Below are 72,089 nucleotides of genomic sequence, written 5' to 3' on the forward strand. Positions count from 1 at the left end.
CCTTAATCAAGTATCTGAGGGTCACTACAGCAAACACCATACCCACATGTACCATCTAAACTACATCCCAATACGCCACAATCTTATGTCTCCTCCTGGCTATCTCATTTTGGACTTCCGTGGATGGACAGAAATGCAGCACTAAAAATTAATATATTCCCCAAGCTTCTTTATATAACTGCTCCCTTGCCTTTACCTAAGTCATTTATCATCTTCCTACAAAAACTCTTACTTTACTATATCTGGGACCATAAGTTAATAAAAAATACTGGTTTTATGCAATTAATGGTTGGGTGTACCCAACTTGCTTCACTAATCCTACACTGTTCACCTGACTTAAAGAGACAGTCTACAAAATATGTTTTATTGTTTTAAAAGATAGATAATCCCTTTATTACCCATTCCCCAGTTTTGCACAACCAACACAGTTATATTAACCCCTTAATGACCACAGCACTTTTCCATTTTCTGTCCGTTTGGGACCAAGGCTATTTTTACATTTCTGCTGTGTTTGTGTTTAGCTGTAATTTTCCTCTTACTCATTTACTGTACCCACACATATTATATACCGTTTTTCTCGCCATTAAATGGACTTTCAAAGATACCATTATTTTCATCATATCTTATAATTTACTATAAAAAATTATAAAATATGAGGAAAAAATGGAAAAAAACACACTTTTTCTAACTTTGACCCCCAAAATCTGTTGCACATCTACAACCACCAAAAAACACCCATGCTAAAAAGTTTCTAAATTTTGTCCAGAGTTTAGAAATACCCAATGTTTACTTGTTCTTTGCTTTTTTTTGCAATTTATAGGGCCATAAATATAAGTAGCACTTTGCTATTTCCAAACCATTTTTTTTTTTCAAAATTAGCGCTAGTTACATTGGGACACTGATATCTTTCAGGAATCCCTGAATATCAATTGACATGTATATAATTTTTTTAGTAGACATCCCAAAGTATTGATCTAGGCCCATTTTGGTATATTTCATGCCACCATTTCACCGACAAATGCGATCAAATACAAAAAATCGTTCACTTTTTCACAAATTTTTTCACAAACTTTTGGTTTCTCACTGAAATTATTTACAAACAGCTTGTGCAATTATGGCATAAATGGTTGAAAAATCTTCTCTGGGATCTCCTTTGTTCAGAAATAGCAGACATATATGGCTTTGGCGTTGCTTTTTGGTAATTAGAAGGCCGCAAAATGCCGCTGCGCACCACACGTGTATTATGCCCAGCAGTGCAGGGGTTAATTAGGTAGCTTGTAGAGAGCTTGCAGGGTTAATTTTAGCTTTAGTGTAGTGTAGTAGACAACCCAAAGTATTGATCTAGGCCCATTTTGGTATATTTCATGCCACCATTTCACCGCCAAATGCGATCAAATAAAAAACAAAACGTTCCCTTTTTCACAAACTTTAGGTTTCTCACTGAAATTATTTACAAACAGCTTGTGCAATTATCGCACAAATGGTTGTAAATGCTTCTCTGGGATCCCCTTTGTTCAGAAATAGCAGACATATATGGCTTTGGTGTTGCTTTTTGGTAATTAGAAGGCCGCAAAATGCCACTGCGCACAACACGTGAATTATGCCCAGCAGTGAAGGGGTTAATTAGGTATCTTGTAGAGAGCTTGCAGGGTTAATTTTAGCTTTAGTGTAGAGCTCAGCCTCCCACCTGAAACATCAGACCCCCTGATCCCTCCCAAACAGCTCTCTTCCCTCCCCCACCCCACAATTGTCCCCTCCATCTTAAGTACTGGCAGAAACTCTGCCAGTACTAAAATAAAAGGTATATTTGGGCTTTTTAGTGTGTTTTTTTAGCATATTTACATATGCTGCTGTGTAGGATTCCCCCTTAGCCCCAAACCTCACTGATCCCCACCAAACAGCTGTCTAACCCTCCCCCTCTGCCTTAATGGGCGCCATCGTGGGTACTGGCAGCTGTCTGCCAGTACCCAGTTAAGAAACACCCTTTTTCTGTAGTGTAGCTTCTCCCCCCACCCAAGACCAACCCTCCACCACTCCAAAATCACTTTGTTTATTATTTTATTTATATATTAGTGCCCTTTTGCCCCACATATGTATTTAAACTTTTCTGTAGTATAGCGTTTCCCATCCGTGCACGCGCCCGCCGCCCCCCGTGCACGTGCGCGCACGTCTGCACACGCCCCCCGTCGGCTCCGCCCCCGATCCCGCCCCCCTCCACCTTAAACAGCTCACCGATGGCCGCCCACCCGCCTCCCAAGTCGGCTCCCACCCACCAACGATACCGGCCATCGATGTCCGGTGCAGAGAGGGCCACAGAGTGGCTCTCTCTGCATCGGATGGCCATGTAAGGTTATTGCAGGATGCCTCCATATCGAGGCATCACTGCAATAACCGGAAAGCAGCTGGAAGCGATCAGGATCGCTTCCAGCTGCTTTCCACACCGAGGACGTGCAGGGTACGTCCTCAGGCGTTAACTGTCTTTTTTTTGAGGACGTACCCTGCACGTCCTCGGTCATTAAGGGGTTAAAAGAGGAACAGACAGAGAGGCGCAGAATCTTATAAGTGTAGTAATTAAAAGCTTTGTTGGTATTTATTGTAGAAGACAAATGAAGACTCACATTTAAAAACCTCAAACATGTGAGGTATCTAAAAGCATTAAAAAACAATAGAGGTTCCACAGCGGTATTCACACTCATACACTGGTCTCACAGTGGTATTTAACACACTGGTTCCCCAAACGATACCTCTCCCTCAGTTGGAACGAACTGTCCACGATGTAGGTAAGTTGGAGATCCCTCAACATTCCCTGAGTTCAATCGGTATATAGATTTAAAGCTTTTCTAAAAATAACCGACATAGAACAGAGTGATCCTGAAATAAAGTCGGCTTACGGATCAGCAGCTGTGCGTGACGTATAGACGTGGGCATGGGCCTACACGTTTCGTAGGGTAACTCCCTACTTCGTCAGAGGCTGTTATATTTAGTTATATTAACATATTTTTTACCTCTGTGATTACCTTGTATCTAAGCATCTTCTGGCAGCCCCCTGATCTATATTATCTATTGACTTGCATATAGTATTGTGTTGTGCTAACTCTTAAATAACTCCCCGGGCGTGAACACATTGTTATCTATATGGCCCTCATGAACTAGCAGTCTCCTACTGTGAAAAGCAAATACAAAAGCATTTGATAAAGAGGCTGCCTTTGAAACAGGCAGAAATTTAGAGGTTTAAATGTTATAAAGTATAGTAATCTAACAATGTTGGATGTGCAAAGCTGGGGAATGGGTAATAAAGGAGTTATCTATCTTTTTAAACAATAACAATGTTTGTGTAGACTGTCCCTTTAAATACTACACTGTCATTTTCCCTTGCACAACAAAATTGGATTGAACTTCAGGGATCAAAAGTAAATAACCTGGGTGCCCAATGATGGGTAACTAAAAAGGATAGATGCAACACAATGACCTCTAATCCCTTGATAGCTGAAACTTTGTTGGTTTAGGATAACTTGATTCTAAATAGCCTTCCTTTCCTACGGTCACATCTCTTTCTAAAACCTCTCTTGAGTAACAAAAACTATTGATACCCTCAACATTAATATTAAAAAGGCATATTTATAGAAGGGAAACCCACCCATGTCCCAATCTATTAAGTCCTCAACAGTGAATCTCTTAAAACATTCACCAAACTTAAAAGACAGATTTTCACACCCTTTTACATACGGGTTTCAAATTTGCATTTACGCAACTTTATCTTTACTCACCTTAAAAAAAAGAATTCAGTAAGATCACACACCCCATTTGAAGTTTTATGTTCTCAATGTAGTCATTAATCAGCAAGCGCTACCCAGACGCTGAACCAAAAATGGGCCGACTCCTATGCTTACATTCCTGCTTTTTCAAATAAAGATAGCAAGAGAATGAAAAAAGTTATAATAGGAGTAAACTAGAAAGTTGCTTAAATTTGCATGATATATCTGAATAATGAAAAAAATTTACAACCCCAAAAAAATTAATAATAATGATAGGGTCTTGTTGTTACCCTAGGGGTATTACATTATTTGTGATATGTAATAATATAGATCCAAAAGCCAATTGCACTAAAATATTGATTTTTAAATTGAGGTAAATAATTACCAGGACCATCTAGCTTACCAATACTTGTATCACTGACTTCAAAATAGAGTATAATTCTATGAATACATTATAAAAGATATATTAATGAGTAAATACAGAAAATAAATAAAAATAATACAAATAAAACAGGTCAGTAAAATAAATTGAATTACATTTATTACATTGTAAAGAAGGCTTATAATGGCATAACTTTTCATCTATAACTTAGTCACATATTTAAAGGCATAAAAGGCAGATGTGAACCTTGTGTGAAAGCACAATTGAGACACATTTTCTGCTTTTGAAGGGTCTCTAGGGTTTTTATCCAGAGGAGCTGATATTTTATTCACGTTTTCTCAACTGCACTAACCCGTCCTAAAATATTAATATTTCACATTCCACTGTTCTTCACATAGAATAACATGTTCTATTTATAAATATATATATATATGATTTTTAGGCAAAATAAATATCTATTCCTATATATAAATATGATTATATGTAGTTATAGATATATATAAATATATATAGGATATATATAGGAATATCTAATTATAAATACTCTCCTAGGTGAATAACATTGGAATGTGAAATATTTACACATAATTATGCAAACACAGTTAAATTTTTTTCAGCTACTTGACTGCAAAGGGCTCCAATACACTAATATATATGTCTATATGTGTATGCATATGTATTTATATGTTTATATGTGAATATATGTCTGTAAATACATATATACACCTATAAATACATATGTACACACACACACATATATATATATATATGCAAATTTAGACATATATACGTATGTATATCTATGTTAAAGCCCTTTGCAGACCTTTCTTTTCTAACACCTGAGTCCTCATATCTTTGAGCCCTTATAACTTTTTAACGCAATTTAAAAAAAAAAATTTTTTTATTAGACTGTGTTATTATGAGTGTAACTGTACTTTAAGGGGCCAATTTATCATGTTAGGACGGACATGATCCGCTGTAGCATACGCTGTCGGTATTTATCATTGCACAAACATTCCTTGTGAAATGCTTTTGCAATACCGCCCCCTGCCGATTCGCTGCCAATCGACTGCTAGCAGGAAGTGTTAATCAACCCGTATCCGATCGGGCTGATTGCTGTCCGCCGCCTCAGAGGATGGCGAACAAGTTAAGGAGCAGCTTAACTCTTGTTTCCACTGCATAAAGCTGAATACGGGCCTTAATAAATCAGTCCCTAAATGTCATTTTGATGTTTATTTGTACAATTTTTTTGTCGAGTGTAACAATTAACCAGAGCTCTGAAGTTGTGCAATCCCGGGGGCGTTAAATTAAATTGCGCTCAAGTGAACACGTTGATTTTCATCTCGTAATATGCACGCTACTTCCAACACGTGCAAATAGCTGCAATAAATCCCTTATTGTTCGTGTGAAACAGTTAATCGTAATCTAACCCAAAGTGAGAGATATGGGAATTTTGTTAATTGGACATTAAATAAACATAACATGTGTTAATAAAAAAGTGACAACATTTCAGTATACATTGTTTTGTGTTGCCTGCTGTAAAATACCTGAAAAGTGTGCTTGCTCCTCTCCCTCCTGAAAGGCTGGTGTGTCTCCATCATATACCATAAGTATAGTGACATTACCTGAGCCCTGCAAAATTCTACACTATGATTGGTTAGCTCAGAGCACAAACTCATTTACATATGTCCCTCATTAACCACTGCAAGACCATGAACATGGATTCCACCAGAACTTTCAAAAAGGTGTATATCTGAACTGCTTTTGATTTGTAAAAACCTGTAAACTGTTGACACAAAATAACTGTGTTAATCATTTTACAATACTGAAAATGCTGAATGTCCCTTTAACAATATTAAGTTGTATGTTTAAATCCCATTCAGCGCAATACATTTCTCTACACTGTCAGAAAAAATGTGCAAAAATGGTACCTTTGATGGTACAACAACTTGTCACTGGGGCAGTACCCTCAAAGGTACACCCGTTGTACCCTTTAACATGGGTACATATTGGTACCCTTTCAGATTTTACCTTTCAAAGGCAAATATGTACCTTTGGTGACTAGATTGGACATTAGTGCTATGGTACCATAATGTACCCTTAAACAATGGTGAAAATTTGGCCTTTTAAGGGTACTGTCCCAGTGACAAGCCCTTTGTACCTCATGAGGGCACATTTGTCCTCAACACAGCATATTAAAATGCTGTTCCATCAAATTTATTATATAATATTCAAATATGAATTCATTTAATGTGTACTTTTTCAGACCGTATTACAACAGCCACACTGCAGTTTTCTAAGTTTGGTTACAGTTGCCAAACAGCTGGTCCTAAGGCTGCTACAGGAATTCCTCAAAGTCCGAGGATAAACAACCAGTTCCAAAAGGAGCTACTCACCATGGTTTATTTCACTCTGTACTAGACTCTAACAATACCCCATTATACTTAGGGTGATATGCCACATAAAACAAAAATATATAGAAAACATAAAGAAAACAAAATAATAATAAAAATATAACTCTAACAAAAGGAAGGGTGATTCAAAAAAACAAAACAGGTTCTTAAATAGCTCTTGTTTATTTTATAGAGTTTAAAATGAAAAATTGTCTCTGCAATTTTAGTTAATTCATTTGCTTTATCTTTAAGAGTTATCATCTTGATACTCTAAATATAAACATTACAATGTTAAAGGGACAGTCTACACCAGAATTGTTATTGTTTTAAAAGATAGATAATCACTTTTTTTACCCATTCCCTAGTTTTGCATAACCAACACAGTTATATTTATATATTTTTTACCTCTGTGATTATCTTGTATCTAAACTTCTGCAGACTGCCCCTTTATTTCAGTTCTTTGACAGACTTGCAGTTTAGCCAATCAGTGATGGCTCCCAGGTAACTTCACGTGCACGAGCACAGTGTTATCTATATGAAAAACATGAACTAACACCCTCTAGTGGTGAAAAAGCTGTTAAAATGCATTCTTAAGACGCGGACTTCAAGGTCTAAGAAATTAGCATATGAACCTCCTAGGTTAAGCTTTCAACTAAGAATACCAAGAGAACAAAGAAAAATTGGTGATAAAAGTAAATTGGAAAATTGTTTAAAATTACATGCCCTATCTGAATCATGAAAGTTTTTTTTGGACTAGACTGTCCCTTTAAGTGCTTGTGTGCTATTTAAAACCAGCAACACAGTATCATTGAGGAAATGGGTTATTAAGTATTTTTTATTGCTTTTCCCACCTCTTGCATATTACCAACAACAATTGAACATTAAACGGACACTAAACCCAAAATTTTTCTTTCATGATTCAGGTAGAGAATCATGAATGCAATTTTAAACAATATTCCAATTTACTTCTATAACATAATGTGCTTTATGCTTTAGGTATCCTTTGTTGAAGAAATAGTGCATAGTGAAATGTGCAGCCACCAATCAGCAGCTGCTGAGCCTATTTAGATATGCTTTTCAACAATGGATATCAAGAGAAAGAAGCAAATTAGATAATATAAGTAAATTAGAAAGTTGTTTAAAATTGCTTGCTGCATCTGAATGAGGAAAGAAAAAAAATTAGTTTCATACTCCTTACATTATTTTGCTGTACAACATGTATGTTGAATTCATTTTTGGTGACTGCCAGTTATGTGTTCAATTAATAATTGAGGTGCACAAATTATATGGACTTGCAGATGATTGTACCTTTTTGGGGGGAATGGCACAGATATGGACCCTTTGACAGTTGGAAACATATTTGTACCTTATTTACCGCTAAATGGTACATATTTAGTTCCTCAAAGTGTAATTATGATCTATTGAGGGTACAACCACAGCAGTTGTACCCTAAGTCTACACAAACGTACCCCAACCGTTCCATTTTGTTCTGACAGTGTAGCCATAAAAATACTTTTCCGGAACACGATCCCAATGCCTCTAAGTAACATTTTCTGGCTTGTAAATAATAATATTAACACAAGGGATGACAGTGTTCTGGTATTATAGCTAAACTAACAAACGTTCAGGTAAAATAACTCCTAGTTTACTTTTCTCCTGCTTAGCAACACTGAAAATAGTAAAGAATGTAATTAAAACTAAGGTATTTTTATTTTTGTACTGCCAAACTGACCCCCTTGGCATTCCTATTTTTAGCTAATATAAGTGGTTATAAGTAACAAAAACATAATGGTCTAGATTACAATAGAGTGCAAAAAATGTTAGCGCCGTGGTGTGTTAACGTCGCTTGCGGGCAATGCCCTTTCCCTTTTTGCTTTAATAGTCAAAAGTTATATTTTATTGCTCGAACAATAGTCTAATGCACAATAACATCTGCATGTATAATAGTGCGTGTGCATTAATTCTCTCACATACTACATTTTTGATCCATTCCCAGTCATGCCCTTGTAATATAGCATATCCATTTAATTCTGCTACAAAACCTTCCTTTCATTTTGTTTCCTTAGTATTAGATCTAAACATATCTTATATTCTTTATTTCATTAAAGTACTTTGGGGCATATGTATCGAGCTCCGAATGGAGCTTGATGCCCCGTGTTTCTGGCGAGCCTGCAGTCTCGCCAGAAACAGCAGTTATGAAGCAGTGGTCACAAAGACCGCTGCTCCATAACCCTGTCTGCCTGCTCTGAGCAGGCGGACAGACATTGCCACAATACAACCCGATCGAGTACGATCGGGTTGACTGACACCCCCTTGCTGGCGGCCTATTGGCTGCGAGTCTGCAGGGGGCGGCGTTGCACCAGCAGCTCTTGTGAGCTGCTGGTGCAATGCTGAATACGGCGAGCGTATTGCTCGCCGTATTCAGCGAGGTCTGACGGACCTGATCCGCACTGTCGGATCAGGTCCGCCAGACCTTCATACATATGCCCCTTTGTGTTTTATTATGTAAACTAACATGTGATAATAATTTATTTCAGGTCTCCAAAAGAGCAAATATATTAACACAGCATGTTTGATTGAGCATGAGGGCAACACTTAAAGGGATACTAAACCAAATTTTTTTCTTTCATGGTTCAGATAGAGCATGCAATTTTAAGCAACTTTCTAATTTACTCCTCATCAATTTTTCTTCGCTCTCTTGCTATCATTACTTAAAAAGCAGGAATGTAAAGCTTAGTAGCCGGCCCATTTTAGGGTCAGCACCCTGGATAGCGCTTGCTAATTGGTGGCTACATTTGGCTAACCAATAAGCAAGTGTAACCTAAGTTCTGAACCAAAAATGGGTCAGCTCCTAAGCTTCATATTACTGCTTTTTTAATAAAGATAGCAAGAGATAATTTATAATAGGAGTAAATTAGAAAGTTGCGTAAAATTGAATGCTTTATCTGAATCATTAAAAAAAAAAAAATTGGGTTTAGTATCCCTTTAACTTACCACGTAATATGCTTCGCTTAATATTTTTAACCATCCACCTATCATACCAGACTGTGATTTATTATTTGCATTAGATTGTGCAGAAGATAACACACACTGTGCTATTGATTGCATTCCAATTAGGCCAATATGTATTTCCACTGTGATCCATAAAATAAAAAAAAATAAGCAGGATATATTTTCAGAAGGTACCTGCCATCTGAATTCAATTAAAGTATTAAAGATTTTTACTCGTCTTGAAGACATTTTCTCCATTTCAATGCTTCACAGAAAAAGGTCCAAGTCTGTTCAGACACTCTTGCTTGTGGTCGATAACATTCAATTTTTAGAGAACCCATTTTTAATGCAAAAAAAGTTTTTAATGTTTAAAACATGCTTTTGATGCATACATTACAAGTATAATCCTCTTTTAACAACAGTTTAATAAATAACGAATAAAACAAAAGAACAGAAAGCCATAAACATATTCTGAAAATAAAAAAAAAATCATAAAAATTATTAAGTAGGCTCAGAGTCTGAATTGTTACAATGACATTTTAAGTGGACAGGTTAAGGTGGCAGTTGATTGATTTATTATCCAAGGTTATGTTTCTATGAGATTTTAACTGTTTGACTTCTAAAATACATTTTGTTTATTCTAGCATAAAGAAGACAACTTACTACCTTTATGATTAAAAAAGTGTTGTCTGTGACAGTAATTTGAGTTCAGTCATCAACAAAAGATTAAAATAGTCTTTCTAAATTCCCAAGTGAAAATAAGTACCATACAAGAAACTCACTTAAAACTGACATGTTTTAGTTTTTTCAATATTTGATATATTCATTCCTGAAAAATATTTTGAACCATTTATTTTGTTGGGTTGGATTGAACTATAGAAATATATAAATTTATAAAAACATTAAGAATGTTTTACAAAAAATATACCACTCTCTCTTATGAACTATTAAATCTTGAAACTGATTTCCCTGGCTTGTTCTTGATCTTTTTGCTTCTGAGTGACTAAGGTATTAAAATATGTTTGCCAGAAAAATAGTATTTTTTATTTATACTTAGACATAAGTCCCTTCAGTTACTTATCACTAGATGACCATGAACCTTCGTTTTGAACTTTCATGTCTGTAATGCTTTCATGTGTAGTATCTTCTTGGATTATACTTTCACCTTGCAAAGAAGACATTATGCTGGCAACCATTTGAGATTGACCATCAAAATTACTTTTCAGGGTAGAGATTTTGAATCATCTTGGCAGATTTGTTTTCACGAAAGTCCTCATCATTTTCATGAGTATCAATTTTCTTGATATCTGAGGCTAGAAGTTGAACTTCAATCTATTCTGGCACCTTCTTCAGATACAGAGGTTGCAAGCAATGACTAGAAAAGTCCCTCACTTTTCGACTGTGACACACCAAATTTAAGAATAGGATGCTCTTCAGTCTCTGTGTAAGAATCTGCAATCTCACCTTCAAGGTTCTCAAAAGTGTTCTCATTTGAATGTAATAATCCACTTTGTTCACCATTTATATGAGTACTTAATATGTTGTCTGATAAATTAAGCTCATCATTTACAGTTTTATTTTCATGAAATCCATTTACTTTTTCTGCACTTATATCATTTTCTATTCTATTTTCTTTGATAGGATGCTCAGATTGTTCAGCTGCTTCTTTTTCATGTGTGTCTTTTCTATTAAGTAATTCACATTGAGTGTTTCTAATGTGATCTCCCTTCTTATCTGAATCAGATAATGGATTTTCACTTGAATCTGTTTGTTTTGTTACACTAGAAGCAGAGGGGGATTCTACATTGAATAATTTTTCCTCATCCTGTATCTCTTTATAACTTTCTAACTTTGTAATTTCAGACTCTTCTAGACCCCTATTAACATTGTTGTCCTCAATTATGCTGTTTCTATCATTTTCAGAAGCATCGCTAATTTGTGCTGTATTTGGAGAGTCTTCAGCTAAAGACAACGAGTATTCATTGTCTGTATCCACAACCTTTGATTGCTTCAGCTCGGCCTGTGTTTCTCCTGTTGTTACATTTTTATCAAAAAGTAATTTTTGTGTTTCTGGATCAAAATGTTCTATATTGTTTAAGCCATTATCTACAGATTCATCTTTGTTTCCATGGATCACATTACTTTTTTCAATGATCTCTACAACTTCATTTATATCTACATCAGCTTTAGTAGTTGAATTACTGGATTCTTCCACTTCTTGCTCGGATGCAAGGTTTTCCGTGACCTGACCATCAAAGGTGTCTTCTTTTGACTCATTTGAATAAGAGTCATCAGAAAAGCTTGACTCCTGGTTTAAAATGGTAGTTGCATTGTCTTCAGTTAGGCTTTCTACAAAGCTATCTTTATTCTGAAATACGTTGGTGTCCTTATCATTAAGAGGAGTATCCAATGGTAATTCTGCCTGTTCTACAGTCAAATCTCCAAATTCATCTTCAAGGTTAGGCAAAGGTGTTGTGTCAGGCAATGTTTGCTCTAACTGATAATCTTTGCTTATTTCAAAGTCTGCAGTCTTTTGAGATGAAAATGAGATATCTTCTTGTGAGTTAGCAGATTCTTCAGATTCTGAGATTTCATTTTCTGTTTTGCTACTTTCAGGGTTTACTGAAGAATCTTCAAATTCACTCTGCTCTTCAACCAAATTCACTTCAGCTGAAAATTCTAAGATATTAGTCTTATGTTCATAGTCTAAATGGTGTACATTGATCTCAGTAAGATCCTCAGCTGACAATTCAATAATCCTAATTTTGCTGCTATGTTCTTCTTTAAATTCTACAACTTCTTGATCGTTGTCTGCATGATTTTGAACAGTGAATTCTGTTGCCAGGGGTAAATTATTTTCTGACTCAGCATATTTTTCTTCATAATCGGCTATTTCATTATTTTTTTCACTTTCAGGGCTGGAATTAGTATTTTTTAATTCACTCGCTAATTCTATGTTACTAACCAGTTCTGCCTCATTTTCTGAAAATGATGAACTGGAATCAATAAATTCTTTTAAAATGTTTTCATTTAAAGTGTCTGCTAATTCATTGCTATGTTCTTCCTTAAGTTCTGCTGCATTGTCTTCTCTCCACTCCTTATAAACTAGATCTTCAGTAGTGGGTTCTAATGCCAAGTGTAAGTCATTTTCTGATTTAACATATTGTTTTTCATCTGATTTAGTAATGATTTCTGATTTTTCAACATCTATCACATTTTTCTCACTTACAGTACTGGAATTAGTATTTTGCTCTTCAATTTCCAGATCTTTTTTACTAACCAGTTCTAACTCATTATCTGCTGATTCACTGATAGTTTTTTCCTTATGTTCTGCCTCATTGTTTCCTTCCCACTCCTGAACAGCTTTTTCTTTTGTTGGCTCTGATGCCAGAAGTGAATCATTTTCTGTCTTTACATATTGTTCTTCAAATTCAGTAACTATTTCTGATTTTTCCAAATCTGTCTCATGATTATTCTCACTTCCAGTGCCAGAATTAGCATTTCTTTCTTTGCTTGCCAATTCGATATTATTAACCAGTTCTACCTCATTTTCGGAAAAATATGAACTTTGTTCATCACTTTCTTTTAAAATGTTTTCATCTATAGTGTCTGATGGTTGGATGTGTTCTTCCTTTCTAAGTTCTCCCACATGGTCTTCTTCCCACTCCGTCAGAGGTTGATCTTCAGAGGTGGGCTCTGATGCCAGGAGGAAATCATTTTCTGTCTTTACATATTTTTCTTCAAATTCAGTACCTATTTCTGATTTTTCCAAATCTGTCTCATGATTATTCTCACTTTCAGTGCCAGAATTAGCATTTCTTACTTTGCTTGCCAATTCTATATTATTAACCAGTTCTACCTCATTTTCTGCAAAATATGAACTTTGTTCATCACTTTCTTTTAAAATGTTTTCATCTATAGTGTCTGATGGTTGGATGTGTTCTTCCTTTCTAAGTTCTCCCACATTGTCTTCTTCCCCCTCCTTTAGAGGTTGATCTTCATTGGTGGGCTCTGATGCCAGGAGGAAATTATTTTCTGTCTTTACATACTGTTCTTCAAATTCAGTAACTATTTCTGATTTTTCCAAATCTGTCTCAATAGTCTCACTTTCAGTGATAAAATTAGCATTTCTTTTTTCACTTGCCAATTCTATATTATTAACCAGTTCTACCTCATTTTCCAAAAAATATGAACTTTGTTCATCACCTTCTTTTAAAATGTTTTCATCGATGGTGTCTGATGGTTTGATGAGTTCTTCCTTTCTAAGTTCTCCCACATTGTCTTCTTCCCACTCCTTTAGAGGTTGATCTTCATTGGTGGGCTCTGATGCCAGGAGGAAATCATTTTCTGTCTTTACATATTGTTCTTCAAATTCAGTAACTATTTCTGATTTTTCCAAATCTGTCTCAATAGTCTCACTTTCAGTGATAAAATTAGCATTTCTTTCTTTGCTTGCCAATTCTATATTATTAACAACTTCTACCTCATTTTCTGAAAAATATGAACTTTGATCATCACCTTCTTTTAAAATGTTTTCATCTATAGTATCTGATGGTTTGTTGTGTTCTTCCTTTCTAAGTTCTCCCTCATTGTTTTCTTCCCACTCCTTTAGAGGTTGTTTTTCAGAGGTGGGCTCTGAAGTCAGGGGTAAATTATTTTCTAAATTATTAACCAGTTCTACCTCGTTTTTTGAAAAATATGAACTTTGATCATCACCTTCTTTTAAAATGTTTTCATCTATAGTATCTGATGGTTTGATGTGTTCTTCCTCTCTAAGTTCTCCCACATTGTCTGCTTCCCCCTCCTTCAGCGGTTGATCTTCAGAGGTAGTCTCTGATGCCAAGAGTAAATCATTTTCTGTCTTTACATATTCTTCTTCAAATTCAGTAACTATTTCTGATTTTTCCAAATCTGTCTCAATAATTTTCTCACTGTCACTGCTGGAATCAATATTTTGTTCTTTGTTTGCCAATTCTATATTACTAACCTGTTCCAACGCATTTTCTGAGACATATGAAATGGGATCACTTTTTTCATTCATAGTGTCTGCTGATTCACTGCTAAGTTCTTCTTTAATGTCTGCCACACTGTCTTCTACCCACGCCTTATCAGCATGATCTTCATTGGTAGGTTCTAATTCTAGGGGTAAATCATTTTCTGTCATGGCATATGGTTCTTCAATAATTATTTCTGATTTTTCCAAATCCATCTTAATAATTTTCTCACTTTCAATTATAAAGTTAGTATTTTCTTCTTTGCTTGCCTGTTCTATTTTATTAACCAGTTCTACTTCATTCTCTGAAAAATATGAACTTTGATCATCACCTTCTTTTAAAATGTTTTCATCTATAGTATCTGATGGTTTGATGTGTTCTTCCTCTCTAAGTTCTCCCACATTGTCTGCTTCCCCCTCCTTCAGCGGTTGATCTTCAGAGGTAGTCTCTGATGCCAGGAGTAAATCATTTTCTGTCTTTACATATTCTTCTTCAAATTCAGTAACTATTTCTGATTTTTCCAAATCTGTCTCAATAATTTTCTCACTGTCACTGCTGGAATCAATATTTTGTTCTTTGTTTGCCAATTCTATATTACTAACCTGTTCCAACGCATTCTCTGAGACATATGAAATGGGATCACTTTTTTCATTCATAGTGTCTGCTGATTCACTGCTAAGTTCTTCTTTAATGTCTGCCGCACTGTCTTCTACCCACGCCTTATCAGCATGATCTTCATTGGTGGGTTCTAATTCTAGGGGTAAATCATTTTCTGTCATGGCATATGGTTCTTCAATAATTATTTCTGATTTGTCCAAATCCATCTTAATAATTTTCTCACTTTCAATTATAAAGTTAGTATTTTCTTCTTTGCTTGCCTGTTCTATTTTATTAACCAGTTCTACTTCATTCTCTGAAAAATATGAACTTTGATCATCACCTTCTTTTAAAATGTTTTCATCTATAGTATCTGATGGTTTGTTGTGTTCTTCCTTTCTAAGTTCTCCCTCATTGTTTTCTTCCCACTCCTTCAGAGGTTGATTTTCTGAGGTGGGCTCTGAAGTCAGGGGAAAATTATTTTCTGTCTTTACATATTGTTCTTTAAATTCAGTAACTAATTCTGATTTTTCCACATCTGTCTCAATATTATTCTCTCTTTCAGTGCTAGAATTAGCATTTCTTTCTTCGCTTTCCAATTCTAAATTATTAACCAGTTCTACCTCGTTTTTTGAAAAATATGAACTTTGATCATCACCTTCTTTTAAAATGTTTTCATCTATAGTATCTGATGGTTTGATGTGTTCTTCCTCTCTAAGTTCTCCCACATTGTCTGCTTCCCCCTCCTTCAGCGGTTGATCTTCAGAGGTAGTCTCTGATGCCAGGAGTAAATCATTTTCTGTCTTTACATATTCTTCTTCAAATTCAGTAACTATTTCTGATTTTTCCAAATCTGTCTCAATAATTTTCTCACTGTCACTGCTGGAATCAATATTTTGTTCTTTGTTTGCCAATTCTATATTACTAACCTGTTCCAACTCATTTTCTGAGACATATGAAATGGGATCACTTTTTTCATTCATAGTGTCTGCTGATTCACTGCTAAGTTCTTCTTTAATGTCTGCCGCACTGTCTTCTACCCACCCCTTATCAGCATGATCTTCATTGGTAGGTTCTAATTCTAGGGGTAAATCATTTTCTGTCATGGCATATGGTTCTTCAATAATTATTTCTGATTTTTCCAAATCCATCTTAATAATTTTCTCACTTTCAATTATAAAGTTAGTATTTTCTTCTTTGCTTGCCTGTTCTATTTTATTAACCAGTTCTACTTCATTCTCTGAAAAATATGAACTTTGATCATCACATTCTTTTAAAATGTTTTCATCTATAGTATCTGATGGTTTGTTGTGTTCTTCCTTTCTAAGTTCTCCCTCATTGTTTTCTTCCCACTCCTTCAGAGGTTGATTTTCAGAGGTGGGCTCTGAAGTCAGGAGTAAATTATTTTCTGTCTTTACATATTGTTCTTTAAATTCAGTAACTAATTCTGATTTTTCCACATCTGTCTCAATATTATTCTCTCTTTCAGTGCTAGAATTAGCATTTCTTTCTTCGCTTGCCAATTCTAAATTATTAACCAGTTCTACCTCGTTTTTTGAAAAATATGAACTTTGATCATCACCTTCTTTTAAAATGTTTTCATCTATAGTATCTGATGGTTTGATGTGTTCTTCCTCTCTAAGTTCTCCCACATTGTCTGCTTCCCCCTCCTTCAGAGGTTGACCTTCAGAGGTAGTCTCTGATGCCAGGAGTGAATCATTTTCTGTCTTTACATATTCTTCTTCAAATTCAGTAACTATTTCTGATTTTTCCAAATCTGTCTCAATAATTTTCTCAATGTCACTGCTGGAATCAATATTTTGTTCTTTGTTTGCCAATTCTATATTACTAACCTGTTCCAATTCATTTTCTGAGACATATGAAATGGGATCACTTTTTTCATTCATAGTGTCTGCTGATTCACTGCTAAGTTCTTCTTTAATGTCTGCCGCACTGTCTTCTACCCACCCCTTATCAGCATGATCTTCATTGGTAGGTTCTAATTCTAGGGGTAAATCATTTTCTGTCATGGCATATGGTTCTTCAATAATTATTTCTGATTTGTCCAAATCCATCTTAATAATTTTCTCACTTTCAATTATAAAGTTAGTATTTTCTTCTTTGCTTGCCTGTTCTATTTTATTAACCAGTTCTACTTCATTCTCTGAAAAATATGAACTTTGATCATCACCTTCTTTTAAAATGTTTTCATCTATAGTATCTGATGGTTCGTTGTGTTCTTCCTTTCTAAGTTCTCCCTCATTGTTTTCTTCCCACTCCTTCAGAGGTTGATTTTCAGAGGTGGGCTCTGAAGTCAGGGGTAAATTATTTTCTGTCTTTACATATTGTTCTTCAAATTCAGTAACTAATTCTGATTTTTCCACATCTGTCTCAATATTATTCTCTCTTTCAGTGCTAGAATTAGCATTTCTTTCTTCGCTTGCCAATTCTAAATTATTAACCAGTTCTACCTCGTTTTTTGAAAAATATGAACTTTGATCATCACCTTCTTTTAAAATGTTTTCATCTATAGTATCTGCTGGTTTGATGTGTTCTTCCTCTCTAAGTTCTCCCACATTGTCTGCTTCCCCCTCCTTCAGAGGTTGACCTTCAGAGGTAGTCTCTGATGCCAGGAGTGAATCATTTTCTGTCTTTACATATTCTTCTTCAAATTCAGTAACTATTTCTGATTTTTCCAAATCTGTCTCAATAATTTTCTCACTGTCACTGCTGGAATCAATATTTTGTTCTTTGTTTGCCAATTCTATATTACTAACCTGTTCCAATTCATTTTCTGAGACATATGAAATGGGATCACTTTTTTCATTCATAGTGTCTGCTGATTCACTGCTAAGTTCTTCTTTAATGTCTGCCGCACTGTCTTCTACCCACCCCTTATCAGCATGATCTTCATTGGTAGGTTCTAATTCTAGGGGTAAATCATTTTCTGTCATGGCATATGGTTCTTCAATAATTATTTCTGATTTTTCCAAATCCATCTTAATAATTTTCTCACTTTCAATTATAAAGTTAGTATTTTCTTCTTTGCTTGCCTGTTCTATTTTATTAACCAGTTCTACTTCATTCTCTGAAAAATATGAACTTTGATCATCACCTTCTTTTAAAATGTTTTCATCTATAGTATCTGATGGTTCGTTGTGTTCTTCCTTTCTAAGTTCTCCCTCATTGTTTTCTTCCCACTCCTTCAGAGGTTGATTTTCAGAGGTGGGCTCTGAAGTCAGGGGTAAATTATTTTCTGTCTTTACATATTGTTCTTCAAATTCAGTAACTAATTCTGATTTTTCCACATCTGTCTCAATATTATTCTCTCTTTCAGTGCTAGAATTAGCATTTCTTTCTTCGCTTGCCAATTCTAAATTATTAACCAGTTCTACCTCATTTTTTGAAAAATATGAACTTTGATCATCAACTTCTTTTAAAATGTTTTCATCTATAGTATCTGATGGTTTGATGTGTTCTTCCTCTCTAAGTTCTCCCACATTGCCAGGCTCACCCAACTTGCTTTCTTCATCATCTTTAGGAATATTGTCCTTTTCAAGAATGAAAGTTAGTTCACCTTCTGCTTCGCTATTTTTAATATCCAAGTGACATATATTATCATTTTCATGTTGTTGGTATACATATTCTGTATCACTGTGATACTCATCTTTTTCTGCATCATTTATGTCTTGAATATCTTGTTTATCATCAATTTGATGGACAACTGATTCTACATCACCAGTTGGTTGAGAAAACTCAAGGAAATTACTTATTTGTTGAAAGACTTGTTCATCATCCTTGAGTTCTCCATTATCAGCTGCAATTATATCTTGTTTTCCTTCATCATATGATAAAGGAGTTTCCTGTTCCATATTTGTTAACTTAGTACTATCCAGTTCATCCTCACTCAACTCAAAACTTTTATGCTGTTCCTGAATTTTCTTAATGCTTTCAACATGCTCTGTTTCACTGTGATGTTCAAATTCTTCTGCATTATTTATGTCTTGAATATCTTGTTTATCATCAATTTGAGGGATAACAGATTCTTTATCAACAATTGGTTGAGAAGACACTACAGAATGGCTTATTTGTTGAATGGCTTGTTCATCATATTTGAGTTCTTCATGTTCAGTTACAATTAGTCCTTGTTTTCCTTCATCGTATGATAAAGGAATTTCTTGTACTTTATTTGTTAATTTAGAATTATCCAGTTCATCCTCAATCAACTCAAAACTGTTATGTTCCTGATTTTGCTGAATCCTTTCAACATATTCTGTATCACTGTGTTGCTCATATTCCTCTAGATCATTTAAGTCTTGAATATCTTGTTTATCATCAATTTGACAAACGACAAATTCTACATCACCAATTGGTTGAAAAGACAAAACAGAATGGCTTATTTGTTGATAGATCTGTTCATTATCCTTAAGTTCTTCATTGTCAGCTTTAATTAGACTTTGTTTTCTTTCATCATACGATAAAGGCATTTCCTGCACTGTATTTGTTGTATTATCCATTTCATTCTCACTCAACTCAAAACTTTTATGTTGTTCCTGATTTTGCTGAATGCTTTCAGCATCAAGTTCGAAGCCCTGATCCTGGTTAGCATCACTTAAATGGCTAGCAACTTGTTCACCATGCAACAACTGTGTATTATACCCATTGTCCTGGAATACTTTATTTACTTCCTCAGTAGCACATATATTAAGTTCTTTTCTCCCTTCATCTTCAAAAAGTCTACTCTCTTCTTTTATTTGCATTGAACTGGCTTCAACAACCTCATCATGTTTCTGTTCTTTCTGGCATAGATACACGCCATCTTCTTCATCATCTGTCTTTTTGTTTGCTTCATATGTATCACTTATGTTGTCCACAAGGTGTTGACTATTAGATGACAGTTGACATTCAGAGTCACTTTCTTTGTCACTTTTTGGTTCAAATTCTGCACTTGCAGCAACCAGCAATTCATTTTCCAAAGAGTTCCCCAAGCTTTTCATTATGACTTCAGATATCTCATCATTGGCAGTAGAAAATGTTGCAATCTTCATGTGTTCATATGTGTTAGTCTGAAAACATCTGATTTCTTTCAAAACACTGATTTCTGCTACTTCAGAAGAACTTGCTAAATTAGCTACTGTATTCACAGGACTTAATTCAGCAATAGTGAGAACTTGTGCTCCTTCTTGAGAAACTTCTTTGTCTGTTATTTCAACATCTTTATAATCCAATTCTTCTTGTTTCTCAATATGCATCCTTTGGTAATTCACTTCTTCCCCTATGGTATCTTTTTCTATCACTTGTATGGTGACTTCAGATATAGGTATTTCTGAGGCAATATCTTGAATGACTGCTGATACCACACGATCTTTAATAATATCTTCATTTAAATGTTTTGAACTCAGAACATTTTCAGCATTTTCACAAGTTTCTTCTAAACTAATAATGTTACTTATCTCATCTTCCAGTGCTTTAATGTGAAGAAACTCTTTAGTGATTGTTTCTTCTTCATATTTTTCTTCAATATTCTCCTCATAACCCTTATGAATATCAGAAATGTCTTCATCCCTCAGGACAAAATCTGAAGGTTCATCAATATGTTTTTCTTTTACCTCCTTGGTGGATTCTGAATGATCATTTTCTATCTTAACAACGAGTTCATCCTCTATGTTTGGGGAACTATCCAATACCTCATATTTAACAACGAGTTCATCCTCTATGTTTGGGGAACTATCCAATACCTCATATTTATACAGTTCATTAGTATCTGCAGAGCTATTATTTTGATGCAAAACAGAGATGGAGGTATGTTGTTCTATTTTCTCAGTGGTTTCCAAATGAGTATTGTCCAGCTGAGCAATCAGTACATCCTCTATATTTGGAGAACTGGACTTACTCTTTCCATTATCTAGGACCTCTATTTTATTAAATTCTTTAGTGTCTGCAGATCTAGTGTTTTGATGCAAAACAGGGACAGAGGTAATTTCATTCCTTTCAGTCTTTTCACTAATTATTTTAGTTGAACCTTTGTAATATGAGTTGGTAATTGTTTTATTCTTGTTTAACACTTCTTCATTTTGAGGAAGCTTTTTTAAATTGCTCTCTATTGATGGCAAAACTTTAATATTTGATGCTTTGGTATATTTTAAGTCCTGAGACTGAAGCACAGAGCTAACTTTCTGAAACTCTTTGGTAACAGGACTTGTCTTATTCTTAAAAGTAGTACTTTTTACATTCAGTAATCGATTTGGAGTTGACCATAACAGTTCCTTTCTCTCCTCCTCCTGCTTTTTGCTAGAACTCAATCTGTATTCCTTAGACATTTGCTTTCTTGAACTTTCAGTCTGTCTTTTTCTTGCATTCTTCTGTTCCAGTGTTGAGTCTAACATAAAAATAAAAGATAAGGCAATTCAGTCAATTAACAGTTGATTTCAAAATATTTATTGCAAACCATATTAATAAAATAAGTTTAACAAAGAAGTACTTATCAGTGAAAATAATTGTATCTCTTGTGATAATTTATTAAAACTAGACTTCGGAACGATTCAGATTTTTTTGAATTTCGTTTTCGGATCAATTTAAATTCGGATTCATTCGGATTTGAATAAATTCGGATGTATTCAAAATTATTCGGTTCGGATTTGATTTGTAAATTCGGAAGTTTGTATGTGTTAGGTGGGATGTGCTGTATATTAGACTAGTATTATGTACTGTATATTAGGTGTAACCCATCTGAATCAACATAAGTACCAACATCACAGGTACCAGCTACACAATATGCACAGAGCTAGCAGAGGTATATAACCTAATATACAGTACATAATACTAGTGTAATACACAGCACATCCCACCTAAGTACCAACCTCACAGGTACCAATGTGCCCTTGACAGAGCTAGCAAAGTGATATGACCTAATATACTGTACAATACTAGTGTAATTGTGATAAGTCCATGGCCATTGGAATGTAACGAATAAATCCGAACTGATTCGGATTTATTCGTTACAAATGCATTGGGATTAGTTTAGTTTCATTGCTAGGGTAATTCAGAAATTCAAATCGATCTGAAGCTCCAAATTTGACAAATTTGTCCGAATTTCGATTCGGAACTAAACGAAATGCACATGTCTAATTAAAACAGATGTCACCACATTCTCAATTAATGCTGTAAATTTAAATATATGTATGCACCTCCTGGATTCTAAAAAAATCTGGTACTTTAGTCTGGTGAAAGATTTCACACAAATTAAAGGGACAGTCTACACCAGAATTATTATTGTTTAAAAAGATAGATAATAGCTTTGTTACCCATTCCCTAGTTTTGCATAACCATCACAGTAATATAAATACACTTTTTACCTCTGTGATAACCTTCTAGCTAAGCCTCTGCAAATTGCCCCCTTATTTCAGTTCTTTTGACAGACATCCATTTTAGCCAATTAGAGCTGGCTCACTGGAACTCCACGTGCGTGAGCACAGTGTTATCTATATGACACACATGAACTAACACCCTCTGGTGGTTAAAAATGGTCAAAATGCCCTGAGAGAAGAGGGGGCCTTCAAGGGCTTAGAAATTAGCATATGAACCTTCTAGGTTTAGCTTTCAACTAAGAATACCAAGAGAACAAAGCAAAATTGGTGATAAAAGTAAATTGGAAAATTGTTTAAAATTCTCTATCTGAATCATGAAAGTTTATTTTGGACTAGACTGTCCCTTTAACTATATATTCAAATATTTCTGTATATACATAAGAAATGACAGACAATTATTTAAAATTTTATCCTCAATGACTAATAAGTTTGAATGCAGTATTTTCATTTACTCAGTTAATATGATTTCATTTGCATGCATGCAATAAATAATATCATACTTTTTTATAATAAGCCTGTTTAAAATGCTATACAGAACACATCATTAGTATTGTAAATGATCACATAAATAATTTAATTTAATTGAAGTGTGAAAACCTGGCAAAGAAACAGAAAATGCCCCATGAAAACAGGTAAAAAATATAAATTCAATAATTCCATGAAACAAAATTTGAAGATGAAAAAAAATAGTTAAGTTGTTTCTTAACCTATCCTCCAAATAAAAGATGGCTGATTGAAATCATCCCGATCCGGGTGTTTGACAGCCCCCGCTAGCGGCCGAATGGCTGCCAGCAAGCAGGGGTCGGCATTGTACAAGCATTGCTGGTGCCATACTTCTGCATCATTTAATGCGGAAACGATGTCCAGCGGACATGATTTGCGGTAGTGAATCATGTCCGCCCGACCAGTAGTAATTGGAACTCATAGACCGTGATTTGTTTAAATTAAAATACTAAGAAGTCCATTAGGGTGCATTGGAATTTTAAATTATTTTTATGAGCATCTCCAAATAATCCACCAACAAATATTTTAACTTTCTAGCATGAATTATTTTACATGTACCTCTTTGCTTAAATTAAACAAAAATCTTAGAAGAGAAGCATGACCTTTTGGTAGTTTGACTCATTAGCTGGATTGCTAATTGTCTCTCTCTAGCTACTTATGAGAAACAAGGTAAGGCCAAAACAAAGTACTTGAAAGCTGATGAATGGAGGACAGGCAGAAAAAAATTAAAATAAAGACAAACTTAGATAGGGCACAACAAAGTCCAGGGCAATGTTTGCCTATTATATATCTGTAAGTAAATCGTTCAGATTGGTTATGCTATTCAAAAAAAACATATCTTACCATAGAAAGAGCTAGATATTTTGTAATCCTTCACTGGCGTATACATTCTTGTACTCTCAGCTTCTAGAAGGGATCTAAAGGAAAGAAAGAATTTGCAGATTCCATATTATAATCAGAGTCAATGTTAGCAAAAATATTTTTCTTTAACATAGAAAAAAAGGCTTTTATATTATTTTACATTAAATAGACTTAGTTTTATCATGCAGTGTTCTGGCAAAAATGAAGATCCCAAGCATGTTGAACCCATCATGAAACCATCAAATCTATGTGTGAAGTAAAATTTAATCTACTATGGATGAAAGTAGTACAAATTGGTTGACAATCTAAAGAAATGTTCTAAATGAATATATATATATATTTAATTCCTCTGACGAAAAAGGTTTGTGATACCTTTGAAACGCGTAATGACTTACTTTTGGAACTGCAAAGACTTTTATAACCTCATTTACTTTGTTATAACTATTTTTTAACGAACTTAATATATTAATCATTTTTGAAACTGCATGAGAACTTTGAATGTGAAACTGAACAGATAAAAAAACATCAACGAATATACATATATTCATCTTGTGCCTTGGTTACCTCATATTTCATTGAGGGTGTATAATGTGAGTGCATTGGAATATTGTGTTACTGTCTGTTTATCTTTCATACAGACAATATTACACTATTACTTTGTCCTTTCTTTCTTTCTTTCTTCCCAAACAAATACAAGGCGAGGCTAACTTACTCCAGAGGTCCGGAACAGAGGAAGAGAAGTTTCTTACATACTAGCCACGCAGCACTTACCTCATATTGATTGAGGTTACAAATAGTAAGTAGAAATCTCAAAGGGGAGTCTGTGATTTATGAAATAGAACGTACCAAGTCCAAATCCTTCATTCAGTGACCGAAGCACTATTTCTCAAAAAAAATATGTTTGTACATAATTTCTTTTGGGACATCTTATTTGAGAAAAGAGGATATCCACTTTCTCTGAGAACTTATCGGCACAGACAATATTTCCTTCATATGGGACTCAAAAATACTCAAGCATATTTGAAAATAATTTTTTAATTTTTAAATTTATAGGATTTGGTCTACGCATCTTATAGACTGTATTTATACAAAGATGTGTTAGACTAATTTATATATGGACTCTCACGCACACTTATTTTTTATTGCTTACTCCTCCTATCAGTTTTCAAACTAGTCTCCCATTTATCTCAGATAGTACTTGTACTATCTATACTTCAGAGCTTATCCTCTACAACCGTAGCAAGGTATTCTACTTTTTCTACTAGATTATATATATGTATGTCTAAATATGTGTGTGTATATATATATGTATATATATATATATATATATATATATGTGTGTGTGTGTATGTTTAGTACGTATGTGTATACCTGTGTATATTTGTGTGTATGTTTATCAGCACACATACCAATATATATACTCATAAATACACATGTATACACTTATATATATACATACACACACACATTTTTAGCCCTTTCTCATAATATATATATATATATATATATATATATATATATAATTGTATATCTATTCCTATAGATATATAGGTATAGATATCTATTTTACAGAATCAGATATATATATAAAAGTATATATTTAACAATAAAAAGTAAAAAAAAAAATCTATGTAAAATATGCGTAATACGCATCAGGTTAGCGCACATAAAGAATTGCTAACTTCAATGCGTGTTATTGAAATATTAAATGTATAATATATTAAAAAATATTAATAACAGTTATTAAAAAAATATTATACATACTGTTAAAAATTCTAAATAATCCATTGAAGATATCAATATTTTTTTACGTATAATAATTTTTAATAATTATTAATATTTTTTCATATTTAATATTTCAATAACACGCATTGAAGTTAACAATTCTTCATGTGCGCTAACCCGAGACCTAAATTGCAAACCACGATGCACGTTATGCATATTTTACATTCCAATGTTGTTCACATAAAAAATAATGTACTTTTTATTATTATATATATATATATATATATATATATATATATATATATATATTAGTGTTAATGTAATATATACAGTTATATATATATACCTATATATCTATAAGAATATAAATGCAGGTATAAGTATATATATATATATATGTATTTACAACAGAAATTACATTATCCTGTAAGTGAAGAACATTGGAATGTTAAATATTTACAGTCAAACACAAATACATATGTAAACACATATATATGCATACATACACATATTTAGACATGTCTATGTATGCATATATATGTTAAAGCCCTTTGCAGCTCTTTTTTTCATTTGCATTATACCATATATCTTTGAGTCCTTATAACTTTTTAAATATTTTTTATCACATAGTGTTTATATGAGTGTAACTGTACTTTTAAGTGTATTTATGTTGTGTTTAATGCAACTTTTCTTTCTGCCCCTACCCCAGCTAACCTGACAAGCGTAAATTGCGATTGCACTCAAGCAAACGTGTTTACTTTCAACTCGTTATATGCACGCTAGTTCTGTTGTGCGCTAAAACCACGATATCGCTTCCACGCAAAAGTTAGTGCGCCACTCGTAATCTAGCCCTAAGTGACTAGCTTAAAAAAGATAACATTTTTGTTTTAGACTTTTGCATTGTATAAGATTTTCTCTTTTTTTTTTTAGTTGTGAAGAGCAATTTGTATTATAATAATGATCTAAGCTCTATGAAAAATGCCAATGATGTTATTTGAAATGATCTTCTGGATACACAGATATGTGCTTGAGTAATTAAAATGGAATGTTTTCTTATCTATCTTTTAAACTGTGTTTTGTTTTCCCCAAATCTAATTAGTTGTCTTCAGCGGCAAATATGTACTGGGGGAGTATAATAATTTGTCTCTTTTTGACTCAGTAAGCACAAAGATAATTTGATGGCGATTACTTGTTCATTCAACTCACAAAAGCACAAACTATGTTTGCTGTGATTAACGAATGATTTAAAACTAGACAAAAAAATAAATACTTTGTAGATATTTAAGGTACAATAGACTCTTACAGAGACAAAATAGAATTAAACTTTACATGCAGTATTGTTAGCTATTTCAGTGATAATTTGCAATTTACAATATCCCTTTTTTAAACATAATTATCTAATTTACATAGTTGCAATGTACTAGCAATTCCTCGTGTTTTTTCATGACACTGAACACTTCTAAGTCCACACACACACACACGCAGGTTCTTGAGATGTCTACTTTTTTGTCCACAAAAGATTTATCAGCTGTGACATGACTCAGCCCAGTGACACAATGGCAGATCTCAAGTTCCCAATAGGAGCCATTGTCATGCTAATTTTTGCCCTGCTTTTGTGAGGAACCATCTGGAAAAAAAATAAGAGAACGAAGATTTGGAGCTCCTTTATTGAGTAAAATAGTGATCTCCACCAAATTCCCATGGATGAAATGTTTTAAAAAAAGGGAATGGGAAATAAAAGAGAACTTAGTTTTTACAAAAGCAATAGCATTTATACGTTCATGTGAATACAGTTGTTTTGTTGAATGAAACAAAAGAAGGCACATTTTCATTCTTTCAGTTTCATTTTCCAAATCACATATTAAGTTTTGTTTTGGTGGGATCCTGTTTTTCTCAACTAATCTTTAAGAAGACATTGTATGTGCCTCTTGCATGATTTCACGTATCACTGTTCCCTGCAGGGAAGTTTCTAGTTTTCTATTGTAATCTATACAAAGAAAGAGGGGTTCATTTGTGTCACAGTTAATACATTGCTGTCTGTTAGCAATGGATTTGAAGCAATTGCATAATATTTGTGAAGATAACAATTTTACTATATGTACATGTACAGCTCTTATTTGTCATTGAAGATAGAAAGGAAAAGAAGCACAATACCCTGAAAATATGTGAGCCGCAGGGCCACCTTCATGGGGTGACAGGGGTGACTCCTGTCAGGGGCCCAATGGGCCAGGGGGCCCCATGAGGCAAGAACAACTATTTCTTTTTTTAATTTTGTCAGCCACCAGAGGGTACTACAGCAGAGTGCTATTGAGCGTGGGAAATGTTATTATAAAGAGTAAAGCATTCGCATTTGAGAGGATTTCTGAGTGTGCACTAAACCACTATGCACAGTGTGAGACAGACTTGGCACTTAAAGGGACATTAAACACTTTGAGATGGTAATATAAAATGATAAATTGTATATATAAAACAACTCTGCAATATACTTTCATTATTTATTTTGTCCTCTTTGACTGTAATTCCATTCTGAAATTGTGAGCTTTTCAGTTCCTGTTAGAAATGGAAGTGCAGAACACTGTTAAATCCAGCACAACCATTGGCTGCACACTCTAGTAACCTATTTATAACTGACCCTAATTGGCCACAGCAGAGAAGGTAACACAAGTTACAACATGGCAGCTCCCAATGTTTTATAGACACTAAAAATTTACACTTATTTTGTCAATTTTTAAACAACTAATGAAACTTTAAAAAATACATGGACTAATCTTTTCTTTGAATGCATCATTCTATCTAGCATGTATTTAGTGTTTAATGTCCCTTTAAGATTGTACAGTGTGTGTCTGAGTCAGATGGCAGATCACTTTCATTTGCAGAGGAGGTAGGACTTACTTAGTAAATGTTTTTAATTTCTTTGTGCAATTTTGGATTGTAACTTCAGTCTGGTAGTAGTTGTATGGTGGGGCCAGGGGTCCATAAAAACACATTTTATGATTATTTGACAATGCTGCAGAAATGTTTCCTCCTCAATACACAAATGGTAGGTGCCCTTTTGTCAGATATGAGTTTTTTTTATTAATATGTGTATATATTAATTACATTCCAATTTACTGCCCCTTTTATGCAAGGACTTTCCAGATGCAAGGAGGCATTTTGTCTAATATTTCTACATCTGCATAAAATGTTATACTCTCAAACTAAGATTGCTCAGTGTTTGAAATGAGACAGGTTAGCTTAACACTGTTCAGTTTACACTACAACTGACTTAACTTTGAAATACATACAAACAAGCTTAAATCCTGCATTTAACCAGATCTAATGGTATGAAACTGAGTACCACAGCTTATGATTCCACCAAGACCATATAGAGTACAGCATTTTCAAAATCCATAAGTACAGCTGACAGATGGGAACATTTGCACGTCATATTTGAAGTGGTGCTCTTGGTTGGGGAAAATGGGGGGGAAAAACCATATGTCAACCTTTCAAAAGTACTTTTCTTCATCTAGCCATCTACCCAGATTATTAATGTACAATTTTGAATTCACAGAATTATTTTTGTTTGCACATTTACAAATATGATTCTTTAAAAAGTGATCTCTTAATTTCTGCAATTTTTTTATCATGCATGTCACACACTGTTGATTTAGGGTGCAATGTGCAGAAATTGTACCTCCTGTGAGTGTTTCTGTGGGTGTCTGTGTTTATGTCTTTGTGCTTTTGTTTGTGTATGCATTTTTTTCTGCGGGTTTCTCTGTAAGGGTGGGTGTGTATGTCTTTGTGCTTTTTCTATGGGTGTCTCTGTGAGGGTGTGTGTGTGTGTGTATCTATGTATTTGTGTATTTTCTATGGATGCCTCTGTGAGGATGGGTGTGTATGTCTTTGTGTGTTTTCTGTGGATGTCTCTGTGAGGGTGGGTGTATGTATGTATGTATGTCTGTGTTTTCTGTGGATGTCTCTGCGAGGGTGTGTGCGTATGTCTGTGTGTTTTATGTGGGTGTCTCTGTGAGGGTGTGTGTATGTCTATGCATTTTCTGTGGGTGTCTCTGTGAGAGTGTGTGTATGTCTTTGTGTGTTTTCTGTGGATGTCTCAGTGAGGGTGTGTGTGTATGTATGTCTTTGTGTGTTTTATGTGGTTGTCTCTCTCTGTGTGCGTATGTCTTTGTGTGTTTTCTGTGGGTGTCTCTATGTGTGTATGTCTTTGTGTGTTTTCTGAGGCTGTCTCTGTCAGTGTTTCCTTGGGTGTATGTGTAAGTTTGTGTTTGAGTTTGTGTGTGTGTGTGTGTCCATTGTCTGTTCCTTTTTGGGACATTTTGACCTTACTACTGATTATTCACATCTTTCTAAAGACTTTGAGACTAATGAGACCTTTCCGGAAGTCACCAATCCACCATTTAACCTTTATATTATTGTTTATGCAGTTCAGGGCCCTTCCTTTTAGCCACTGCATGCTGTTGTCATCATATAGTTGGCTTCTTCCTTGACAAAAAGATAATCAGAACTCCATATTTTTTTTTGTAAATTGCCTTTTTTGACAAAACTGTAGTCTACCTCATTACTTGTCAGGTCAATGTAAACAAGTGCTGAGTGTCTGTTTGGATGTTTGTGTCTGAGTGTGTTTGTGTGTTTCTTTGCGTGTCTGCTAGGGTGTCTATATGTGAATCCTTATGTGCGTCTGTGTGTTTCAGTGTATGAGTGTGCCTGTGTGTTTCTGTGTTTGTGTGTTACTACCTTTACAACATTTCCAAGTTTGACTACACTTAAAAATGAAAGGCATATATGTTTTAGTTACTTGGTCAAAAATTGCACACGTCAAAGGGGGAGGGGGTGGGGGGGCCCTTATCAATGGTTAAGTCAGGGGCCCCAAAATTTCTAGTGGCGGCCCTGGTGAGCCGTGACGAGAGTCAGAAAAGGAAGATTTGTATTTGTTTTATCTAAAAGGCCATTTGAACACTTTTTATATATATATATATATATATATATATATATATATATATATATATATATATATATACCAATATTTCTTGTCCTGCTTGCAAAGGTGTGTCACTGCCAACGGCCAAGAGTAGGAAGTACACAATTGCTATATTAGTTGTAGCTGGGACCACTTAATACATTAGAATTACTGTAATCAACAAGTGCAGAATAAATAGACAATGGCATAACACTCAGAATTTTAAATGAGCATTAGATTTGTTCGGAGAAATTTCAAAATATATTTCAATTTGCCTTCTGTATCATTTGACAGCCATCAGCCAATCATAGACTCATATATGTATACACTGTGAATTTTCGCACAATTCCAAACACATTGAGCAGTTAATTATTCACTTAAGTGCAAAAAGACAATAATGTGTTAGAGAGTGCTTTTTTTGCAATATAGCTTCTAAAATATGCCCCTGCAGTGACACAATTTTAATGGACTAATATTCAACACAGAGAAATGTTGTGTTTCTCCTATGTGGCTGAAAAGTTCACAATCCATTTTCGAGTCACTTTTCAACACATTGCCTTTTCAATTTCAACACCTCCAAGCATTTGATAAGTCCTCGAAAGGGCATTTTGAACATCTTTAAAACTGTTTCACTGCTATTTGCAAACAGTCAATTGTCTTGCTCCTGATCAAAACACTCTGAAACGGTTCACAGGAGACATTGACAGACATGGTATCAATTCACTAAAGCTCCATTCATCCGTATTGGAGAGGCTGTATACAGTGAACAGGGCACACATTTATATACAGTATGTATATCTGTTGAGTATGTGATATCCTGTACAGCTAATAGGATCTGCAGGAAACGTCACCCCACATCTGCAAATGGCGTGTTTTACATTTTTATTTTTACTATTTAATTAAAAGTTTCTCTTGCACTGCCATGATTGCCACTAACAGTTCTGGCATTATTAAAATTAGGTTTTTAAAGGAGATTGCAAAACAGATACTGAACCCAATTTTTTTTTTATTTCGTGATTCAGATAGAGCTTGCAAGTTTAATCAACTTTCATATTTACTCCTATTATCAATTTTTCTTCATTTTCTTGGCATCGTTATTTGAAAAAAAAAAAAAAAAGAATGTAAGCTTACGAGGCAGCCCATTTTTTGTACAGGACCCTGGATAGCACTTGCTGATTGGTGGCTGCATTAAGCCACCAATCAGCAACTGCTACCCAGGTGCTGAACCAAAGATGGGCCGTCTCGTAAGCGTACATTCCTGCTTTTTCAAATAAAGATACCAAGAAAATTAAGAAAAATTGATAATTGGAGTAAATTAGAAAGTTACTTCAAATTGCATGCTCTATCTGAATCACGAAATAAAAAAATTAGGTTCAGTGTCCCTTTAATCACATCTTTCATTGGAACCTATTGTAATCCATCTCCATTAGCACCATTGATAAAACATTTGCATGCATATTTTAAGTTGTCAGGATAAGCAGACCGTGCACCATTTTCCTATCGTTATATGGACATTTTTCAACTTTGACAAGTATTTTTGTTTTCCAATACTTATATCTATTGTTTGTTAAAGCACTGTTTTCATTTTGGCGTGATCTGAAAACAAAAGTTTCTATGCAAAGGACTTTTATTATATTCTATTACTGGATTATAACATTCTTTAAACTGTAACTCGTGAACCCGCTGCCTTGCTACATTGTATTTGAGAGCCTTAAAAGAGAGTGCGCTTTCCAGACCCTTAAAAGAGAGTGCACTTTCCAGACCCTTAAAAGAGAGTGCACTTTCCAGACCCTTAAAAGAGAGTGCACTTTCCAGACCCTTAAAAGAGAGTGCGCTTTCCAGACCCTTAAAAGAGATTGCACTTTCCAGACCCTTAAAAGAGATTGCACTTTCCAGACCCTTAAAAGAGAGTGCACTTTCCAGACCCTTAAAAGAGAGTGCACTTTCCAGACCCTTAAAAGAGAGTGCACTTTCCAAACCCTTAAAAGAGAGTGCGCTTTCCAAACCCTTAAAAGAGAGTGCACTTTCCAAACCCTTAAAAGAGAGTGCGCTTTCCAGACCCTTAAAAGAGAGTGTGCTTTCCAGACCCTTAAAAGAGAGTGCGCTTTCCAGACCCTTAAAAGAGAGTGCGCTTTCCAGACCAGGTAGTTATAGGGGACGCTCCTCAATGCAAACTAAGTCCATACTCATTCCCGAGAGTGCGTTCAAAGTGATTGTGTTTTTTCTACTACCTCAACCACAGTGAAACCTGTAAGCTTCCGAATCTTATTCTGCAACAGGCAACACAGTGACATTATTATATATTTCTCTGATTGGTCAGAACAATGGATATAAGATAAATCTACTGAAGAGACTTTTCAAGGGTTATTCTTATAAAAATGTATTTTGTGTTTACAAGGCAGTACTTAAAGGGACATGAAACCCCACATGACTCAGCATGTCATTTTAAACCACTTTCTAGTTTACTGCTTTTATCAAATTTTCTTTGTTCTCTTGCTATTTTGTTGTAAAGCAGGGATGTAAGGTCAGGAGCATGCACAAGTCTGGAGCACTATATAGCAGCGGTTTTGCAAGAATGCTATCCATTTGCAAGAGCACTAGATGGCAGCACTAATTCCTGCCATGTGGTGCTCTAGACACCTATCTAGGTATCTCTTCAACAAAAAAATACAATAAGAACAAAGCAAATGTGATAATAGATATAAATAGGAAACTTTTTTAAAAAAAAATTATATGCTCTGTCTTAATCACAAAATACATTTTTGGGGTTTCATATCCCTTTAAGTGCTGGATACAGGAAACTCTTGCACATTTAATTATCTGTTTTTCAATTCAGCTTTATCTCTTTTTATCTCTATTTCTCTTTCTCAGTCGGTAACACTCACTAAACTGCATTTCCAGCTTCATCGGCCTCACCAGATTTACTACTTCCTGTTTTGCTCTATGCAACTGATGCCCTAAGCCAGGGATAGGGAAGCTTGGCCCTCCAGATGTTTCAGAACTACATTTCCCATGATGCTCAACTGGACTTCAGAGTGCCTAAGCATCTTGGGTAATGTTGTTCTGAAACATCAGGAGTACCAAGATTCCCCATCCTTGCCCTAAGCAAACAGATGAGTACGTTTTAGGGAATCCACTGCAGCACATAACAGAAACTAACAAAGTTAGAGAGGCTGCGGGACCAGTGCATAATATGTTAGTGATTGTTGGCCACACACTTTTGCCTCTTGTCATTGGCTCACTAGATATGTTCAAGTAGGTCCCAGTAGTGCATTGCTGCTCTGGAGCTGACTTTAACTACAGTATATCCTTAATTGCCACATGACATAATAAAAATAATAATAATAATAACAAAGCAATATTAATTACTACCCCATGCTTAAAGGGGCATGCAAGCCCTAATTCAGCTAGATAATACAGTACAATTTAAAAAATGTTTCCAATTTACTTCTATTATCAAATTTGTGTCGTTCTCATTGTTTTCTTTGTTGAAGAAATATCTAGATAGGTAGCGTGCACATGTCTGGAACAATACATGACAGGAAATAGTGCTGCCATCTAGTGCTCTTGCTAATGTATAAAATTGTTACAAAACTGCTGCAATATAGTGCTGAAGTCACGTGCATACTCCTGCTTTTCAATAAAGGATAACAAGAAAATAAAGAACATTTGCTAATAGAAGTAAATTGAGAAGTTGTTTAAAATTGTATGTTCTGTCTGAATCATGAAAGATAAATGTTGGGTTTTATGTTCTGTCAAGAAGTGTGTAGAATTGACATTTAAACGATACTATTTACCTGTAAGTAGCCACTTCCAAGCTGAGAGACATCTTAAGGTGCATGAGTTGCTGTCTGTCCTCAAGAACTTGAGCTATTTCTTCTCGTAACTCCATCTTTTCTTTTTCCAAAGCTTCAACTTCAAGCTAAAACCACATGTGATTGACAGGTAAGTATCAAAATATTTATTAAAAGGCATCAATACTTGTGTCCTATTTATCATGACCCATTGTACCTGCTCAAATTCCGTGTGACATATGGCTAGAGTAACAATGCTAAACTATAAATCCAAATATCCTGGGGCAAGGACATATTGGCAAGAGCAAAAGGCTTATGTTCTTATAGGCTTAAAATATGTTACCCAAGGCTACACTTCTTATAGCCCAATATTTCCCCAATGAGTTTATACTATAATGACCTACACATGACACAAAGCTAAAAATACAAAATCTTTATAAAGAGATACCATAAGAAGCCCCAACCTCCAACAAAGTTAGCTCATATTTCTCACAATTAAAGGCCAGGGGGGCCTGTAGGGGTCATGCACCCCATTAGACAACCATAGATAATTGATTAGTAATAAAATAAAATATTTGGAGGGTATTGGAGTTGGAATGCATCATGTACAAAAATGCCACTTAAATGTTATTGTCCCACAGCCAATTAGAGAACTTCTCAGAGAAACCAACACCTTCACCTACTGCTCATCTGTCAAGAAGAATCACTTAAAGGGATAGGAAAGTCAAAATTAAACTCACATGATTTAGATAGAGCATGTCATTTTAAGACACTTTTAAATTCACTTCTATTTTCAAATGTGTTTTGTTCTTTTGTTATCCCTTATTGAAAATGAATATGCACATATCATACACTAGTGAGAGCTAACTGCTGATTGGTGCCTGCACACATTTGTCTCTTATGATTGGTTAACTAGATGGGTTCAACTAGCTGCCAGTAGTGCCAATGATGTTCCTTCAGCAAAGGATAACAAGACAATGAAGCAAATTTGATAAATTGGAAAGTTGTTTAAAATTGTATGTTCTGTTCAAATCATGAAAGAAAATGTTGGGGTTTCCTGTCCCTTTAAGATCAAGTAGGCTTTCCAAATATTAGTGAAGTGAGCTCACTTGGAGAATAAAGTAACTAGTTAGGATATTCTTTAGCTTGTAATGTTTAATTCAAGGGTTGCCTAATGCAGTGTTTTTCAACCAGTGTGCCGTGGCACTCTAGTGTGCCGTTAGAGATCCTCAGGTGTGCCGCGGCAGACTGACAACAGTGCAGGGGTGTCCCTCTTTCAAATTTTGAAATATTGGGAGGTATGTGACAGGCTCATCAGGCATCATTTACAGCCATGACATTGACATTCATTCACAGACAATCATTATGATTGTTTGTGAATGAATGACAATATGGCATGTATAGTTTGTAGGAGGCATGGCATGACAGCACAGTACAAGTGTATATATATATGTATGTATGTATGAATATATATATATATATATATATATATATATATATATATATATATATAGTCTATCTCTATATATCCTGTATTAGGCTACAATGTGTGATTTTGTAAAATTTTGGGATGGTGGTGTGCCGCAGGATTTTTTAATGTAAAAAAGTGTGCCACAGCAAAAAAAGGTTGCAAATCACTGGCCTAATGTATATAAAACTTTGGAGCCAACAAGGAAAATGAAGACCCAGCGACACATTACTTTAGAGCATTGGGAATAAATTGATAATGTACAGAAGGACATAAAATGAAACAGAAGTAAAATGTTATGATTCACAACTTGCTGATTGGTGTAAGTCACAGAAATGTAAAATGTTGTACAGAGACAAACAACAGCCCTGCTGCAAAAAAAATGGCACATTGGTCTAAAATCAATTCATTATCAATAGAGTTCCCTGACCTTCCATTGTTATAGCTGACCAACAAATAAGTGAGTAGCATGTGGCCATGTAATAAGGCTAAGTAGTCAAATCAAGTTAAAGGCACAAGATACTAACCATCTGCTAGACTGATATATAATTTAGGACATAAAACATCTGTTTCCTTTGCCTAGAGAATCCAATTAGCTTGTAACACTGAAATGGCCTTTACAAGAATTGAAAGACTAGTGCAGTTATGATTCTTCCCCCTATTAAGTATGAGTCCTGGCCTTTAACAAGGGGCAGTTAAATGTCCTATAATGTGAACTATACATAATTTACAAATAGGGACGTGCACAAGCATTTACAAGGTTAAGCAAGTAAAGATTGCAGATGCAAAATGTCTTTCTACATATTAGAGCTTTAATAATGATAATGGAAAAGCATAACATAAAACATATATAATTAAGCTCTAACTTGCAAAAATATGACCTATTATAGATAATTTAAAAGAAAGAAAAGATAAAGAAAGGGGGTGCTCTATATCCTAAGACATGTGAAGGTAACCTTCAGTATATTATATTTAGTAATAAGTAATCAATATGGCCAATGGTGCAACCTTTCAATTGATGCACCCTCTCTCTAGGCTCAAAATATTTGTTTTCATGTATAGAGTATCTGCTGTCTTCAAATAGTATTTGATGTATGTATACTGCAAATATCTCAGATTTCTTACTGTGTGTGTGTATATGAGTAGATAGATAGACAGACACTTAAAGATAGATGTAAAAATATGAGTATTGCAGAATAAAGTGATGCAATTTTTTAATTAGGCTGACAATTTACATTACTTTTAAAAGTTACCTCATTACACACATACAGAGGTGCACACACAAACACAGAGGTACACACACACAGAGGTGCACACACAAACACAGGGGTGCACACACACACACACACACACACAGAGGTGCACACACATACACACACACACACAGAGGTGCACACACAAACACAGGGGTGCACACACATACACACACACACACAGAGGTGCACACATACACACACACAGAGGTGCACACACAAACACAGAGGTACACACACACAGAGGTGCACACACAAACACAGGGGTGCACACACATACACACACACAGAGGTGCACACACATACACACACACACACAGAGGTGCACACACAAACACAGGGGTGCACACACATACACACACACACACACAGAGGTGCACATAAACACACACACAGAGGTGCACACACAAACACAGAGGTGCACACACAAACACAGAGGTGCACACAAACACACACAGAGGTGCACACACATACACACACACACACAGAGGTGCACACATACACACACACAGAGGTGCACACACAAACACACACAGAGGTGCACACACACATACACAGAGGTGCACACACACAGAAGTGCACACACATGTTCACACACACACACACACAGATGTGCACACATACACACACAGAGGTGAACACACACATACACTGAGGTGCATACACACAGAGGTGCACACACACATACACAGAGGTGCACACACACAGAGGTGCACACACATGTTCACACACATGTTCACACACACACAGAGGTGCACACAAACACACACAGAGGTGCACACATACACACACACAGAGGTGCACACACACATACACAGAGGTGCACACACACAGAGGTGCACACACATGTTCACACACACAGAGGTGCACACACACACAGGTGCACACACATGTACACACATACACAGAGATACACACACAGAGGTGCACACACACACACACAGGTGCACACACATACACAGAGGTGCACACACATGTACACACATACACAGAGGTACACACACAGAGGTGCACACACACACACACACAGGTGCACACACATACACAGAGGTGCACACACATGTACACACATACACAGAGGTACACACACAGAGGTGCACACACACACAGAGGTGCACACACATGTACACACATACACAGAGGTACACACACATGTACACACATACACAGAGGTACACACACATGTACACACATACACAGAGGTACAAACACAGAGGTGCACACACACACACAGAGGCACACACACATGTACACACATACACAGAGGTACCACACAGAGGTGCACACACACACACACACACACACACACAGAGGTGCACACATACACACACACACAGAGGTGCACACATACACACACACAGAGGTGCACACATACACACACACAGAGGTGCACACATACACACACACAGAGGTGCACACACATGTACACACATACACAGAGGTGCACACACACAGAGGTGCACACACATGTTCACACACACACAGAGGTGCACACACACACAGGTGCACACACATGTACACACATACACAGAGGTACACACACCGAGGTGCACACACACACACACAGGTGCACACACATGTACACACATACACAGAGGTACACACATACAGAGGTGCACACATACACACACAGAGGTGCACACACATGTACACACATACACAGAGGTACACACACATGTACACACATACACAGAGGTACACACACATGTACACACATACACAGAGGTACAAACACAGAGGTGCACACACACACAGAGGTACACACACATGTACACACATACACAGAGGTACCACACAGAGGTGCACACACACAGAGGTGCACACACATTACACAAATACACAGAGGTACCACACAGAGGTGCACAGAAATGTACATGCATACACAGAGGTACACACACAGAGGTACACACACATGTACACACATACACAGAGGTACACACACAGAGGTGCACACACAGGTGCACACACAGGTGCACACACATGTACACACAAACACAGAGGTACACACATACAGAGGTGGACACATACACACACAGAGGTGCACACACATGTACACACATACACAGAGGTACACACACATGTACACACATACACAGAGGTACCACACAGAGGTGCACAGAAATGTACATGCATACACAGAGGTACACACACAGAGGTACACACACATGTACACACATACACAGAGGTACACACACAGAGGTGCACACACACACACAGAGGTGCACACGCATTACACAAATACACAGAGGTACACACACATGTACATACACACACAGAGGTACACACACATGTACACACACACACAGAGGTACACACACATCTACACACATACACAGAGGTACACACACAGAGGTGCACACACATTACACAAATACACAGAGGTACACACACATGTACACACATACACAGAGGTACACACACATGTACACACATACACAGAGGTACAAACACAGAGGTGCACACACACACACAGAGGCACACACACATGTACACACATACACAGAGGTACCACACAGAGGTGCACACACACGTTTGCACACACATGTTCACACACACACAGAGGTGCACACACATGTTCACACACACACACACACACACACAGAGGTGCACACACACGCACACACACACACAGAGGTGCACACACACGCACACACACACAGAGGTGCACACAAGCGTGCACACACACACAGAGGTGCACACACGCGCACACACACACATGGTGCACACACGTGCGCACACACAGAGGTGCACACACACGCGCACACACACACAGAGGTGTGCACACACACACATTGGTGCACACACGCGCACACACACACAGTGGTGCACACACGCGCACACACACACACAGAGGTGCACCTCTGTGTGTCTGTGTGTGCGCCTCTCTGTGTGTGTAGTGAGAAAACTATTGAAAGTAATGTAAATTGTCAGCCTAATTAAAAAATTGCAGAGGTGCACACACGCGCACACAGACACACAGAGGTGCACACACACATGCGCACACAGACACACAGAGGTGCACACACACACGCATACAGACAAACAGAGGTGCACACACACATGCGCACACAGACACACAGAGGTGCACACGCAGACACACAGAGGTGCACACACACATGCGCACACAGACACACAGAGGTGCACACACACATGCGCACACAGACACACAGAGGTGCACACGCAGACACACAGAGGTGCACACACATACATAGGTGCACACACACGCGCAGTCACACAGAGGTGCACACGCAGAGACACAGAGGTGCACACACACATACAGAGGTGCACACACACATACAGATGTGCACACAAACACAGAGGTGCACATGCAGACACACAGAGGTGCACACACATACATAGGTGCACACACACGCGCAGTCACACAGAGGTGCACACACAGAGACACAGAGGTGCAAACACACATACAGAGGTGCACACACACATACAGATGAGCACACACACATACAGATGTGCACACAAACACAGAGGTGCACATGCAGACACACAGAGGCACACACACACACAGTGGTGCACACACACAGACACACAGAGGCGCACACACACACAGAGGTACACACATGCACACACACACAGAGGTACACACACACACACAGACACACAGAGGTGCACACGTAGGCACACAGAGGTACACACACACAGAGGTGCACACATGCATGCACACCCACCTATAGTGGTGCACACACACAGAGGTGCCCACACACACAAAGGTGCACACACAGATACACAGAGCTGCACACACACAGAGAGGTGCAAACACAGACACACAGAGGTGAACACACACACAAACACATATACTCTAAGGTCTGTATTGTATTTTATAATCCATTAACAGAATGTGGAGATTCTGGTCCTTGCAAACGGAAAGTAGAGATTCCTGCATCATGATACAAGCTATTCTCTTGACAATACAAAAATAATTAATGGGTAACATCTCATCTTTCTTTCCCAGGCACAGCTGGAGGTAGTTTCACATATGGAGCTTATATAGCTTTTAGGGTATTGAATAAACTAAGGATAAAACAGCTGTTCACATTAACCCATTCTAGCCAGTAAGGCATCCTCTAAATATTTTTTTAAAACTAAAAAGCATTATGTGACCATTTTAAAACTAGCAGGAAGTGCACAACTGGTCCATGTGATAGAAGTCCACTGGCTGAAAAGTTACACAGCTTTGGTAGACAGTGACACACCCACGAACAGGCTTGCCAGTTAGGCAGGGTGAGGGTGGCATGCTCCCAGGGCCCTGTGCTTTGCGGACCCCGCAAAGTCAGGGGTGAGGATATGGGAAGGTGCAATGTTCCTGTATTGAGTTTATGAAGAAGTGTTTATGCTATCAGGAGCTATAATATATACTGTTATTCTTTAACACTGAATGTTAGGACAGGGGTGGACCATACAGGATGCAGAACATACAGGGGGTAGGAAATAAGGGCACTGGGCTGAGAGACCCAATACATTAGTCATAACCAGGGCCTAACAAATTCTAAGGGTGACCCAACCCCAGAAGCATAGGGAAGTAATATATTTATATTTATTTCTTAGTCCAATAACTAACCAATATCATTTAGATGAAACAAAGAAAAGATTACATTAAAGGGACAATTGACAGTTGATTAGAGTGCATTATATTCAAAGCTGTTGCAGCAATACCCTTTTAAATAAACTAGGTTATCTCTCACATCCACCACTGGGGTTGATTTATGCTCCTGTCTCTTGTGTAGCTAGCTTTTCTATAGTCAATACAGCAGTATTGAAATTTTCAGTATAGGTGGCAGATTCGGATGGTAAAAGCTGCTTATTTAAACTGACAAAAAAAGGTTCTATTTGTAAGCAATTTAATGCACTCCAGCAGGTAAAAAGTATAAGTGGGAGCACATTAAAAATAAAGCAATTTTTACAGTACACTGTTACTATAATATTCCTAACAGAGGACCAAAATGTATTGATTCAATTTGTTTTCTTTTTAAATATATACAGTTTAATTATGTTATACAAACAAAGTAATGCAGAATGTGATTTATTTTTTCTCTTGCTCAAATATATCAAAACCCTCTGACTTCCTGCCTGTGTTTAACATAAAAATAGATCATTTTTAAATGTCTCATCACATTTATCGAAAGCAAAGAATTTAAAGGGACAGTAAAGTCAAAATTAAACTTCCATGATTTAGACAGAACGTGCAATTTTTAACCTCTTTCCAATGTACTTCTTTTATCTAATTTGGTTTGTATTCTTGGTATCCTTTGCTGAAAAGGATACCTAATTAGGCTCTAGGAGAAGCAATGCACTACAGGGAGCTAGCTGCTGATTGGTGGCTGCACATAGATGCCTCTTGTCATTGAATCACCTGATCTGTTTAGCTACCTCCCTGTAGTAAATTGCATCTCCTTCAACAACGGTTACCATGCAAATTAAGCAAATCTGATGATATAAGTAAATTGCGAAGTTGTATAAATTGTTTGGTCTATCGGAATAATTAAAGAAACATTGTGGGTCCCTTTTAAATACAATGTTTATTTGTTATTAGCCTCAGTATGAAACTCAGATAGCAGTTGTAGTCCTGACTATTGTATGTGTAAAAGCACTACTGGGTGTCATTTCCTCTCCCAAATATATGTTCCCAAAATTCCCATCATTTGCTTAGCACTTGGGGGCTGTTCCTGTTTATGCCTAATCATGTATACACTAAGGCATGTGGGAAAAATGCAATGATTGATTCCTACAGTTATGAGAACCATATGGTAAAGGAAACTGTAAAATAAATAAGTGAACCAATTGACCATACAAACTGACTATAAATGGTAAGGAAAGGAAGATTTGTCTAAATAGTTTAAACCTGGTAATAATTTATTTTACATATTTTAAAGTACTTTTATACCTGCATAATATTCATCAGCAACTACTATACATCATAAAATATTTTATTGGGACATTTTAATTAAAACAAAACAAAACATGCTCAAATCATTTTTGCATTTGTGATCCCAGGTAACTCTGGGGTCAATCAAAATCCTGTAGAAAATGTTTGTGCACTGAGAATATCTAGCTATGCTTCACATGCACGTGCAGAGAAAAATGTTGACACTAAAACAGTGATAACTGTTACTAGAAGCATTTTTCCCAGTACATGTATAATGCAAATATGTGTCTATTCAAAGATGTAATTCATCTATGTGCATTTAAATTGTGTCCCTAACTTCAGCAATATCTACTCTTGCTGTTGCAAAACACCAACTATCCTAAACCTCTAGGTTGTAAGCTATTCAGAACAGGACCCTGCTGCTCCTATATACATTTGCATTGTGTAGTTGTACTGTATACTCAGTAATCATATATTCAGTACTGTGGCATACAGTGGCACTTCACAAATACATAAATAGATAAATAAAATAAATAATATTGCTTTTGCCTATTTTGCAGTATCTTTGCTGGATAGATGTGTGTGGCACTAGCATGATTTGTTCATTTGTAATAATGCTATTCATTTTCATGAAGAATAAATTATTGTTTCCATTTGATGATGCACTTAATGGATGTGTACTTGTGTGGTTACAATTCACTCTTGGTTTACAAACCTGTAGTTTGCCTTCATCCTCCTGCTGCTCCTGCCACTGTCTGGACAGGAGTTCCTCCAGCATCTCCTTCCTTACTTTGAGACTTTGTAATTCTGTATCAAGGTTCTGCAACTGTATCTTACTCAGTTTGTTCTCATCTTGCACCTTCTTCAAGTTGTCATTGGCTTCAGATAAAGATGCTTCCAGCTCAGAAACTTGACTCTTGTAGCTCTCCACTGCCCCATGCCAGATTGCAGAAACTCTATTAGCGTAGTCTTCTACATCTACTGCTTTAATAGCTACAGGGGCAACTCTGAAGTTCTCTAACCTTTGGGAGAAGCTAACGATCTCCTCCTCTACCAATGCTTTCTCTTCCTCGTGGGCTGCCAAAATGTCCTCCAACTCTCCTTCTAGTTGAGCAAGTTTCTCTTTCAACCAACTTTGAGTCCGTTTCTCTTCTTCCAATAACTTTTTGCTTTCATATAGCTCTTTATTTGCATCTTCTTGTGCTTGCTGTTCTTGTAGGCACATATGTTTCACAAACTCTACCTCCTCCCAAATGCTGTCTCTGGACCTTTCTGCTAGCACCAGCTCCCTATGGCTATCGTCCACAGCATCTCTCAGTTTATGCAGCTCAACTTGAAACTTGTTCTTCCAGCATCTCTCAGACTTGCTTTTCTTAAGAGTGTGGATTTCAGTTCTGAGTAATTCATTTTCTTCCTCCAGAGCTTTAACCCGAGACAAATAAGCTTCCAGGCGTTTGTTTAATGCCCACATCTGTGAAGACTCTTCACCCAGTGATAGAGATGTCAGGTAACCCTCCATTCTCTCCTTCAGTTTAGCCTAACTCACTGTATCACAATGAAATGACAATTCAGCTGTTGAATTACTAGCCAGAGGGAGCTGGATAAGTCTCAATGAGCAGGCAGAGTTAGAAAGTGACCAAGGAGGAGGGGAGCTCATCTATTCATATGGATCCTTCAATGTCAAATGGGAGGGACCCAAAAATAACACAGCTTTTAACCCTTTAGATCAAGGGTTACAACCATCTACAGAAGGGAATTCAGTATTCTGACATTTAAGTGTATACAGATTTAAGCATTACAGAATAATGAAACATATTGTTTATAATCTTTAAAAATGTTTTATACCTGTTTTTATAATAGTAAAAAAGATTAAGCAGGCAATGAAAATACTGATAAAATAGCAAAAACAATTCTGCTAAAATAAAGCAAAACAATTTATGATAATACAGGTTGCATATTATTTATTTATTTTAAATCGAGAAATATGATTTTTTAAATTATTTTGTAAGAGTGTGACCATTATAAAATGCTAATGTTTCGATATGAATTAATTTAACAGAATACAAATAATAAAAACATATTAATATTGTTTTAAAAAGATTTGACATTTTTTTGTGTAGTGCAATTAACGAGGACATTAATACACGTGCGTTCTGTCAGTGAAATTATAGCTATAAAAGTATTTCAGAAACTAATTTGCACATTCACCTTTGAAAATAAACCGTGCAGTAGTTTTGCCACCTAGTGGTTTAATATCAGTATGCAGAAGTTTTAAAATGCATCTTAAAATTGATTTGTCGTTTGGGGTGTTTACAATAAGAAGATTTTCATGTTTATTTTATCAACATAAAATACTATTTAGACTGCTTGTCACATTAAGCTTACACAATGTATTCTAAAAATGTTACAGTTGTATTAGTCAGAAAAAGAATGTTCTGACTATATTATACATTTATGATAAGCTCATTTATGATGTTTTAAATTTGTTCAAATCAAACTATATCATAAACTGTCAGATAGCCTGCTGGAAAGCTACATATCATATCAGTGTAGTCATGTGGCGGATTACTATAGTGACAAGCATTCTTACTCCTTATGTAGCCCTCATAGCTTCAGCAGCATTTTTAAATGTAACTATAGTAGGCTGACCATATTGCCGCTTTAAAAAGGGACACATATGAAAAATACATATGTCAGGGCTGTTTTCAGGGCTGTTTAAAGAAATGGTTTTGTATAAGAACCCTCACATATGTATTTTTCATATGTGTTCCTTCTTAAAGCGGCAATATGGTCAGCCTAAACTATAGGGATATGGGCTATATGAGCAGGTGACACAGCAATGTATTGGTTACCAATGCAGTAAAAAAACAAAAACAAAAAAGGATGTAATGTTCTAGTCCTGAATTCAGATTTGCATACCCTGAATGTTATAAACAGAGTTACCCCTCTTCAGGGAGTTGTTGGGTGTCTCCATTTTCAATCACTCACTTCAAAGACAATCTTGACTTTTTAATCTGTTAACATGGGGTTAGTATAGGTTTTAAGTCCTCTGTGCAATATAAATGGTCAGTAATGTCATTCAAACCCAAATTACTAGTTAAAAGGAGCATAGAAGGAACCAATGATTGATTAGCCTCAGTGCAAGAAATATTTATGGGCCCTCCTACTATACATAATAATCACTGCTAGTTAATAGTGGGAATGCACCTGGAAATATTGATTTAAAGATCAAATATATAGATTAGTATATTTTCTCACTAAAAGTATAGACAACACTTTGACAGTTAAATGTCCATTTGAGATATGTGGTGTGTAAGCCAAACAGATTACTTTTGGTCAGATTTATGCCCACATGAAACTTTCCACATATGTCCTTGCATTCCCCCATCATGCCAACTATGTGCCCAAGTGAGACCTCAGTTGTATAGCCAGTACAGCCTCATAAGCCAACTATATGCCCAAGTGAGACCTCAGTTGTGTGGCCAGTACAGCCTCATAAGCCAACTATACGCCCAAGTGAAACCTCAGTTGAATGGCCAGTACAGCCTCATAAGACAACCATATGCCCAAGTGAGACCTCAGTTGTATGGCCAGTATGGCCTCATAAGCCAACTATATGCCCAAATGAGACCTCAGTTGTATGGCCAGTACAGCCTCATAAGCCAACTATATGCCCAAGTGAGACCTCAGTTGAATGGCCAGTACAGCCTCATAAGCCAACCATATGCCCAAGTGAGACCTCAGTTGCATGGCCAGTACGGCCTCATAAGCCAACTATATGCCCAAGTGAGACCTCAGTTGTATGGCCAGTACAGCCTCATAAGCCAACTATATGCCCAAGTGAGACCTCAGTTGTATGGCCAGTACAGCCTCATAAGCCAAATATATGCCCAAGTGAGACCTCAGTTGAATGGCCTGTACAGCCTAATAAGCCAACTTTATGCCCAAGTGAGACCTCAGTTGTATGGCCAGTACAGCCTCATAAGCCAACTATATGCCCAAGTGAGACCTCAGTTGTATGTCCAGTACAGCCTCATAAGCCAACTGTATGCCCAAGTGAGACCTCAGATGTATGTCCAGTACAGCATCGTAAGTCAACTATATGCCCAAGTGAGACCTCAGTTGTATGGCAAGTACAGCCTAATAACTCAACTATATGCCCAAGTGAGAACTCAGCTATATGTCCAGTACAGCCTCATAAGCCAACTGTATGCCCAAGTGAGACCTCAGATGTATGTCCAGTACAGCATCATAAGTCAACTATATGCCCAAGTGAGACCTCAGTTGTATGGCAAGTACAGCCTAATAACTCAACTATATGCCCAAGTGAGAACTCAGCTATATGTCCAGAACAGCCTCATAAGTCAACTATATGGCCACTGGGATCCTCATTTCAGACACATGACCCTGCAGACAGGCAGACTCCTATATTTTGTCTACATGGGTAATTGTCACTGCAAATCAGATGCCTTGACCCTGCAGCCTCTCTTGTAAGTCATATGTCTAAGCGAGCAAACAATCTATAGCCCCAGTAACCTCCATTACACCAGCAATATGTAAAAATAAGACCTTGAATCAGGACCATGAATGGGAAGGATCATGAGAGCCCTGGACCTGACTGCTGCACGTACATAGCAGAAAGGCAGGTGGCATGTTAGACCCTCTGCTGTTCTCAGCTCTTGTGCATTTGTACCTACTGCAGCCCCTGTTTTTCTGAGTTTAAGATGTAGTTGGAGAACAGTGAATCTTCTTAGTATCTGCAGACACCATGCATATATAGCTACCAGTATTCTAATTTTGCATTAAAATATTTCTAAATTCCAAAATTTATCTCAGAGAGATGCAAATTTACATAACAAATTTGACTGGCTGCTGTTGGCTGCTATTACCCAATGTATCAGAGTCCACTAAAGTTGCCAGAGTTAAAAATAGCAGTCACCACTGTTAAAGGGACAGTCTACTCCAGAATTGTTATTAGATAATCCCTTTATTACCCATTCCCCAGTTTTGCATAACCAACACGGTTATATTAATATACTTTTTACCTCTGTGATAACCTTGTATCTAATGCTCGGCAGACTACCCCCTTATCTCAGTTCTTTTTACAGACTTGCATTTTAGCCAATCAGTGCTGGCTCATAAATAACTCTGAAGGAGTGAGCACATTGTTATCTATTTGGCACACATGAACCAGTGCTGTCTAGCTGTGAAAAACTGCCAAAATGCACTGATATAAGAGGTAGCCTTCAAGGGTATAGATATTTAGCATATTAACTTTCAACAAAGAACACCAAGTGAGCAACGCAAATTTGACGATAAAAGTAAATTGAAAAGTTGTTTAAAATTACATGCTCTCTCTGATTCATGAAAGATTAATTTTGACTAGACTGCCCCTTTAACACACAAAAGGTAGCCGGGGAGACACTATTTTTAAAGCTGAAAATGTTTTTCTTTGCTACATTTAAAGTTTTTTTTGTTTAATGCATTGCATGTTTTGTTTCTCATTAGATGTTACTGTGCTAAAAAAATAAGTTATGTCTTGTTCTGGGTTGTGTATGAAACTACCAGTAGAGTTATTGAGTTTGTCCTTTTCAGCCTGCGACAAATCTGTGCACAAGTTGTAGTCAAACATGATCTCCTTGTAAATTTTGAATTAATTTATACAGCTTTCACTTAACCAGTTTTTCTACAAATTATATATTTTTCTTTATATTCTTTGAGGTTTTCAAAACAATACAATAAAAACATACAAAGTTAAAGTAACAATAAGTACACATTTTAATTTTCATGTGCCAGATAGGGCAAGTAATTTAAAACAACATTCCAGTTTAATTATATAATCAATTTTGTTTTGTTTCTCTTGTATCCTTTGTTGAAAGGCATACCTAAGTAGGTTTAGGAGCAGCAATGCTCTACTGAGAGCTAGCTGTTGAGTGACTGCACGTATATTCCTTTTTGTCCTTGGCTGATGGCCTGATGTGTTCAGCTATCTCCCAGTACATTGCTGCTCCTGGGCCTACTGTATAACAAAGGATACCAAGAGAACATAGCAAATTAGATAATAGAAATATACTGGAAAGTTGTTTAAAAGGCTCACGCTGTCTGAGACATTAAAGTTTCATTTTGACTTTACTGTCCCTTTAGAAAAGAATGGTGGGTTCAGTTTGAGTGTGACCGTCTTTGACAACCTTAGTTTGGAGGGGCATGTTGGTGCCTATATCTGAGTGGCCAGGAATATTTTTTCTGTGTCTGGGGGCAGAGGCCCTACTTAAGTGTTCTAAGTTTTCCTCTATTTCTCCCCCACTGACTCAACACTAATTACTCATTTAATGCACCTTAGCATAAACATTACATACACCTAGATTATGAGTTTTGCGCTATCCCAGGTGCGTAAAGAACGCAATAAAATTTTGCGGTACCACACTTTCCATAGTGCTGCCATTAGGCGTTACTGAAAAACCTCCTTGTGCTGTGCATTATGGTGCGTTAAGCTCCATACCGCACGAAAGCAAAGTTTACATGCTCATACACGCTTTCCCCCATAGACATCAATGTCAACTAACACCTGCCGTATTGCACTCCCCATTGATGTCTTAAAAGGGCCTTTTGTAGGGCATTGCCCTAAGTTAAACAAAGTTAAACTTAATTATGTAATTAATTTAATTATAGTGTAGTGTTAGGTGTAATTGTAACTTAGGTTAGGGTTTATTTTACAGTAAATGTGTACTTATTTTAGCTAGGTAGTTATTAAATAGTTAATATCTATTTAATAACTATTGTACCTAGTTAAAATAAATGCAAAGTTGCCTGTAAAATAAAAATAAACCCTAAGATGGCTACAATGTAACTATTAGTTATATTGTAGCTATATTAGGGTTTATTTTATAGGTAAGTATTTAGTTTTAAATAGGAATTTATTTAATTGTAGTTATTTTATTTAGATTATTTAAAATTACATTTAAATTAGGGGGGTGTTAGGGTTAGACTTAGGTTTAGGGGTTAATAACTTTATTATAGTGGCGGCAACGTTGTGGGCGGCAGATTAGGGGTTAATAAGTGTAAGATTAAGGGTGTTTAGACTCGGGGTTCATGTTAGGGTGTTAGGTGTAGACATAAAAAGTATTTCCCCATAGGAATCAATGGGGCTGCACTAAGAGCTGAACACTGCTTTTTTTTCAGCCGTCTCAGCCCCATTGTTTCCTATGGGGAAATCGTGCACAAGCACGTTTAGCCAGCTCACCACTACCGTAAGCAGTGCTGGTATTGAGGTGAGATGTGGAGCTAAATTTTGCTCAACGCTCACTTTTCTGAGGCTAACGCCGGCTTGCAGAAAACTCGTAATACCAGCGCTGTCTTAAGTGAGCGGTGAGAAAAAAAGGAGCGTTAGCACCGCACAGCCTTACCGACAAAAACTCGTAATCTAGCCGTCAGTTTGGCTAGCCTCTCCTCATAGTTGAAATTCTCAATTCCCCTTATTAGTTTTGTGGCCCCTCTCTGAACTGCAAAGTCTTTTTTTTTTATTGGTCACCAGAACTGCACTCCATACTCAAGGTGAAGTCTTACCATGGGTTTATATAGTGACAAAATTATGTTTAACTCCCTTGTATCAATGCCTTTTTTTAATACATGATAGTATTTTATTCGCCTTAGTAGCCACTGCCCTGCATTGTGCACCCATCTTTTTGCTTGTTATCTATCACTACTCCCAAATCCCTTTCCTCCTCTGTTTTGCTAAGTCTAGTCCCATTTAAATAATGCATTTTCCAGTATTGAATCTAATTTTTCATTTACCTGCCCATTCTTTTAATTTTAGTAGATCCCCTTGAAAAGCAAGTTTATCCTGCTCTGACCTAATGACCTTACACAACTTTGTATCATCTTAAAAAAAAAGAGAGATGTTCCTATTTAGTCCTTGCTCCAAGTCATTAATAAAATTATTAAAAAAAACTGGGCCCAGTACTGACCCCTGGGGGACTCCCCTGATTACTTTTTGTCCAATCTGAGTATTATCCGTTTACTATTACTTGTTGCTCCAATTATTTGCTCCAATTATTTGCCCATAAACTAACATTTTCAGATGTTCCCAGTCCCTTAATTTTGTACATTAATCTCTCATGTGGCACTGTATCATAGACCTTTGCAAAATCCAAGTATATCACATAAACGGATTCCCCTTTATCTATATTTTAACTTACTTCCTCGTATAATCTAATTAAATTAGTTTGACATGATCTATTTATTATAAAATCAAGCTGATTTGAACTCATAATCTTGTTTACACAAATATATGCATCAATATAATCCCTTCTAGTATCTTTCCCACTAACAATGTCACACTAACTGGTCTATAGCTTCCTGGATAAGCCATGTTTCCCTTTTTAAAAAGTGCCACTACACCAGCTACACCATATTGAGTCCTTAAAATTTGTACTCCTAATGATATGACACCCTTTGAGGAGAAATACTTGCTATCACCGCCTTCTTGAAACAAGTGGTTAAAGATCTTTAAGTTCTCAATTTCCTTCACTATTTTAGAAACCAACTATAAAAAAGTGATGAGATAGTACCTTGCCCCACATAGAATCAGGAGCCTCTTCCAATCAGCTGATGAATCCTGTTGATAGGGATGTGGAGAACAAGACTCTTTTATTCATATCTGGTGGTCGTGTCCTGTATTGACCCCCTTTTGGATATGCATAGTTGACAGAATTAACACTCTCCTCAATATACAACTTTCATTTGACCAATTAAGAATTATGCTTAATAAACCAGTTACCTTACTAAGGCACAGGATTACAATTTGTTATTTTGACACAGCACGGGAGGCGGAACTTCTAAAAGTAACGGAACTGCATTGACCCAAGATCAGCTGAGAAAGCTGAATCCTCACAGTGTTTTATAGCTGTAGATCATACTTGTACTGTTACTTGTTCTTTTTTATTCCTATGTACTAGATGTTGTCCTTTATATGGTTTTAATGTTCAAATTCTTGGATCCTGCAGTCTCATTTTCCCTTATCTTGCCATTGGACGAGTGGAATTGACGTAGCCATTTTAACTGAGATCTCAGTCATTAGCTCTCTAGTATGTGAGTATGATCCTTAGTAACAGCTGCCTACTGCGCTAGTATGTGAGTACGGTCCTTAGTAACAGCTGCCTACTGCTCTAGTATGTGAGTACGGTCTTTAGTAACAGCTGCCTACTGCTTTTGTATGTGAGTAGGTCCTTAGTAACAGCTGCCTACTGCGCTAGTATGTGAGTACGGTCCTTAGTAACAGCTGCCTACTGCTCTAGTATGTGAGTACGGTCCTTAGTAACAGCTGCCTACTGCTCTAGTATGTGAGTATGGTGCTTAGTAACAGCTGCCTACTGCTCTTGTATGTGAATATGGTCCTTAGTAACAGCTGCCTACTGCTCTAGTATGTGAGTACGGTCCTTAGTAACAGCTGCCTACTGCTCTAGTATGTGAGTACGGTCCTTAGTAACAGTTGCCTACTGCTCTAGTATGTGAGTACGGTCCTTAGTAACAGCTGCCTACTGCTCTAGTATGTGAGTATGGTTTTTAGTAACAGCTGCCTACTGCTCTTGTATGTGAGTATGGTCCTTAATAACAGCTGCCTACTGCTCTAGTATGTGAGTACGGTCCTTAGTAACAGCTGCCTACTGCTCTAGTATTTGAGTATGGTCCTTAGTAACAGTTGCTTACTGCTCTAGTATGTGAGTATGGTCCTTAGTAACAGCTGCCTACTGCTCTAGTATGTGAGTATGGTCCTTAGTAACAGCTGCCTACTACTCTAGTATGTGAGTACGGTCCTTAGTAACAGCTGCCTACTGCTCTTGTATGTGAGTATGGTCCTTAGTAACAGCTGCCTACTGCTCTAGTATGTGAGTACGGTCCTTAGTAACAGCAGCCTACTGCTCTAGTATTTGAGTACGGTCCTTAGTAACAGTTGCCTACTGCTTTAGTATGTGAGTAGGGTCCTTAGTAACAGCTGCCTACTGCTCTAGTATGTGAGTACGGTCCTTAGTAATAGCTGCCTACTGCTCTAATATGTGAGTACGGTCCTTAGTAACAGTTGCCTCCTGCTCTTGTATGTGAGTACGGTCCTTAGTAACAGCTGCCTACTGCTCTAGTATGTGAGTACGGTCCTTATTAACAGTTGCCTACTGCTCTTGTATGTGAGTACGGTCCTTAGTAACAGCTGCCTACTGCTCTTGTATGTGAGTACGGTCCTTAGTAACAGTTGCTTACTGCTCTTGTATGTGAGTACGGTCCTTAGTAACAGCTGCCTACTGCTCTTGTATGTGAGTACGGTCCTTAGTAACAGCTGCCTACTGATTTTCTATCACAGAACATCACTATTTTTAACTCTTTTTTAATTTTGAGGCTATCTGCAAGAAAATTTGAAGGCCTGAAAGAATTATATACCTCCCAATGACTATATCATTACTCGCTTTTTGTTATATTATAGTGTACAGTGTTGTATATTACTTTTGTTTTTTGTTCACTTTGTATTTTTATGTAACAGTATTTACACATTGTTATAAATAATTATTTTAGTCTATTTTGTACTCATTATACTTCTTGTGAAATGCTTGTGCAACGATAAATGCAGACATTTCATAAATGGAGCCCATAGTCTATAATGCTAAGCACTGCTGTATACTGAAAAACAGTACCCTGTAAAGGATTATGGGACCAACATAAAATGGTTCTTGTTCTGATTATGGAAATTATTTTTGGGCAATAGAAAAGTTAGAATATCTCAGGAATGAAAAGAGACAATGTAGTTCAGTATTTTTTTTTTCAAATGCAGATCTATTTTAATATGTTATATAGATTATTTAAAGGGAGAGTCTACACCTTGTCTTACCTTAGATTAAGTTGCACAAAGCGTCCTGCACCCCTTCCTATATGATGCAGCAGGAACAGTAAAAAAGTTATTTTAAAATGAATACCGTTTCAGGCTACTTTGATATGGCTGCCAAGTTCTGCCCACTGATGACATCATGATCTTGGCTACATCTAGGCACTCTGCTTAATAGCATTGACAGTCTGTTAAATCCAACTAGTGAGCCTTTTATGATTGGGCACCATGTGCAGCCGAGATTGTGATGTCCTCAGTGGGCGGAGCTTGGCAGCCATTTCAAAGTGGGCAGAAACAATACTTTTTTTTACTATTCCTGCTGCATGATATAGAAAAGGTACAGGAGGCTATTTGCAACTTAATCTAAGGTAAGACTTTAAGATTACTAAGGTGTAGACTGTCCCTTTAAGTGTAAGGCAAGCTCAATAGTTTATTCACACTACACACCAGTTTTTGGGTGATATGAGCATCTGCTGTCTCGCAGATTTTTTTTAAATAATTTTTATTGAGGTTTGTTAACAGAATACAATAAATTTATCATGACCTCACACATTTGTATCAGATGTACAAGATGGATACAATACAAAACAATATAGTACATAGGTAGGAAGACAATGGGAACATGATAATGCTTAATCTGGCACTATAATCAACTGGTCATTAATTTGTTTCCTGAGCATATAAGTATCATTACAACATTCTGTACTTTAACAAAACACAAGGAGAAGTTACGGCTTATTGGACCAAATGTGCATATCAAGTGGGAAAAAAACTAATATTAACAACATGTAACCTGTACATAGTATAGGTAATAACAAGATCAAACCACTTTCATAACAGAACAATAATATGTTTGTAAGGATATATACAAATCAAGTCATGCTTAGGTCAATATAACAGAAACCTCAAATTTTTATATTTATATGAACCTCCTGGGAATAAAAGGTCCACTCTTGGACCCAGGAACAGTAACATATGGCAACGGAGGCAAATATGTATAGCCATGCATGGGCTTAAGTAGCATGTAACAGTAATATCTATAAATAGAATGCAACAGTGTATTGAGTATATAAAACAACATAAGAATCACCATGTGATAGGGAAGTTTGGCAGGTGTGCTGTAGGTGCTATACCTAAACTTAAATGTGATTAAATGCATTGATAGGGCTCAGAATATCGGCGTACAGGCATGTACAAAATCAGTACCAATGGTCTCTCTATTATAAGGGAATTTAAGACTGCCCAATCATTATCAAACGTTAAGACTAAAGAGCTCATAGTTTTAATGTTCAGCATTGTAAGATTCCTATCCTTGAACCCGAGTTCCTGACAAACTCACATGTAGCTATTATCTGATTAGCCTAAGCTGTCTAGGCCGCTGACAGCCCAGACCAAACTGAGTATCAAGGTTAGAGCGAATAAACACAACAGTGTTTGAGGGAGTAGGAATATTAAATAGTATAGTAATAATAAGGAGCCATTATAGATAAATAATGAGTAGTCACTGTTTCTGTTCGGTGGGAGTTAGGAGCTAGAAAGGGCAGGGTGACCTATGATTTATAGTACTAGGCCTATTGAAGACTACTAAATTCTCTAATACTTAGTTTGAGTGTGTAGAAGTACTGATTATTGGGAGGGAGTGTACTCTACAGATGGGCTATGATCATGAAGGCAGAAATCTTCATAATAGCATCAACAACTCTGTCAGTCAGAGCAAAGAAAGGGATAATATAAGTATGAGGCTGCATAAATTTTTAGGCTAAATAGCCTGGTACCACTAGGTTTCAATTGATATCCAGAAATTGTGGAAACAGCACACCTTTTCTTTGTTCAGTGGGGCATGGAGTGACAGACTTGCCAAGTCTCCTCAGTATCCAATAAATTCAAAAGACTCCAGCCTCCACAATCAATTAAAGACCTTTATTTCTTTACATGTAGGGTCCCAGCAACATATACAACGTTTCAGACCTGCAACAGGCTCTTAGTAATGTACACTTTAATTATACAGGTTCCTGCCTTTTATACTTGCACCTGTTGTCCATTAACCCATTCCATGAAAACACAAGTATTGCAACAGCGGCATCTTGTGGATGCAAATCATATTGCATCAAAGTTTTTTTTTCTCAAATGGAATAGGTAAGTGATATCTGTATAATTTTTTTAAAAAAAAACAACAGCATAAAAACACATATATACAATTAAAAAGGAGCATGAAAATATGACCAACTAGAATAATTCACAGCATTAGGGGCTAGTGTACAGAATAGATACTAAAAAGGGGAAATAGACTATCTAATCCCCAATGGTCTTAATAAGGACTTTGATTGGAGTCTATTCTATTAAGAGTTTCCTAAAAGTGATCTGTATTCTTTATAGGGCACACAAATGTGTCCTTAAGAATGAACCTAAGGTAAAGTTTTGGTAAAAAGTTATCTGGTTAATGAATTAGACTCTAAAAAAATTAGACTCTAAAAATTAGACTCCAAAGTATTTCCCCCTTCTAGTATCTATTCTGTACACTGGGGTTTTTATGTTGTTTTTAAAAAAAATATATATATACAGATGTCACTTACCTATTCCATTTGAAAAAAACAAAAAAAATAACTTTGATGCAATATGATTTGCATTTACAAGATGCCGCTGTTGCAATACTTGTGTTTTCATGGAATGGGTTAATGGACAACAGATGCAGGTATAAAAGGCAGGAACCTGTATTATTATTATTATTATTATCGGTTATTTGTAGAGCGCCAACAGATTCCGCAGCGCTATGACAAAGGCGGAGTGCAAAAAAACAGTTATAGGGATCAAATGGGTAGAGGGCCCTGCCAAGAGTTGCACTGTTGTAGTCAGCTCTTAAGAAGGTGATCAACAAACAGTTGGACTCTTAAGCTTACATGCTATGGGGGTTCAGGGGATAGCAATGGAGGAGAGGAACTGGTATAAAGAAAGGTTAGCGTAGGTTGTATGCATCCGTGAACAGTAGAGTCTTTAGGGAGCACTTGAAGCTTTTAAAACTAGAAGAGAGTCCTGTGGAGCGAGGCAGAGAGTTCCACAAGATGGGAGCCAGTCTGGAGAAGTCCTGTAAATGGGAGTGTGATGAGGTGACAAGAGAGGAGGAGAGTAGGAGGTCGTGAGCAGAGCGAAGGGGACGGGAGGGAGAGTATCTGGAGACAAGGTCTGAGATATAGGGGGGAGCAGTGCAGTTGAGGGCTTTGTATGTCAGAGTGAGAATTTTGTGTTTGATCCTAGAGGCAAGAGGAAGCCAGTGAAGAGATTGGCAGAGAGGTACAGCAGATGAAGAGCGACTTGTAAGGAAGATGAGTCTGGCAGAGGCATTCATTAAGGATTGTAAAGGAGCTAGGCGGTAGGTGGGGAGACCAGAGAGGACAGAGATGCAGTAATCGAGGCGGGAGAGGAAGAGAGAGTGGATTAAAATCTTAGTTGTGTCTTGTGTAAGGAAGTGTCTAATTTTAGAGATGTTTTTAAGGTGGAAGCGGCAGGCTTTAGCCAAAGACTGAATGTGAGGAGTGAAAGAAAGATCTGAGTCAAATGTGACCCCGAGACATCGGGCATGCGGGGTAGGGGTAATGATGGAGTTGTCGACAGTTATAGAGAGATTGGGGGTGGAGAGTTTTGAAGAAGGGGGGAAAATAAGGAGCTCAGTTTTGGAGAGATTTAACTTGAAGTAGTGAGAGGACATCCAGTTGGAGATGTGAGAAAGACAGTTAGTGACACGGGTTAGCAAGGAAGGAGAAAGGTCTGGTGCAGAGAAGTAGATTTGGGTGTCGTCGGCATACAAATGATATTGTAAACCATGGGACTTTATTAGGGAACCTAGTGATGACGTGTAGATTGAGAAGAGAAGGGGACCGAGGACAGAGCCTTGCGGTACTCCGACAGAACGTGGTGATAGGGCAGAGGAGGCCCCAGAGAAGGCTACACTAAAGGTACGGTTTGACAGGTAGGAAGAGAGCCACGAGAGGGCTGTGTCACATATGCCGAAGGATTGGAGGATTTGGAGCAAGAGAGGGTGGTCAACAGTGTCAAAGGCTGCGGACAGATCAAGGAGAATAAGCAGAGAGAAGTGGCCTTTTGATTTTGCTGTAAGTAGGTCGTTGGTAACCTTAGCAATTGCTGTTTCTGTGGAGTGATGGGGACGAAATAGGATCAAGGGAAGGTTTTTTGAGGATAGGTGTGACCAGTGCATGTTTCAGCGATGAGGGAAATATACCGGTGCTGAAGGAGAGGTTGAAAGTGTGTGTGAGTATAGGGGTAAGGGTGGCAGAGAGGGAGGGGAGTAGCTGTGAGGGGATAGGGTCAAGGGGACAGGTAGTGAACTGAGAGCGCAGTATAAGTGCCAAAACTTCTTCCTCAGTAACAGGGGAGAATGAGCTAAGTTTAAGGTTATGTGGGTTGTGGTTGATTGAGAGCATTTGAGGGGGTGAGAGAATGGAATTATGTTGAGAGCTGATTTCATTTCTGATGGAGTTGATTTTGTTATTGAAGTGGTTGGCAAAGTCTTGAGCTGACAGAGAAGTTGTATTAGGAGGTGGGGGAGGGCGGAGGAGAGTATTGAAAGTGGAGAACAAATGTTTTGGGTTTGAAGAAAGATTAGAGATAAGAGTAGAGAAGTAGTGTTGCTATGGAAATTAAGGGCAGAGTAGTAGGAGATCAAGATAAATTTGTACTGTTGAAAACAGCTGAACTCCTAGATTTTCTCCAGTGCCGCTCAGCAGTACGGGAATATCTGCGTAGGTATCGTGTCAGAGTAGTATGCCAGGGCTGAGGATGAGTGTTTGATTTCCGAGCTATGGTAAGAGGGGTGAGATTGTCAAGGACGGATGTAAGGGTGGAATTATAGTGGCAGATAGATTGGTCAGGGCATGAAAAGGAGGAAAAGGATGAGAGGAGAGGTTTGAGTGAATTAGAGAGCTGTTGTTGATCTAATGACGTAATGCTTCTGTGAAGTTTGGTGTGAGGAGCAGAAGGAGGGAGAGTTGTAGGGAGGGATGATATGTTGCAAGTAAGGAGATGGTGGTCAGAAAGAGGAAAGGGGGAGTTTGTGAAGTTTGAGAGGGTGCATCGATAGCTAAAGATCAGGTCAAGGGAGTGACCATCTTTGTGAGTGGGAGAATCAGTCCATTGTGACAAACCAAAAGAGGAAGTGAGTTGCAGAAGTTGTTTTGCAGAGGAGGCAGTGGGATTGTCAAGAGGGATGTTGAAGTCACCAAGAATGAGGGAAGGGGTGTCTGAGGAAAGGAAATAAGGTAGCCAGGCAGCCAAGTGATCTAGAAATTGAGTCGAGGAGCCAGGAGGACGGTATATGACTGCGACACGTATAGAAAGAGGAGAGAATAAGCGAATCATGTGGGTTTCGAATGAGGAAAATGTGAGGGAAGAGATGGGATGTATTTGTTGAAAGGTGCAACGAGAGGAAAGTAAAATACCTACACCACCTCCTTGTCTATTACCAGACCTAGGAGTGTGGCTGAAGTGGAGACCCCCATGTGACAGAGCAGCAGTGGATGCTGTGTCTAGGGGAGAGAGCCAGGTTTCTGTTAGGGCCAGAAGGTTGAGGGAGTGGGAGATAAAGAGGTCATGTATAGAAGTGAGCTTGTTGCAAACAGAGCGAGAGTTCCAAAGTGCACAAGTGAAAGGGGAAGTGGCTTTTGATGCAAGAGGAATGTGAGTAAGGTTGTCAGAGTTTTGTTTTTTGAGTCTTTGGGATGGTATACATGGATGTGCATGGCTAGGCAGTTGTTGGGGACCAGGATTAGGGGAGATGTCACCAGCAGTTAGTAGAAGCAAGAGGGAGAGTGACATAAGATGAGATACAGATTTGCAGTAGTAAGACTGCTTTTGAGACAAGGTGCAGGGGGAGAGAGAGTGTTTAGGAATAGGTAGAGTTCATGAGTACAAAAGTAATGTGAGTTTAAGAGAGATGGGCTAATGAACAGTGCAGGTGGAGAGGGAGAAGGAGTAGTTGAATAAAGTAGTTTGTTATAGAGACAAAAGGCAGCAAAAAGGAATAAGAAGATATTAGGCATTTTTACAAAAGAGGGAACCAGTTAAACACATAAGACACAGTATTACAGTAGCAATTGCATTTGAAAACAGTAAGGTATATTAAACATAATATTACAATACTTGCCTTGTGTCTTGCCCCTTGCCCAATCCTTGTTCAATTCTTGTATAATTCTATTGCTAGTGAATCACTTATAAAATGTTCACTAAATTCTTGTATAATTCTATTGCTAGTGAATCACTTATAAAATGTTCACTTTGAAAATGTGAACATATGTTGTTATAGCAATGCACAGGCCAGTGTATAATTAAAGTGTACATGACTAAGAGCTTATCGCAGGCTTGAAACATTGTATATGTTGCTGGGACCCTACATGTAAAGAAATAAAGGTCTTTTATTGATTGTGGAGGCTGGAGTCTTTTGAATTTATTGGACCACTAGGTTTCAACTCAGAACATGACATCATTAATTTCTGGCAATGGTAGGACCTCCTCTCTAGGGATCCCTTGCCTTTAATAATAATACACTACAGTGCATATCTTTAGATACCAATTATCATCCCTGGTGCTAGTATGTCAGTTCATATTAATCAATTTTTCGTATGACTCTCCTAGTGTGGTGTTGATTGCCAATAAGTTGCCAATTTTGTTTTCTTCTCTAGCAAATAATATTAATATGCTTTATTTAAAACTTGTATATACATATTAAGGTATCTCATATTTTTGTTAGCATTTATGGCAAATATTGTGTCTAGCAGGTGTATCTATCCTTTATCTAGAGTGACACATGTATACTATTTTCTGTTCCTTTCTTTACCCTCCCTTGTTTCTATATTCATACAAAGACTGCTGTAACAGGTAAATTATTTCTATAGATCTAAACTATCACTCTAGGGGGTTGGAATGTTTTAAGAATGTGGGGTCTAATTTCATTCCCATTTTTATTTAAAAGTTTCTGTATCCCACACTATTGAGCGATCATCTTGATCTATATTTATAATAATAATATTATTAAAAGTAAATACCTGTTAACCGAGTCTGTTTTGGGTCTGGATAATGCTGTTTCCCAAATAACTAATTTTGAATATATAAATTAGTTATTTGGGAAACAGCATTATCCAGACCCAAAACAGACTCGGTTAACAGGTATTTACTTTTAATAATATTATTATTATAAATATAGATCAAGTTGATCGCTCAATAGTGTGGGATACAGAAACTTTTAAATAAAAATGGGAATGAAATTAGACCCCACATTCTTAAAACATTCCAACCCCCTAGAGCGATAGTTTAGATCTATAGAAATAATTTACCTGTTACAGCAGTCTTTGGCTGCCGAATGCGTAGGACCGTGGGTTTCTACAGGCTGCTAGGCTGATTTGTTTTTATGCTGTTTTTTATCTCTCCAATAAAGTTTCAATTTATTTTTCATCCTGCTGGAGTTCGCTGGATTATTTGTTTATCCTGTAAGACTTACGTGCTATTTTCAGCTGAGCTCCGTGGTTTCCCGATACAACTAATGAGAGATTGTCATTGGCCAGAAGGCAGCACGACGTCATCCGGAAGTGTCTGAACTATCAGACGGAGACACCGCGCCACCGCACCAACTACCCGACCGGGATCGGTGAGTGTTTAACTACTGAGGAGGCTATCAGCCCGTGAACCCTGACCTGAGTGAAATAATAATCATGAGATTACAGGAGGATATTCTGGAGCAGTGACGGCCAAAGTAACATACACGCTTGGTGCGGTGAGTCTGCATTTCTAATGATTTTCAAAGCTGCTAAAATGTTTGGAGCCGAATAGAGGATTTCTCTGTGACTTTTTACATTGCATTACAACAGAAACCGGTCATATGCTTTTTGTTTGGCCGATGTTGAATATTTTGCCATCTCCAGTGTGGTTTTAATTTTGAGCAATAAAGGTTGTTATTCTTTTAAACAAGGCTATATGGACTTCTCTTTTTCTATGCATAAATAATACACATACTCTTAGTCACATGCATAAATGACTGCTCTTAAGATGTAGATTAGTGACCAGAATAAGTCCATATGAAGATTTCAGCATAAGTAACAAACAGTATGCGCATCTACAGTGTTCAGACATTATAGTTCTAATAGGCAGTGCTATGCTAGTATGTATAAGGAGAAATGATGATTTCACGGGCAGCACGGGTGTTATTCTGGTGTGAGAACCTCTCTCTGAGCCTATTCGCCGCGGCACAGTATAAGACGTTCCCAAGGGGTGAAGGAGTCCTGTGAAAGGGTAATGTACTTTTAAATACTTAGGTCTCAGCCGGCCTCCCATTCTCAGGTATCTCCGTTTGCTGGACCCAGAGCAGTTACACTCTCACGCCATCCCCATGCACTGTCAGGGGCAGGAACAAATGAGTATGAATAAACCCTCTCCTTAAGTGGGGCAATTCCGGCATTGCAGATCTTACACTGCTCCACGGTTCCTTAGCGGTTGTAGCTAAATTTTTAGATTCATAATTGGGAGTGATCTCTGTCACTGGGTCAGATGGGGTCCCCGTTTCAGACTCTTCTATCAATGCGCAATGCTCACATATGGTGCCCGGCTCTGCAATGTCAGATGATGTTTCTGAGACTATAGGTCTCTCAGTATGGGGTGTTAAGGTGAGTGGAGGTACTTTGGTGGTAGCATTTTTGCGGTCTTTATGAGTAGGGACCTCTGTTACGTCATCTCTTAACGCTCTAGGTGGAGAATCACCCTCCAGTTTTTTAATAGACTGGTTTTTGGGCTCTGATGTCGCACCTTCAATGTTTAAAGCAGTTATAAGAGGGTTGCATAGTTCCTTTTCCAGATTCCCGTAGTAGTCATCTATGAGCTGAGTCAATTGGGATTCCCATCTACTTAGTCTCTCCATTTTCATTGTAGAGTTTAGGCAGATAGCTGGAGCCATCCTGCAGCAGTTATATTTGAATAGGTGATTTGCTCTGTATTATGATAAATGTGGAGAAAGGACCTGCAGTGTCTTGCAGGATGTCACTGCATTATAATGACAGAGACACATGGGTGTCCTGCCGGGGGGTTAAATAGAAGGCTGCAACCCCTAAAATGCTCTGGTAGGCTGAATCTGGCACCAAATCCACAAATAGGGATACCATTCAAAAGAGCTTTCTTTGCTGCAACTTTTTTATCACAAGGTAATACTCAATGTAGTATTTAAAAAACGATTATTTGCAGATCTATGTTAAGATTTGGAGCAACAGACAGTCTTACGACCTATCATGGCCTCAGCCCGGAAGTTCACCCTGTCTAACAGATTTTATTTTGACATGCACACAGCTTATTTTCCATGGGTTCATTCAGGGGATTGCTATTGTTTATTCAAGTGCAAATTATAAATATTGAATTTAGAGTATCCACCAATATATATATATATATATTTCTAACTGTCTCCAACTAGATTTAGCAGAGGTGGTTGGATAGAGGAAACTTATGATACAACATATAGAAACCTAAATAAAACATTTGCTTCTTTAATATGTAAAAAAAAAGCATATAAAAATACACCTGTTTATTATTCTAAAGTTTATCTTTACTTTAAATACATCATTTTATATATAGTACTCATTGAGTATTTATTGTCATTTCAATTATGTTCTTTGCTGTGGTGAATTAAGAGCAGATATAAATGAGTTCCTTCATGGGTCAAGCAATCACTGTGTAGCATGCTATAGGTTCAGGGTTCTGGAACAAAAGGTTCCATCCTCTATGGCCAGTGGAAAATAGAAAAACAAATCACCTAGTTAAAGGAACTTAAAACCCCAAATTTTGCTTTCATTATTCAGATACAGCATACCATTTTAAACAAAATTACAATTTACTTCTATTATCAAATTTTCTTAATGTTCTTGTTATCCTGTGTTGAAAAGCAGCCAGGTAAGCAGGGTATGATGTGGGAGTGCACAAATAGAACAAGCAGGGTATGATGTGAGAGTGCACAGGGAGAACAAGCAGGGTATGATGTGAGAGTGCACAGGGAGAACAAACAGGGTATGATGTGAGAGTGCACAGGGAGAACAAGCAGGGTATGATGTGAGATTGTACAGACAGAACAATCAGGGTATGATGTGATAATGTACAGACAGAACAATCAGGGTATGATGTGAGAGAGCACAGACAGAACAATCAGGGTATGATGTGAGAATGTACAGACAGAACAATCAGGGTATGATGTGAGAGAGCACAGACAGAACAATCAGGGTATGATGTGGGAATACACAGGAAGAACAAGCAGGGTATGATGTGAGAGTACACAGGCAGAACAAGCAGGATACGATGTAGGAATGTTCAGGGAGAAGAAGCAGGGTATGATGTAGGAGTGCACAGGGAGAACAAGCAGGGTATGATGTGGGAGTGTACAGACAGAACAAGCAGGGTATAATGTGTGAATGTACAGACAAAACAAGCAGGGTATGATGTGAGAGTGCACAGACAGAACAAGCAGGGTATGATGTGAGAGTGCACAGACAGAACAAGCAGGGTATGATGTGAGAGTGTACAGACAGAACAAGCAGGGTATGATGTGAGAGTGCACAGACAGAACAAGCAGGGTATGATGTGAGAGTGCACAGACTTAACAAGCAGGGTATGATGTGAGAGAGCACAGGGAGAACAAGCAGGGTATAATGTGAGAGAGCACAGGGAGAACAAGCAGGGTATGATGTGAGAGAGCACAGACAGAACAAGCAGGCTATGATGTGAGAGTGCACAGACAGAACAAGCAGGGTATGATGTGAGAGAGCACAGGGAGAACAAGCAGGGTATGATGTGAGAGAGCACAGACAGAACAAGCAGGGTATGATGTGAGAATGCACAGACAGAACAAGCAGGGTATGATGTGGGCATGCACAGACAGAACAAGCAGGGTATGATGTGGGCATGCACAGACAGAACAAGCAGGGTATGATGTGGGAGTGCACAGACAGAACAAGCAGGGTATGATGTGGGAATGCACAGACAGAACAATCATGGTATGATGTGAGAGTGCACAGACAGAACAAGCAGGGTATGATGTGAGAGTGCACAGACAGAACAAGTAGGGTATGATGTGGGAATGCACAGACAGAACAAGCAGGGTATGATGTGAGAGTACACAGGCAGAACAAGCAGGGTATGATGTGAGAGTGCACAGACAGAACAAGCAGGGTATTATGTGAGAGTGCACAGACAGAACAATCATGGTATGATGTGAGAGTGCACAGACAGAACAAGCAGGGTATGATGTGAGAGTGCACAGACAGAACAAGCAGGGTATGATGTGAGAGTGCACAGACAGAACAAGCAGGGTATTATGTGGGAATGCACAGACAGAACAATCATGGTATGATGTGAGAGTGCACAGACAGAACAAGCAGGGTATGATGTATGAATGCTCAGGGAGAAGAAGCAGGGTATGATGTGGGAGTGCACAGGGAGAACAAGCAGGGTATGATGTGAGAGTGCACAGGGAGAACAAGCAGGGTATGATGTGGGAGTGCACAGGGAGAACAAGCAGGGTACGATGTGAGAGTGCACAGGGAGAACAAGCAGGGTATGATGTGGGAGTGCACAGACAGACCAAACAGGGTATAATGTTAATGTGTGAATGTACAGACAAAACAAGCAGAGTAGGATGTGAGAGTGCACAGACAGAACAAGCAGGGTATGATGTGAGAGTGCACAGACAGAACAAGCAGGGTATGATGTGAGAGTACACAGGCAGAACAAGCAGGGTATGATGTGGGAATGCACAGACAGAACAATCATGGTATGATGTGAGAGTGCACAGACAGAACAAGCAGGGTATGATGTGAGAGTGCACAGACAGAACAAGCAGGGTATGATGTGAGAGTGCACAGACAGAACAAGCAGGGTATTATGTGGGAATGCACAGACAGAACAAGCAGGGTATGATGTAGGAATGCTCAGGGAGAAGAAGCAGGGTATGATGTGGGAGTGCACAGGGAGAACAAGCAGGGTATGATGTGAGAGTGCACAGGGAGAACAAGCAGGGTATGATGTGGGAGTGCACAGGGAGAACAAGCAGGGTACGATGTGAGAGTGCACAGGGAGAACAAGCAGGGTATGATGTGGGAGTGCACAGACAGACCAAACAGGGTATAATGTTAATGTGTGAATGTACAGACAAAACAAGCAGGGTAGGATGTGAGAGTGCACAGACAGAACAAGCAGGGTATGATGTGAGAGTGCACAGACAGAACAAGCAGGGTATGATGTGAGAGTACACAGGCAGAACAAGCAGGGTATGATGTGGGAATGCACAGACAGAACAATCATGGTATGATGTGAGAGTGCACAGACAGAACAAGCAGGGTATGATGTGAGAGTGCACAGACAGAACAAGCAGGGTATTATGTGGGAATGCACAGACAGAACAATCATGGTATGATGTGAGAGTGCACAGACAGAACAAGCAGGGTATGATGTGAGAGTGCACAGACAGAACAAGTAGTGTATGATGTGGGAATGCACAGACAGAACAAGCAGGGTATGATGTGGAAATACACAGGGAGAACAAGCAGGGTATGATGTGAGAGTACACAGGCAGAACAAGCAGGATATGATGTAGGAATGCTTAGGGAGAAGAAGCAGGGTATGATGTGGGAGTGCACAGGGAGAACAAGCAGGGTATGATGTGAGAGTGCACAGGGAGAACAAGCAGGGTATGATGTGAGAGTGCACAGGGAAACAAGCAGGGTATGATGTGGGAGTGCACAGGGAGAACAAGCAGGGTACGATGTGAGAGTGCACAGGGAGAACAAGCAGGGTATGATGTGGGAGTGCACAGACAGACCAAACAGGGTATAATGTTAATGTGTGAATGTACAGACAAAACAAGCAGGGTAGGATGTGAGAGTGCACAGACAGAACAAGCAGGGTATGATTTGAGAGTGCACAGACAGAACAAGCAGGGTATGATGTGAGAGTGCACAGGGAGAAAAAGCAGGGTATGATGTGGGAATGCACAGACAGAACACGCAGTGTATGATATGAGAATGTACTTAAATAGGTAAATGAAATACAGCACCCACTACTCACAGGACACAGAGAAGGCTTACCAAGCCCAGCAGAATCCACAAAGAAAATGTAAGTGCAGGGCCCTGATCAGCCTGGAGCGTCTTAAGGGTTAAGGTTGCAGGGAGGAGGAGTGTGTGTGGAGCTGTAGGTTAGATTGCAACAGTGTTGCAGATCTAAGGGAGGGGTTTTACTCACAGATAAGAAGGGGATTCTGGGAGTTTGAGGCCCTCTTTCTGTCAGGAACATCTGGAATCTTCTGCTGCAGTTAGCTGAGAGAATTTCTTTGTCATCATGGACAGGTCTCGCAGGTCTTCGCTCCCTCCTTTGCGGTTCAGGGATGAGTCTTCATCTTCTGGGAGAAGGACACCTGTGGATAGAGAAAAAGAGATAAGTGATCAGGATATTGTTCCCCCTTCACCCAGGCCTCAGGGCTCATCCCTGAGGCTAGGCCATCGTTCCCTCCAGGCCCATTTACCCACTAGTGTTAGGAAGGTGGGAGTTTCCCAGGCAGGGGGGAGTGGATTAGGGGGCAGGCAATTAGAGGAGGCTGGGGGGTCAGGTTTAGCTAGGTTAGGCCCGGGCCCTTCATTTGGGCCTAGTACTTCTAGGGACGCCCCTGGGGTTTGTGGAGCAGGCCCCCTGGGTTCAGGACAGGCAGCAGCGGTTTTGGGCTTGCAGGAGGGACAGCTGGAGGCCGTCTGGTCCCTGGTGCAGTCCCTCACTGCTGTTTTGGGCCCGGTGTTTAACCGATCCGGTCTCGCGCCCGGCTCGGGGCCTAGTCGGGCCCCCGTGCCCGAATCGAGTACCGGACCGGTTGGGCCCCCTGTTATCCCCTTACCGAATGTGGATGGGGCCGGATTGCCCCTGGGGGGGTCGCAAAGCGTGGCGCTCGTCTGTGAGGGTAGGCCGGAGTTGCGGCCTACCCCGCAGATGGCGCCAGTATCTACCGCCACACTGCCGATTCGGGGGTCACCCAGGGCCACATCCGATCATGCTTTGGTAGCGGATGGGCCCGGGGCGGACCCTGTGGCTGATCGGCCTTCAATTTTGCCCCAGGCCGCGGCGCGCGCATGCGGTAGTGGGCCCGATCGCGGGCCTACCCCGCGTGCTGCGCCATCTCCTTCGGCCACACCACAGCTTCAATTGGGCCTACCCGGCCCTGTTCCAATGGGCCCCAATGCTGTGGCGCGCGCATGCGGCGGTGGGCCGGATCGTGAGCCCACCGCGCAGGCCGCGCCAATCCTTGCCGCCTTACCGCTGGGGACACCGGGCCCTCTTGGCCCTCCATGTCCCCAGCGTGGCCCAGTGGTTGGGGGCAATCCGGAACTTACATCTGCTGCAGATGCGGCGGCGCCCTCCTTGCTGGTCTCGGTCCCGGTCGCGGCCCCGCCCACTTCCGGTCACACGGCGGGCGGGACTTCCGGTCGGGGCTTGGCCAGAGGGGGTATCAGCCTGGCCCGGAGAGGAGCCAAGAGAAGCGCTCTCTCCGCATCCCTATCTCCTCAAGGTAGGAGAGGGGTGCCGGCCAGGGGGAGGGGGGGAGGATGGTGGTGCTTGAAAGGCATCAGGTGGGAGGGCGCATGAGGAGTGGGTCCATGCAGACTATCTATCTGGGGGAGGGGAGGGGGGATAGCACAATGAGCCCTGGGGCCCTTGGCCCTGGGGACAGTATTTCACATATGCAAAGCCCAGGAACTGGGCCCAGGAGATTTAATATTAACCAGTCTTTTCAAAGGCCTGAGGTTTCCGTTACAAATCATGATGGATACATGTGGGGGCCAGGGGACACTGCTAACAGGGGGTTGGTGCAGCAGAATCAGTCTGGGGGGCAGATGCCTGCGCCTTCTGCGCAACAGCCTGTGTATGAGTGTGGTGTGCGTGGTCCCTCCTTCCCTCCGGTGGCTGGTACTCCTCTCTTATCTTTGTTTCCCCAGATGGACACTCAGGAGCGGCTTCAATCCAGTGTTGGTGGAGCGGTGGTGCCGTCAGCGGGACAGGTCCCAGTGGACGGGGCAGGACCATCGTCGGCGGGGCAGCTGCAGCCTATGGATGGTGAGCTATCTGGGGGGGCTGTGTCGCAGGATGGCAGTGACTCTAGTTCGCCAGGGTCTAGCTCAGAGAGTGAGGGGGCTTTGGGTTTTCATAAAAAAGGGGAGAAAAGGATGTACAGGATGCTTAGGTCATTAGTGTCAGATAGGGATAAGGCCCGCAGGCGCGAAAGTAAGGGCGCAAGCGGCGTAGCTGTGAACGCTAGTGAAGGCTTGGGGGTGCCGGCCACCGTTCCGCAGGGTGGCGGTTTAGTGTTGCAGGGTAATAAGCGAAAGTCAGCGCTTGAGGGAGACTCATTTTCTTTCACCATGCATTCCCTATTTGAGCATCTCAAATCGAAGATGGTGAAAAAAATACAGGCTAAGAAGTATGTGAATATTTTTGAGCTGTCAGCGGAGGCTCAGAGGCAGAAGGAGAGGGCCGAGGACGGGACAGGGCCAAAGAAGCTCAAGAGACCGGACTCTTACGAGGAATGGGTGAGCTGCTTTCGCGTGCTGGCGTCCTGCTACTTGGCGAGGTGGCCTGACCAAGGGGCGGATATCCTGAAATATCAGGATACGATAGAAAGGGTTTACAAATGCCATAAGGAAGGAGCATGGAGGGACTATGACATGGGGTATCGAAGGAAGATGGCGGCGAACCCTTCCCTATCATTTGGAGCTATTGAGATGTCCTTATGGTCCAAGCTTGGGCCGGAGGTGATGCCATCACCTCCCCCGGCAGCAAGCAACCAGCCCTTTCGGTCGGGACTTAGGGCCCGTAGAAAGGGATGGGAGTGTTGGAAGTATCAAGAAAAGGCGTGCGACAGAGGGAGCGCGTGTTCCTTTCGGCACGTCTGCCGATACTGCGGGGGGCAGCACCCGGGTGCTGAGTGCTCCAAAAAGCGCGACCAGGCTGGGGAGCGTGGGGGAGGCAAGCCTGCCTCAACTGGAAAGAGCGGCCACCCCAGTGAGGGTGGGCGCCCTTGAACCATGGCTTGCGAGGTATCCGAACCGGGCAGTGGCAGGCTTGCTGCTGTCTGGCCTAAAGGTGGGTTTCCTTATCCCGGTGGGGGGCCGGGTGGAAGGTTCGGGGGTTCATCACAATTTAAAATCGGCTTACCAGCTCCCTGAGGTGGTGAAAGAGAAGCTGGACAAAGAGGTCCGCCTGGGGCGCATGGCGGGTCCTTTCCCGCAGCCGCCTATTGAGGGTTTGGTGGTATCCCCGTTAGGGGTAGTCCCGAAAAGGGAAAAGGGAAAATTTCGCTTGATTCAACACCTTTCGTATCCGAAAGGTAGGTCAGTGAACGATGCTATTCCACCAGAGCTGTGCTCGGTTCAATATCAATCGTTTGACGCGGCGGTGGCCATTGTCCGTAGGGCAGGGGTGTGAGCGCTGATGGCGAAGCTGGACATAGAGTCAGCTTTCAGGCTCCTTCCTATCAACCCAGAGTCGTTTCGACTAATGGGGTGCCGCTTCGGGGGGGATTACTATGTAGACAAGTGCCTCCCTATGGGTTGTTCGATTTCGTGCGCCTATTTCGAGGCATTTAGTTCATTCCTCCATTGGGCGGTATCCCAATACACTGGTTCAGGCAACATCGCCCATTATTTGGACGATTTTCTGCTTGTGGGGGCTCCAAATTCTACGCAGTGCGGGGAACTAATGCGTGGCATGGTGCATCTCATGGGTGTGTTTGGCGTACCTCTGGCCAGAAGGTCCGTGCACGCGGTTGACTTTCCTGGGAATTGAAATAGACTCTATAGCGGAGCGTTGTCGATTGCCTGCGGACAAGTTGGAGCGGTTGAAAGCATTAGTCCAAAGGACTATGCGGGCACGTTCTATCTCTGTGAAGGAATTGCAGGCCCTTTTGGGCTCGCTGAACTTTGCGGGGAGGGTCATCCCCATGGGCCGTGTTTTCAACCGGAGGTTGGAAGCTGGTTTGGGGGGCTCCAAACTGCAGTCCGCAAGAATCCACATCTCGGAGGAGATGAAGAAGGATCTTCAGGTGTGGGAACTGTTTCTTGACAAATTCAATGGCATATGTATTTGGCAGAGTACCCCAGAATCCAATCAGTCGCTACACCTGTTTACAGATGCAGCAGGTTCCGGGGGGTACGGGGCGATGCTGGGGGCGGACTGGAGCGCGGAAGCTTGGCCAGGGGAATGGGTCCGAGCTGGGCTGACCAGGAATCTGTGTTTCCTGGAGCTCTTCCCTATCATCGTGGCGATTGAGCTGTGGGCTACTCGGTTGTCCAACCGGGCGGTGGTGTTTTGGTGCGATAATCAGAGTGTAGTGTATTCGATAAATCGCTTATCGGCCACTTCACCTGGGGTTGTTAGGCTGCTACGGCAACTAGTGTTGCGCTGCTTGCAGTTTAACATCAGCTTCACGGCTAAGCACGTGCCGGGCGTAAAGAATGTGATGGCAGATGCATTGTCTAGGGGGAAATGGGAGATATTTAGGAAGGTGGCTCCTAGAGCATCTCCTCATGGCACGCCTTGTCCTTCTTATCTCTGGCAGCTCGGGTTCCATGGGAATCTGTTCTCCCGCTAGTCCAGGCCTCACTGGCACCAGCGACATGGAGGACGTATCTGAGGCATTGGAACGAGTGGCAATCATTCTGCATGTCCAAGCAGCTGTCATGTTCTCAGGCGTCGCAGGTAACTCTGTTAGAGTGGTTGGTTTCCTTGCGACAGCGGGCTATTAGGAAATCACTCGTGCAGGGGAAGCTGGCAGCTTTATCCTTTTTTAGTAAGTTTTTCCAGCTGAAAGATTGGACGGGGACCTTCTTGGTGAGACAATCGGTCCGCGGTTGGGGCCGGGGAGAGTTGATAAGGAGGGACAAGAGGGAACCCATCACTCTGTCTCGCCTTCTCATGTTGCTGCAGGCGCTAATTGACGTATGCAGGGATCCATACGAGGTGTCACTGTTTCGCGCAGCATTCGCGCTGGCCTTTCACGGGGCTTTGAGGGTGGGGGAGCTGGTTTCCCCATCAGGTAAAGCACCACAGGCGGGGGTTCAGTGGCAGCATGTGAGGTTATCGGTGGGGTCGGTATTGTTGTTCATCCCTAGATCTAAAACCGATCAGGATGGGAAAGGGGTGTGGCTGCATCTCCCACAGTTGGGCGACTGCAGGGCATGCCCGGTTGCGCTGTTATCTGAGTTTGCGGCGCGCCGCCCGGTGGGTGGTGGCCCT

General features: G+C 38.9%; 1 protein-coding gene across 1 annotated transcript; it reads right to left on the reverse strand.

Moving 5' to 3' along the window:
- Positions 1-9,861: 9,861 nt before the first annotated feature.
- On the reverse strand, positions 9,862-44,549 carry NES (nestin). The gene is made up of 4 exons (XM_053705251.1): positions 43,635-44,549; positions 34,321-34,445; positions 23,827-23,900; positions 9,862-21,491 (listed from the first exon to the last, which is right to left on the reverse strand). The coding sequence occupies exons 1-4, from the start codon at positions 44,436-44,438 to the stop codon at positions 10,897-10,899; spliced, it is 11,598 nt and encodes a 3,865-aa protein (XP_053561226.1). The 5' UTR covers positions 44,439-44,549; the 3' UTR covers positions 9,862-10,896.
- Positions 44,550-72,089: the final 27,540 nt, after the last annotated feature.

This window comes from Bombina bombina, chromosome 1 (assembly GCF_027579735.1).
Source record: "Bombina bombina isolate aBomBom1 chromosome 1, aBomBom1.pri, whole genome shotgun sequence".
Lineage (NCBI taxonomy): Eukaryota > Metazoa > Chordata > Amphibia > Anura > Bombinatoridae > Bombina > Bombina bombina.

What these genes read in the sequence shown, in the direction of transcription:
- NES (XM_053705251.1), bottom strand. Translation starts at nt 44,438, where the DNA reads ATGGAGGGTTACCTGACATCTCTATCACTGGGTGAAGAGTCTTCACAG. An exon ending in TTGGAAGTGGCTACTTACAG is followed by an intron (nt 23,901 to 34,320) that starts GTAAATAGTATC and finishes TCTTTCCTTTAG; the next exon opens with ATCCCTTCTAGAAGCTGAGA. An exon ending in AATATCTAGCTCTTTCTATG is followed by an intron (nt 21,492 to 23,826) that starts GTAAGATATGTT and finishes TTTTTATGTTAG; the next exon opens with ACTCAACACTGGAACAGAAG.